This window comes from Protopterus annectens, chromosome 14.part0, assembly GCF_019279795.1.
Source record: "Protopterus annectens isolate FY-2018-M chromosome 14.part0, PAN1.0, whole genome shotgun sequence".
Lineage (NCBI taxonomy): Eukaryota > Metazoa > Chordata > Ceratodontiformes > Protopteridae > Protopterus > Protopterus annectens.
This window is the reverse complement of record NC_056748.1, coordinates 893,746,196-893,818,284: the sequence shown is the minus strand read 5'-3', so window position 1 is coordinate 893,818,284 and position 72,089 is coordinate 893,746,196. Positions and strand designations below refer to the sequence as shown.

General features: G+C 39.1%; 1 protein-coding gene across 1 annotated transcript; it reads left to right on the top strand.

Annotated features, from left to right (window-relative positions):
* The first annotated feature begins 25,489 nt into the window (after positions 1-25,489).
* LOC122789324 (cytochrome P450 26A1) lies at positions 25,490-53,821 on the top strand. Its single transcript, XM_044056686.1, has 7 exons — positions 25,490-25,740; positions 26,109-26,336; positions 27,266-27,550; positions 36,957-37,106; positions 38,339-38,473; positions 38,569-38,721; positions 52,179-53,821. The coding sequence occupies exons 1-7, from the start codon at positions 25,552-25,554 to the stop codon at positions 52,518-52,520; spliced, it is 1,482 nt and encodes a 493-aa protein (XP_043912621.1). The 5' UTR covers positions 25,490-25,551; the 3' UTR covers positions 52,521-53,821.
* Positions 53,822-72,089: the final 18,268 nt, after the last annotated feature.

Below are 72,089 nucleotides of genomic sequence, written 5' to 3'. Positions count from 1 at the left end.
GGTATCACTGGTGAGGATGTTCCAGTTGTTGTTAATTCTACAGATGTCACTGATGTTGCTCCCATAGGTGAACAACAACTTAGTGCCTCTCTGTATGGTGGTATCCTGCACGGTCACTACGGGAGCCTGGAGCTGATTCCTATTGAGCCAAGGTCTAGATTTAGTCTGTCTGTGGATCTTACCATTGTCTATAACGTTCCTTACCATATTCTTCCCATAGCCTCTCTGCTCAAAGTGCCCCGTTAGATTCACTAACTCTTGTTCAAATTGCTTGTCATCTGTGCTGATCCGGGAGACACGGCTCACTTGCCCTCTAACAATGTTTGGGAAAATGTGGCGAGGATGCATGCTGTCGTAGGACAGCAGGGTATTTTTCCAACAGTCTTTCTTGTGTAGGCTAGATGAAAAGCCTACTTGTTGTTGTGTAACCCTCACATCTAAAAAATCTATGGAGTGGTAAGATGTGTTCGCACTAAACTTAAGGAAGGTGGTGGTAGTATGTAGGTATGACAAAAAACTGTTAAACTTGTCATATTCTCCATTCCAAAGAATAAAAATATCATCTACAAATCTAACATACATCAAGATGTAATCCTTCCAAGTAGCATTTCCCAAAATATTCATCATTTCCCATTTTGAGAGGACAAGGTTCGCATAGGTATTGGCACAGGGTGTGCCCATGGCTACACCCTGTGTTTGCCTATACGTGGAGCCAGCTCCCAGAAAAACATTATTGTCCAGCACTAATGTTAACAGATCCCTAATGAGTTCTATTTTGTTCTCAGTGACACCCAAACCTGTCAAAAGTTCAATTATAGAGGTAATACCATAATCATTGTTGATCACTGTAAAAAGACTGTTAATGTCTAGTGTCACCATAAGAACATTGTCTGCACTGGCAGGTTTAATAACATTCCCCAAGATCTGTAAAAAATGCCCTGTGTCTATCAGGATATTATCCATTTGTTGGATATAAGGTTTTAATAAAAAATCTATCCATATGGAGACATTTTCGGTTACCCATCCCCTGCCCGAGACAATCAGCCTAAGGGGTGGGTCATTCAAACATTTGTGCAGTTTGGGTAGTGCCTTAAATATTGGAATTACTGGTTTCTCTATCAGTAAAAACTGATAAGTCTCTTCAGTGATACTAAAGTTGTTCTTCAGGGTATTTAACTTCTTATGTATTTTATCAACTATATGTTTTACAGATACAGGATTAATCTCTATATAAGCCATATCATCTTGTAGCAAATGTTTTATTTTGTCATTGTACCATGTAGTGTCCATTAAAACAATAGCTCCCCCCTTATCCGCCTTCTTTATTGTTATGGAAGCGTTGTTAGCTAATCCCTTCAAAGCTGTGGTCTGCTCTGTAGTTAAATTATAATATTTGGAAAAGAGACCTTCGGTATAATACTTGGCCATATCTTTCTCACAAGCACTCAAAAAAAGATGTAAGGTGGGTGAAAGCTGTGGTATAAACCCACTTGCTTTTTTAGGTACATTGCAGTTAGATATATCATTACCAAACATGCTCTTCAGCATCAGGTTTCTACAAAATAACATGATGTCAGTAATTACCTCATTATGCATACAAGGATTACTAGGCACAAAAGTTAGTCCCTTGTTCAAGACGAACAACTCGTCCGTAGTTAGACAATGTGATGATAAATTATAAACAATGTTATTGCAGAAGCCAGGAGTCATTGGAGAATCCTTCTCCTCTTCCCAGCCTCCCTGTCGTCACTCTGTGATCTTCTCCCGGCCCCTCTCTTCTTGACGGGCGGTAAAGTTCCAAAACGCTTACGTCCCTGCGATGCCTTGGGCCGTGCTCCAGTCCCTGCTGTAACCTCTTCCATATCTTGTGCAACAATCGACAGGACATTGTTCTCAGCCGTTGCAGAAGATGTTCCGGCTTCGGTCATGCACTGCTGCCCAGTGCTACGCAAGCCGGCACTGTTGGTATCGATGTCCGGGATCAAGTGAGTGGAAAAAGTCCCGTTGTCAATGTCACCTCCCTGTGTGTGGTGAACGGGGGGTGAAAGTGGATCAACTGTGTCAGCAATGGTGTTACATCGTCCGTTGATGACGTGAGCAGACTCTGTACGTCCTGCTGTGACGCCTGCTGCCATTGGCAACCCTGCTCGTTCTCTGGAGTCCCTGGAATGCCCAGTGCGTTCTGTAAAGGTGTATGTCTCTCTCAACCGTTCATCTTGTGTTCTGGAATCCCTCTGATACCGTGGATTTCTGGGCCAAACGAAGATATTTCCTTTAGAGAAATCCTCATGATCCCTCTTAATTTTATTTAACTTATCAAGACGTAAATTCTCGGCATTGTCATGAAGTGCTCCGCATATCTGTTGTAAGCATTGCTTACTTCTAGAGTCAGTAAAGTCACCCTCTAATTTACACAGGAGGAGCTTCACCTCCTCATTTAACTTTTCCATTTCAGGTGCAAAGAAGCTGATAAGCAGTTCCATGTACTTAAAACTGGTGTCTATGTTTAGTGCCTGCCATTTAGCCAGCAATTCAGGGAAACGATCTCCTTGTGCCGGCATACACATGACTCTCATGCCTCTAGGTACAATGCCATATTCAAGGCAAGCTTCAAAATGAAATTTTTGCCACTGCAAACGCTGTAATTTATTCATTTTAAAGTTCAAGTCTTTCAACAAGTCCTCAAATGTTTTATCAACAGGTGCAGGCATATCATTACTTCCTTTTCTATTTTTAGCTGTATCAAAGCCCAAGTTAAGAAGCGGATTTAAAAAAGGTGTAAGAAGCTTCTTGGACCAACAACCATTTATCGGTCCAGATTCGGAAGCTCCAACATTATTATAGCTATTGCCACCTGTCAACTACAAAGACAGATGTCATATTAAAAGTCAGTTTGTTATACTGTTGCAAGTCATTATACAATTTTAAACATTTTGGATCTTCATTGTTAGAGATTTCTCAGAAGTCCCTATGGTGGTTTTCCGTAATTGCTCCATCCACTGTCAGGGGTGCAAAACTATCTTTAATTCCTGCTAGGAAACACTATGGATTCCTTTAATACTGGGTTGGTAATAGGTTTAAAATCTTCAAATATTAATAAGTCTCCTGGTGTATGTTTCTTGTATAACTCTATAGACAACATTCCAGCATCTTTCACCCATCTATTCATCAATCTTCTGGTAAACTGCTTTATCCTTTACATGGTCACAGTGCTGCCAGAAGCTATTGTGGCAGCCAGTGAGTACAAAGCATCAAAGCTTATTCTAGGTAGGGTGATGGCCTATCACAAGACAAATTTGCTTACACACACACACACACACACACACACACACACACACACACACACACACACACACACGTGTGCATGAGCGCACACACATATATGCACATATACACACACAGACATTAATTGCACACCTATGGGCAGGTTGGAATATCAACAGTTGGAATATCAACAGTCAGCCTATTCTGTGACTTTAAGAGGTGCGAGGACACTGAAGCATCCAAAGAAAACCTAGACAAGAGACTCTCTTGCCACTTTTGAGGTGGGAACACTACTCTGCCCCACTGTGCTGCATTCCATCCCATCATCTTCCACATTATGCAACTCGTGTTGTAGCTCAGATATACAAGTATAGGGCACTCTGAAAGTGTCACTGACTTTTGGGGGCTAACATTTGATTCTATTTTAGCCCCCCACCTTTACTGTGTCTTTCAGTTTTCCTGTTTCTTTAGTAAACTTATTTAGCTTTCATCACTGAGGATGAAAACTTCTCAAATGTGGGGAGTGCATTACTGTCCTTAGCTGCAGTTTGTATCTTTTCATTGAAGTTCTATTTAGCACATTTACTTTTACCACTCTATACAAATTAGTGCTATAATCTTTGGCATGTTGACTTTGTGTCATAGGCATAATTAATTTTGACCACTGTTATCACTTTTTAGCTATACAAATCTTTGGAAACACCTTATTTATCTACTGATACATTTGAAAATAATGTATGTGATGCTTTATAGAATTGGTGATACAATAACTCCTGTACCATATTCCAGTGTAATTCTAACCCTCTCGTATTTCTGTGGTGATCCAAATGATTTATTTTTAGGGTTCTACAGTATGAACCAAAGTTAAAGACATCAGTGAATAATATTCATTTTCTGTGTTTGCCTTCATTTTGTCTGAACTTTCATCACTTCTTCCAGTCATCATTTGCACACAAATTGTTATGTTTCCCATTCAGCAGTTTATAGTGTCCATTGGCCTTTATTTTTTATTGCAGATCCTCTCAGTATGGTCCGTTTTATTGTTTTTTTTTAAGTCTTTCTGCTAAACCAACTCACATCAGCTTTGTGCAATAGTCTGACACACTCAAACCATACTTGTTTCATTAAAGAATTACTAGAGTGTCCAAGAACAGCACTCTTGACCACATCTTGTTTTTTATTCTTTGACTATGATTTCAATTGCTACTCATTCATTAATTTATTCATTCATTATAATTTGGGTTTGTTGGGGGTTCTATAGCCTATGGCAAACAGGCATAAGGCAGAAAAGCAAACCTGGAAAGACTTTATTCCCTCACTGGATAAACCACACACACACACACACACACACACACACACACACACACACACACACACCCACGCATGTGCGCACACACGCACCTATGGAGGAGTTTGATGGCTTGACATTCACGTTTTATGTTTAATTCATGCACAAGTGTTAAAGGGCAATCTCTTTCTTATTTTTTAAACCATATATGACACATAAGATTGTCTCTTAGAAAACCTATTAGTTCTTCTCCAAACTTGCAATCCTCTGTGAATCACTACAACTCTGTTTCATTTTATGAAACCTAAAATGCTGTACAGTTATCATAGGTTTTAGATTATGTTGCTTCTGTAAAGTCTCTATAATTTCTACAAATTATTTGTCAAATGATTACTTAGAGATAAGTTAGCCATTTCATTTATTTTCCCCATATTTCGCCATTTTACTATTTTGGTTTTCCTGCCACTCCCAAATCAAACATTGTGCATACCCACCAGTACATAATAAATATAGTTTTTATACCAATGCAAACTATTTTAAAGTCAGTTATTGAGTCATAAAAATAATCCTCTTTTTGTTAGTCTATACACACACCACCTGGAATACCTTTAAACACATTTATTTTCACTAATACACAAAAAATATCTTTTGCTTTTCCATAGCTGATAGCCTGTTTTTGCTCTGAAACAAAGATTGCACCTTTGTTTGCAAAGCCACACATGCCTGACCCGCAGGCCTGACATGAGGGGGGTTGGAATGGTGGCCTAATGGTGCAGGGTTTGAGTCTCACAAGGGACAATTGGCTAGGCTTAAAATGGCTCACAAGAGCAGTTAGCTTAGTACTAATCTATGAACCAATGAACCTATGAAATGTTTTCAAAGAAACTGACATCCACTAATATGCATAGTTGTTTCACTTTTGCTGTTAAACAAATTATAAAATCTGTCTTTTCTTTGAAACACTGATGTACCATTTTGTCTAGGAAGCCACAGTTGCCTCAGAATGCTCCTACACAAAGACTCATGCAGTAACATGCGAAAGCTGATTAATTTTTGTTTTTACACTGCTTGCAAATTTCCAGAAATTCACTCTGTTCACTGCTTTCACTACCTCACTATTAAACTGGCCCTCTTAATGCTCTAGTAACTGTATGTTACCAGTAACTTGATTGGCTGCACAGTAGTGAAAATCATGTAACACTGTTCCTTTTCTGAATTATTAAATATATTGTTTCACTGTATATTATTTTTCATATCAGTTGTCCATTAATAATATTTTCTGATGGTAATTTCATAATTATTGCCTTGTAAAATTTTGTATATAATGTTACCTCAAAACTGGTTTAGTATGATGACTAAATTCAGTTGCCTATGCACGGGAAGGGCTCCCATCAGAAGTGTGAGATGTGATAATCAACCAGAATAGCAGTCAGTTTCAAATCTCATTTTCACACTTTTCAAGTCTTTTTGCAAAGAGGATTTCCTCACTGAAACCTTTACTGATACAAGATGGTTGTGCCCCCTCACATCTGCTCTTTATATTTACTAACTCCAAGATTAAAGCCACACCTCAGAGTAGGGGGAATGCAGTGAGATACCACATTTTCAGATTTGTCACAAATTCACCTTTTCATGCTACTTTTTTCACATTTTTTAGGGTCACAGTTACTGCCCTTGAGCATTCAACAGGCACCCTTTCTAAAACAGACTGTGCATACCATTTAAAACAGTCATTGAAAAATTAATGATAAGGTGCTGCTTACTGTGATGGATCTGAAGTCTTCTTAAGACACTCGGTCTTGCTGGCTGGGTTTTGCTGAAATCAAAGTTTAGTTATAATTGCGTTCACAGTCTGTTGCCCACAGAAACCTGCAGAGTGTACATTGATGCAGCACCTAAAACTCTGTCACTTTAAAAATAGTAACCAATAAAAGACTTTTTATAACAAATCACACAAACTACTGTTGCAGCTTCAGGTACTGTTCTACTTTACTTCTCAAACAACATGGATGATGTGAGAGATAAAATATTACCTCGGAACAAGTGTGTTCCTACTTATCTCTAACATAATTTGATTTACAGTTCTTATATACAGTTTTAGTCACGCAGTTCAAATCCTGTTTTTCTCTTGGTATTCTATTTTGGACTTTGTATGAGAATATCTGTTTCCTGGTGTTTGCAGAAAAACATGTTTTCATCCTGTAATGATATTGTCTTTTAAGGAAACACCTTGTGGACAAATGCTAACTTGATAATTCAAACATCCTTAGTTAACAGTGTCATATGATAGAAACATGTCCTGTTGTCCATTCTTTAAAGAAGCTGCATACATCCTGTTTTTCATATTTTTGCTTTCACTGACAATGTGAAATGCATACATCCTGTTTTTCATATATTTGCTTTTACTGACCATGTGAAATGCATACATCCTGTTTTTAAGTCTGTAAGAAGTCAGCTTTTTTGCTGACGGTGTGAAATGCATACATTTTTGCTGATTCTGTAGAAGACATGTCCATTGAGCAAATTCCTTATTTTTCAAGCCACAGTCATTTAGTATGGATGCTAATCACATATTGCTAAACTCTATTTCTACATTTAAGCAAGCTTTATTTTATACCTTATTTATGTTACATATTTGTAGCAGAATTACTTTCAACCTTAATATTTTGTTGAGCATACTCTGTCATTTCTGTAACTCTTTTTTTTCCCTTTGTAATCCTGTTTAGCCTTTATTATTAATATTTTTCAAATGCAAGCACCTAAATTGATGTCTTGTGTAGCCAGTGATGGGAGTAATATATTACAATGAGTAATATATTACAGTTTCTAGTAACTAACAATATAACTAGTTACGTTTTCGAAATAGTAACTAGTAATAGTAATATATTACTTTTTTAGTAACTAGTAACTTAAATGTCAGTTGCTTTTGAGTTACTTTTGCTTAAACCAGTGGTTCTCAATGTGGGTGTTATAGCCTCCTAAAGAGTGATGTAAAACTTCTGGGGTCCCTATATAGTATGGACAGTATTCAGATGTTAGGAGGTAATAGACACTTTGAAGTGTCAATCTGGATAACAAATTACAACATAGTGTTGGCACAACTCATAGCACATAGTATTCATAATAGATCATTAGAATTAGTCTGGAGCAAAATTGACCTCATTTTTTTAGCACTGCAAGGAGGTGAAAGCTAATGATAACCAGACTCCAGCCCTGGCCTGGTACTGTGGGAGTCTCACCCACTAAAACATCCCCTAACAGTGGACAACTCTAGCCTGCTAGAGATCATATCCTTACCTTGCAGTATAATAAATGGCATTCGTTCTTCATACCATTAGTCAGAATCAAACTCATCACTCATCAGTTGAGCACCTGATGCCCCAACCCACTGCACCATGCAGGACTCTTCAAGTGGATCTATGATCAACCAACTTTTGTCTTGACAATATTTTATGTTCTATTTAAAATTCTTTTCAGGTTTCGATTTTTAGTTGCTGAAAATAGACAAAATGTGATAGGTTTTTATAGGTCTTGGGCTGGTTTGGTTTCATTGTTATCTGTGACTCTTTAGCTATAAAGACTAGTCTTCTTCTCCTTTTGGATGCACCCATTAGGGATCACCACGATGGATCATCAGTCTGTAGAACAAGAGGCAGTGGGGTTTTACATTGTTGAGTTACTAGCCCAGCACTCAATCCTCTTCAGAAGACACACACATGCACACACTCACACCTAAAGCCAATTTAGAATGTCTAATCCACCTGCAGCATGTCTTGGGAATGTGGGAGGAAACCGAAACACCCTGAGGAAAGCCACTTGAACACAGAGAGTGTAGATCATAGTGTGTGTATTGTACTTTTAAAGCCATTGTAGTTCATGGGCACATGCATAAAAAGTACTGAGCATGTGCAAGCAGAATGCCATTTTGTGTAAGCAGCTGGAGTGAAAGCATATTTGTGTGTAGCAGTCAGTTAGCTAGTTCATTTAAGTTTTATGTTCCAGTCATCCATCCTGATGTGTCTGTGTGTAATAAATATTTTAAATGAACACTCAAACTTCGTCATCTTATTTAAATACACAAGACGAGTGACGTTGTCAGAATGGTATCTGAAGTCAAAACTTCTTAAAACCATGAGGCGCACAGGCAGAAATGGAGGAATATACAAGAGTCACTCAAACAACTTGCAAATGACTCGTAAACAGGTCAGAAAATATTTCCAGGTTCCTCATTTAAATGATTTTTCCCTCAATGAATATAAAGAAAAGCATTCTAAACCAATTGCTGAATAAACGAAATGTTCAAAACTGTGACATATTGAAAAAAGTACTTGAAATAATTACAAAAGCATTTGAAACAATACCTGAATCATATAAAATGTTCAAAAAAGAGAAAACTGTATTTTTTTGCAATGTACTACTTTTTCGCATAAACTAAAGCTATTTAAAGTATCTAAAGTATGCAAAGTGTTGGCAGTGTGTGCAGTATTACGGTACAGTCTTTTCAAAGAGTACAGTTATTTCAAAGAGTCTGTTGTACAGCTGAATATAATTACAAGTACCTGGTGTGTGTTTGACACTTATTTGGCATGGCAGAGGGATTTCACAGACTTGATTCGCTTGTGTTTAATAATAATATTGCTGAAAACTGGAGAGTGAGCAAGAAAATTATATTTTCATACAGGCTGCTTTTTCTGATAAAGACGCACATACAAAAGTGTTTATTCTGCTCAATTTAGCTGGTTCAGAAGCCACTGAGAGAGAACATTCATTTGTGTATGCACCTGCTGTTTATGCAGAGAAGGGGGAGACTGCCATATTGTGGTACAGGCTGAAATGCAAGAAGACTCTGATTGCTTAAATTGTAAATTTAGAGAAATGTGCAACCCTCAAGTGAATATTACAGTGGAAAGGCACTATTTTGCAAAAGAGAGCAAAATCCTGGTGAAACTTTTGCAGCATATATAACTGACTTGAGAAACAAGTCAAAAACGTGCAGATTTGGTGATGTGAGTGATGAGTAGATAAAAGACAAGCTTGTGCGTGGTGTTAATAATCATGCAGTGAGAAAGATTTTGCTTTGAGACAATGATCTAACTTTAAGCAAAACCACAGAGATTTGGCAGATATTTGATCTTATAGAAAAGTACACGAATATGCTTACAAATGATAAGAACATGTTTGCAGCTTATTTCAGCATGAATGTTGCTAGTATGCAGCACACTACGGCTGACATTTGGACCCATCAGAATCGTAGTTTTTTTGGAGTCACCACCCACTAGATTGACTGTGACACACTTCAAAGAAAGTCAGCTGCTTTATCATGCTGCAGATTACAAGGGAGGCATGCATATGATCTCATAGCATTAACTCTTGAGAGCATTCCTATCAAGTACAAGATAGATCAAAAGGTGTGTGCAACAATTACTGACAATAACAGCAATTTTGTAAAGGCTTTCACTGTCTTCTCAGAATGGACAGATCCGAGACTACAAGTATTCTGTCCCAAGATGAGGATGATGATGGTGAAGTGATTTACAATAACATGACAGCTGTGCTGAGTCAGTCAGAGCAAAGTGAGAACACCTATTCACTGCCTCCCCATCTCAGATGTGCAGCATACACATTGACTCTAGTTGCCGTACAAGATGCTGAATCTGCTTGTAATGATGCACAGTATAAAAAAATCATGCGAAGCACCATGGCCAAATGCTATGCTGCTTGGAACAAGGCTAGTCACAGCACACAAGCTGCTTAGGTAGCTCAAAAATAAGTGTGATCTGGCATTGATCATTTCCAATGCGACACGATGGAATTTCACTTTCTACGCGATGGAAAGAATTCACCTCATTGCAACTCAGGGTGAAGGCTTGCTGAATAAGATATATGAACAGATTGGAACTGCCATCTTCAGGCCTGCAGAAATTACCTTTGTTGCTGAGTTTGTGCAAGCAGTGCAGCCCCCTGGCAATGGCTCTAAAGATCCTGCAGTCAGAGCTGAAAAGTTTTATGGGAATCTTGAGACCCACCATTATATGCCTGAAAAACAAGTTGTCCAAAGTCAGGCAGTCTGTGAAGCTTGTTGTGCTGCTAGTTGATGCTCTTCTTAAAGGCAATGAGGGTCAGTTCAGTCACCTTCTGGAGCGTGAAGAGTTCATTCTGGCTAGCATAGTGCATCCACAGTTCCATTTGTGATGGATGGACAGTGAAGAGCAGAAACTCAGAGGCAAGGCTCTGCTCCTTGATGCCATGCAGAAACTGTATGAACCTGCACATGGGTCATCTGAAGCTTCTGCATTAACTGCCAAAGACAGCTTGTACAGCTTCAAAGAGTTAGTGTCAGACAATGTCAGCATATCTTCTGAGATGGACATCTATCTGGCTGACCATTCCAGAGAAAGATCTTCTCTCAACAGTTACCCTATAGTCAAGAAGATATTTTTGAACACTAATACAGCTCTGTCAGCTAGTGCACCTGTTAAACGCCTGTTCAGTCTTGGTGGACAAGTGCTGACTGCAACACGAAATAGACTCACCGATGAACCCTTTGAAAAGTTGCTCCTTTTTCAAGCCAACAGAAATGTGTAGTCATTGTGTAGTCATTGCGAATAGTTATATAAAGTGATATTTTGGCTGATGTTGTGTAAAATCTTGTTAGACCTATATGACATTTTCTGTAAGCATTTTTGCATCCTCAGCATTAGTTTTAGTAGATTAGTCTAATGTACATTGTTGAAAATTTGATGGGTTAACTTGTTATGAGTCTTGTGCTGCTGGCTGTCCGTACTTTGGTTAAAGTACTAAATTGTGACTCTTTGACTATAAAGACTAGTCTGTGGGACTTTATAAACTGTAAAATGCTATTCATTATTATTGTAACACTGTGTATACAACTTTAATACACTTGTATTCATGTGCAGTAAGCATGTATTCCTCACACACAAGTACTATGTGAGTAAATCTGAATATGAGAATTGATAAACTATACTTATATAAAAGTAACTCAACAGTAACTAGTTATTTTAGTTAGTAACTAGTACACACACTGTCTTTCAGCTTTTCCCAGTTAGGGGTCGCCACAGCAGAACTCCGGTCCGCTAATGATTGGCAGTTGATTTTTACGTGCCAAGTTGCCAACCCTGACGCACAACCTTCAACGAAGGTATGCCCATTCACGTATGTCTCCATGCAGAAGACACTCTAGCTGAGAATCGAACCGGACAGCGTCTTAGTTAGTAACTAGTAATAGTAATATATTACTTTTTTAGAAAAGTAATAAGTAAAAGTAACATATTACTTTCACTTAAAAGTAACTAGTAATAGTAACTTATTACTTTTATAAGTAACTAACACAACACTGTGTAGCACAAGGTTTTCTTCTGCTCTGCTGTGCAGAATATCCATTTTCAGCCAAGCACATTTTAAACATATAATAAAGAAGTTATTGATGTATTTTTCCATAGGTAAGAAGGTGTCAATAGAAACTGCATGACTTGTAAATGACAAATGGATCAAACTGTTTCAAGAACTGGGCCTCTAAGATAGATACTTTTTTAGGACATGTACCCAAGAAGGGTTTCTATCAGCAGACCAAAGACGCATGTTTCTGAATGCGTCCTGGTCAAACTGAAAACACTGAAATGGCAAAATATTGAAGCGGCATGTAAGCAAATTCTTTCCCTGGGAAAGAATTTGCTTGGCCGCCTCAGTAGTTTGCCGTTTTGGCACTGTAGTGCGGTCTCGGAATTGGTATATTTAAGCAGGGGGGTGTGGGGGGTGAAGCCCCCCACTTAATGTCATATTTTAAAGTGTTTTCTTTCTTTTCTTTTTTTTTGTTGGAACAGCGATTTTTTTTCCCTTGGAAAAAAATCACTGTTTTGACAGTTCGGTGTTTGGTGATCTAATATAGACCCCCTGAGAAGACTTATAAACCAGTGAAGAACTTTTTAGCATATATGTCTACAGACAGTTTCCAGAAAAAAAAACAATTCTGAATAACTATAGAACCAAAAGCGGTACTCAAAGACACACTCAAATAAATTAAAAATGACACTGGAACAGAGCAACCAAACTGTTAAGCACTTTTGTCCTGTTTAATACAGAACTTCATTGGAACAATCACACTCACAAATCAACTTCCTTTTATAAACATACAATTATGACATCACTTCCATTTAAACAGGCAGGTCCATTTAAAAAATATTCACAAAACAATATTTCATAAAACATTTGGAATACTTTGTATTAAATATATCATCCTAAAATATAGGACATGTACCTGAGAAGACATATAACCAGTGAAGAACTTTTTAGCATATATAAGTCTACAGACAGTTTCCAGAAAAAAAAAAAAAACATTTTGAATAACTACTTGATTTGGCAGCAACTATCCAAAACATGACCCAACGATAGATATATGGTCATGATGAATGACCAAGATCATTTTGAGGGGAGCTGGCTAGTCAGTTTTGTACCTAAAAGGGATGATGTACCAGACAACGTAAGCAGGATGGTGGAACTTTCTTCATACCATTCGGCAATGGAATAATGACATTGGTGCTATGGCATCCCCAACAGAAGACACCATTGAAAGAACTATTCAGATCACTGTTCGGATTCAGTAGTCATAGCAGTGCAATCTCAGCCGTCCATGAAGGACTGCCTCCTGTAAATGCTAAATGTACAAAGGACTATTTGTTTGATAAGGGAAAGATTAGCATTAGAAGTCATACTGTAGCACAACTAGGAGATCTGGGTTTAGAGAGATGGGAAAGCCAAGGGAAACAGCCAAAGTACCAGATGGTTGGGTAGAGAACACAAAAAAGCATTACTGTTTGTAAACAAAAATACTGTCATGCTGTGTGACTGTGTTGTGTGATGCTCTTTTGATAGAACAAAGCAATATTTTGAATGATTACAATGGGCTGAAAGATGTTTGCTCAGAGACAAAAATGCTAACTACAGCTAAATAATGTGTATATTTAAGGAAATAATCTGAAACATATAACATTAAGGTATGGTCTGTTGCTTGTGTTCATGTTATTCTCTCTTCTTAGATTAAAATGTTATTACTTGCCAACTGCCACTCATTTTCAGCAGCCTCTCTGATTTTGGCTCATATTTTTCCTCTCTGCCTCCTAATCCCCCCAAAGCTGGTGATTTGGGGAGAAAATGTATTACACTTAATAAATAATGAGAATTATTTAAGTTATTATTATGTACTTCTTAACTTCATAATATGCATGGTAACTCACATTCAATTATTCTGTCAGTTTTTCAAGTTAATAGTAGTAATATCATAAAAACAACTGACCCTGATTGTCCCTGAATCTGGACGTAAGAGACTGACAGCTAAAAAAAGAAGTGAAGCATGTCCAGATGTATACACATATTGGCTGGGCAGACCAATTAAAATACAGGAATGAAATCTAAGTGCAATGAAACATGCCCACTTACATTTGCTCATACTTGTTCATCAGACCAATTAAAGGATGAATGTAATGTAAGTACAAGTTAAGAATACTCACAAGTGTGTGTAACTAAACTGGCTGGATAGATGCAGACCAGTTAAAGGACAGAAATGTGATGTGAGTACAAGTTAAAATACCCACACGTGTAACTATACTGGTTGCTCAGCCCAGTTAAAGGAACATACTGTAAATATGAACAAAGCATACCCACATATGTACATACATATGGGTGTACAAATAATATCCAGATGTGTATACACATACCAGTTGGACAGGTTGTTTTAAAGAGAGGAGTGTGATGGATACATTAGTAATACATGTCCAGATATGTATACAGGTACTAGATGGGCAGGCCTGTTGAGCAATGCCATTCTTAAATAAAGAGTACACTGCATGGTTCTATTGCATGTGGTATATATTATGTAGTATATAACATATTTAACCATACATTTATTTTCACTAAACAGCTGCCAACCTGTGTATTCAAGAATTAGGGACAAAATCAAAAATGATGAGGGACAAAGACCTACACTATACCCTTATGAATAGGATTAACTCACTTAGAAATATGTTAGAATAAATTAATTTATAGTATTACTCCTGCTTTTTAGTAGTTTATGTCATCAGTACTTATGCTACAAAATCACAAATGGTATGAGTAACAGACCAGAGTTTTGAAGCTAACTCACAGTCATGGATTAAGAGGAACTAAGGATTGTGGTGGGAAAGAACTAAGGTTTTGTAGCGCATACAAAAAATTATTTTAACGAGATAAATGGTCATCAAAGCTTATAAAAAAGTTTATGATATTATAATTTGTTTTCCAGGTGTTTATGTAAGGATTGTTTCAAGTAGTATAAAACATCCCGTATTTCTTTCTCTCTCTCTCTTTTTTTTTTTTGCTTCATCAGACACTTTTTAAGATACTAAAAGAGTACAAATTTCGAGTTTGGAAATAAATTAATAATGCCGTCACCCCCAACAGACATTCTGCTATGCAGGCTTTACTGTTTTCGTAGCATATGCATACAGTCAAATTCGTCTGGCAGGTCAGGTTAAACCTGCATTGGGAGGATGACCCTTTAGTGAACCTACTGACCTAGTGCCCTCTTGACCTTGGCTTTAAGGTAATCTTAATGGTCAACACAGGATAAACACTAGGTGGCAGGCGTTAAGTGTCGGTGACTAATTACTACAACACATGAGTCATCCCGAAAGCACCAGCCGCAGTCTAAGTGTCTTCCTTGTTTACACACGCTTAGTTGGTCTATTGCTACTATAGGCAGCCCAGCTGATGGGACCGCCACATTGTCCTTGCAAACCTGCATCTCAATATTTTGTCAAGGACACTAAACGTGGCTAAGTGTTATCCAGGCAGCATGGAGATCATTCATTCATTGAATAAGCGAGCTCGGAAATCATTCATTCATTAAGTTCTGGTTATTTGCATTGGTCACGGAAGTAGCTAGCACTTTTTAAACGCACGCGCGAGCAAAACCAGGTCCGTCATCTGCAGCTTCTGTGTCCGCAGCAATGCGAGTAATGATAGAATGAATATTCGTATGTGGATGTATATGGATGATTTACGGTTGCCACCTTTTTAAATGCCCAAAGTGGGACTTTTTTGTAGAAAGGTGAGATTTTGCCGGACGAAACATGCATACGGCCAGTGCAAGGAACATAACTTCATTTTTTTTGGTAAAATAAAATTATTGTAGCATTAGAGTTGCCTATACTATTTTACATAACAGTTATGTGTTCCAGATACAAAATAATAATTTTTACATAACTATTAAAGAAGAATTAGGAAATATGTTTGCCCTAAAATCTCAGGACATTTGCCATTTTTCAGTTTTCTTTGCAGAGCACAACTGCACAGAGACTGTCCCTCGCAAAGAGGGACAGGTGGTGGTAGCCCTAATGACATAGATATATACATACAGTGCAACGATAGCACTGGCCTTTAAAAAACATAACATGCTGTCGAAGAGGGGAGCACTTCCTTATTGTTCAGAAAAGACGGTCTCGGTGCATTGCACCCCATTTGGGTTGCCACCTTTTCAACTGTCCAAAGTGGGACATTTTGGGTACAAATGTCAGATTTTGCAGGGCGAAACATACCCACGGCCAGTACAAAGGCCAGAACTTCACTTTTTGCATAAATAAAAGCTTATACCTGTAGCATTCTAGTTGCGTATTCTGTTTCTTATAATATGTAGGTGTTTCAGATACAGAATAACTGTTTTATGCAACTATTACATAAAATATAGGAAATAATGTTGTCATAAAATCTCAGGACATTTACCATTTTTACAATTTTTTTGCAGGACACAACTGTCCAAAGAGGGAGTTGTCCCTCGCAAACTGGGATGGGTGGTAACCCTAGATACGTTTATTGATAATTCATATTCTACATGTTTATTTCGGGTTTTGTATTTGGTAATCTGCATATACCGCTAAATATCTCTACACACCTAGGTCTGGCGAGGAGAAATCCTAGGATAAAAATCACAGAGATATTTCTGAATCATAGCAGTTGATAGGTCTGCATATGTGAATTTATGTGGTAATCTAATAATCCTTTTTCAATCCTTGTAAAAATCCAAGAGGAATCATGTTCCTTGTATTCAGAAACATGTGAACTATGACAGAGAAGAAACATGTCTTTTACAGGTCACGTACAGAGACTCCTCACCACTGCTGGGTACATATAAACCTGTTCGGATTCTAGTTTTGGCAAGGTTCCCCAATTTCCCTGCGTAATTTCATCCTTACGAGCGGCATTGCGTCCTTATTCCAATAATCTGTAAAAGTGAATGGGGTCGCAGAGGGGGCAGGCTGCATCTCAGGTAAAAATCGGACGTGATTAGATTAGTTTGACCATTCGACACATAATGGGATATACTGACAGGCTAGTCATGTTCCACTTAGAGATCTCCGCCCTGACTGCACTTTAATTATCTCTTTCACTCTTCAGCTTGGCAGGCGTTGTACAGCAGCAGCTGATCGTTACACAGATAAACCCCGCTGCCTTCAGTAATTGCCCTCCGTGCTAAAGCTCGGGGGCCCTGCTTTGATGGACACTGAACTTGGTGAGATTTCTTGTCACAGTTCATCAGGATGTCATGGCTCCTAAAGTAGGTCAGCGGCGGGTCAGCACTGCCTGGGAATAAGGGCCAGACGCGCTCACAGACGGGTTGGGATTGGGAACCTAAATTCGGGGACTTAGATCCGAGAGAAGAAAACAGAAAAACTTAGTATCATAGCCCGCGGCTGTACCTTTTTATGAATAAAATTCATTTTCAGTGTTAAAATGTTTGTGTTCCACTTCACTCATTTCCATTCCGTTAAGATTGTTTAACAGCTATCCATAGTAAATAGTATTACTACATCATATTAATCCATCACAGTAACAATTGTTAAGTATGAAAGACAAAGTTATTGATTATGCTGTGAGCTTTCTGGATGAAGTAAGTTTTCCACATTTTTTTCTATTTGTTGCACATTGTCAGACGTGCGTTTGGCAGAAAGACGGAAGGTTTAGAGCAATTCACAGAAAACACTCCCGTGATACATAAATTATAAGATAGCGAGGTGAATGAGGTCTAAAGGGACAACGTCCGTTTTGGGAAACCATTGCAACATCTAAAATTTTGTAGACCATCAACAGAGCACCCAAAGGCTGCAGTTGCTGCATTCAGTCCCGATGTATTATAACTGGCACTCCCGTGTCTAATGCTGGGGCTTGGGGTTTAAAATCCACACTTTTGGTGTATGTATATCACCTGAGTGACACTACGTGGCCCTCTTTTATAGTAGACATTACTGTATTATTTCCTTTGCTGCAGAGCTGCCTTGCAAAACAATACTTACATACTGTAATGAGAAAAGCACAAAAGAAGTCTGGGGTGTCCGTAGCACACCTTTCAGCTGTCCAGATTTTCGTAGAATGTCCAGATTTTTGCGTCAAAATTTTGGTGTATTCCTCATAAAAATTCTGTTTTTCTGGCAAATCATGAAATCAATGGGATGATCTGAGGAATGAAATCAGTAAATAATGGCATACGTTTGAGTTTTAGACTTTATATCCCTTAGAAAATGCACTTTAGCACCAACCTTGTATTCTAGCTACTTTTTTTAAGTTTATAAGAGCACTTTTTTGTCCTTGTTTTGGGAGCTTTGTCCCTCCATTATGTCAGGCTTTGTCCAGATTTCTTGGGCTAAGAGGTTGAGAGGTATGGTCCGTAGTAGCTAAGAATGCAATGAATTTAGGTAATCAAGCTGTACTGTATGTACTTCTACCATATAAGTTCAACACTTTACTTTTTAAACTTGGAAATATTTTGAAATAGCTGGGGGATTCACTCTAAGATAAACGTAAGTGCACCAGGTTTGTTTTAAGCACGTAATTTCTGAGACACATGCACGACTTTGCTCTTCATGTCTTTGTACATTTACCCTCCAATCCCCATAACGCGACGTGCCTTGTTAACAACCTTCATACGCTTCTCGTTGCACCTGCTTTAGAATATGTTTATTAGCTATTTACTTTTCCCGTTATTTTCAGATACTGTCCTGTGTGTGGCAGCACAATGTACAGTTCCCTGTGCCAGTCCTTCAGTAATGCGCAGAAACATTAGAAGCTGGTGTCACCACAAGAGCCATTTGTCGCAAGTCAAGTTAGTATTTACTAACACGGTAGAATACCAATATAATTTTGAGCAGCCAAGGCTAATAAATAATGATACCCATTTCAGATTTAAACAGTATTGGCGCCCGCTGTCTGGCATTGACAACATAGTATTTTAATATAACAATAATTACACCGTTAACTGGAAAGGGATATTGGTTACCATCTCTCATTTATTGGTGCAGTGCAATAACTAGGAGACAACGAAACTGCGTGAAAGAGCTGAACCATGCCCGGTCCAGTGCTGTACGGTGATCCTTCCAAGCAGTTGTGATGGCTGCTTGCCATTAAGACCAGAGTAAATAGTTTACTACATAACAGTTTGTTAGCTTCAATGCACCTGATACATTTTCTGTTGAGGAATCAACCACTAGGAGAAATTCTGCTATTTTGCTTAGAAATTTGCAGTTTTGCGTGCGTGTTTTCCCCAGAAGTAAACATACTTTGTAAGGTATGTTGCAACAGTTTTATTTCCCACCAAAGTGTAGTGTTTAGTAAAAGTCCAGATGGACTTTGGATACGATCGAATTTTTTTTTACTGCCCTGGCATGACCCACTAAAAAAAATGCATTCACTTCACTGTCCTTTGAATTGCTTGGTACCAGCAATTTCTTACAATCGGGATTATCTAGGGCATGTCATCATTAGAAACATCGTCGTTTACTCAGTAGTTATTGATTGATGAGATTGCAGATTATGCTATTAACCTCTAAACTGTGGATACTTGCTGTTGTGAAATGCAATCAATCAGCAATTCTCAGCCTCCAACCATTAAAAAATCATAGCACTGGCCTCTAGAAATCATAGCAGAGGGTCAGAATCAGAAGCACTTTTATTTTTCACAATAGAAATTATTTATATATTAGACCCCATCAAACGTCGTATTCCCCCTTGCACAAGAATTTTGGACAATGCTTGAAATAACGGTGGGGGACGATGCTTGAAATAATGGTGGGGGACGACCATAACAAAGGCCCAAAATATGGATACATTTTACATATTGCTCTTATAAAATTAGAAAGCTGCTAGAATATCAAGATCTATGTTAGTATGCATTTTCTGAAGCATATGAAGTTTGAAACTTAAATGTGTGGCATTATTTAGTGACTTCAATCCTCAGTGATTTGCCAGAAAACTACAAATGCTGTAAGGAACAGACAAAAAATATGAGGCAAAAATCTAGACAGTTGGCAGGTATGGATCCCATATATAGTGTGATGTAGTTATTCTGTGTATATACTTGGTGTATTTAATAAAGTATGTATCATAAAGCAGGTCTGACCTTATGAGAAACAATAAATCTAGAAGGATCAAGGCTAAATCTCAATACCAAAATCATAGTGCTATAGCTAAATAACAGCAGTTGAGGTGTGTGTGTATGTGTGTGTGTGTGTGTTATTGTTGGCACCTAGGAAAGTTGTACCTGAACTTAGCAGATAACACCTAGGAAAGTTTTAACTGGACTTAGCAGATAACCTTGAGTTGAAGATTCAATTTGTTTTTGCATGAACATAGCTTTTCTCAGGGCAGTGTGAATAGTGGCTATAGGTGATTTGACTACATCTGTGACCCTCCGACGGGCATACCCCTCAACTGTCCCTATTTTTCATGGACGTCCCTGATTTAGATTCAAACTTTGATATGTGTCCCCTATTCTGTCCTAAAACTAGTGATTTGGGGAGAAAAGGTGATGGATTACCTGTAATAAATAAGGGCAATAATTAGAGTTATAGGCTTATTTTACTTCAGTAAATGGACACTACTTCACATTATCTTATTCTGTCAACTACTCAGGTTAATAGCACTAATATTTCAAAAGCTGTCCCTGATTGTCTCTGATTATTTCTGGATTGTCCCTAATTCTTGAGGTAAGATGTTGAGAGTTATATACCCCATATACTCCATATGTACCAAATGTGAAAAAGGGGATTAATTGTCCATTTTTCTTCCCTGATAATGTTTTCATGGTATAGGTGGCTGCAGTTCATTAGAAATAACAGTGAACTGCAGAAGTCATTTATTACACATTATTTATTTTTTTTTTTGCAGGGGAAAGTCCCACCTCAACACACACGGGCACCAGTACACTGCTACTGATGTGCACAAACTCTGAAATCACTGTAACTCCAATGCAAAGTATTTTTTTGTGACATACTGATAAAAGAGCAATTTTAGACATATATATTTTCTCCTAATTTACATGTGCATTTGTTAAAGCAGTCCATTGGTGGACCATTTAGCCTAATATGTGGAATTCTCACTATTTATTACCCATTTCCATAAGGCTCAAGGTTATATTCATAGTTATCCATCCATATATCCAAGTTGTATTTGAGAGGGTCAGGTAGCTACTTTGTTAAATATGAAGGAGTAAACTGTTCCAGAGAAGAGGAATTGGTTGGGAAAGTATCTGTTTTGCAAACAGGTTCTATTTATGTGATGATGGAGGTGAACGTTTCTTGTAGGAGTTTTCCTGTAGTAATGAGCTTTGCGTACATGTAAGAGGTCAGGCAGGGCAGGGTCATTTGAGGCCTTGTGAACTAAGCAGAGGTCACTCCCACAGTAGTCTATACCAGACAGAAAAAGGGCTTTAAGGAGTTTTGCTGTAATTACGACCCTAGATTTTCTTTGGAAATGCTGGGATCCTTCAGTCTGGATCACTAGTCTGGTCAGGCAGATGAGGAAGAGATTATATTATATTATATTTATATTCCTATTAAGGGATGAACAGAGAGGACCTGAAAAAGATACATTTGGCAGTTAGTTGACTTAGGAAGATTTTTAATCACTCTAGCTACACTGACGCTGAAGGAGAGTTTACTATCTACAAAAGTTACCAGCTCTCTAATAACCCTGTTGACTCTGAGGGGAGTGTCCATGTCTTAAGTGTGTGTGTGTGTGTGTGTGTGTGTGTGTGTGTGTGTGTGTGTGTGTAGGGGGGTGCTCATCTTTCCGAAAGTATAACACACTGCAATTTTTAACGTTTAGTTTTAGACTATAGTCCTTGCACGCACCATTTCTTTCTAGGTGTTGGTCTCTCTCATAGATTCAGGAAGTCCTCTGGAGAGTTGTTGATAATATCAGCCAAAGATCCTTGACAGTACATTTTGTCGAAAAAAAAAAATCCAAATAACAGAGCCGCCAGTACTGTGTTTTGGGGGATACCACAAGTAGCAAGCCTTTTATAGGAGTGTGTACCCCAGTCCTAATTTGCTGTGTTCTGTTTGTGAACCACTTAGGTATCTAGTAGGTTATGCTAACTAGAATAATTTTGATTAGTTTATCTGTAAGCCCCACTGTGGAATAATATTGAAGGCCTTGGCTAGGTCAAGATACACTGAGTATACTAGTTTGTCATTGTGTAAAGCCACAGTGACTTTTTTTAAAGAAGTCCACTAGCTTAAGCAGCCAAGCTCTTCCCATCACAGACTTATACTGAATTAAATCAAATGATTTTAAGCTGCCAGTATCTTTGTTGTGATGCCAATAATGATGAGTTAAATTATCTTTCATGTAAGATTGATAAATAGGTACTTCTATTTGCCAGGATCTGTAGTAAGGCTACTCCTGTGGATGGAAGGACCATGGCTCTTGTCCATACCTTAGGATTAGGTTGAATAGATTCAGAAGAGGTCATAAAGCCAGTGCTTCATGCAACAGGGAAACATGTGACACATTGTTAGTTCCCATTTTTTCTTACTTTGTAGACAGAGTCATTTTAAGCTGCTCAGTGATGATCTCTGGGGGGGGGGGGGGGGGCACTTATATTTCCACAGTTCAGAGAATCGCACTTAACAATGGGAACCTACAATGTTGTAGAATGTCACATACATTAGTGTGACCATTGCCCATCAATCTGCTTACTCTGGGTGGTTAACATTTTCATGTTAGTATAGCTTTCCTGTAATTTCCTGCAGAGAGATGTATACCAGTTCATTTATTTGTGAGCCCACTGTAAATTGCTTTCATCCCTTACATCCTTACCCCTTGTCATACACCTAACCTTGCCTTAATATTTTATTACGTTCCTTACAGTAAAGATGATAATATAACTGCAGGGCTGAGCAAACAAATTCCATTTTGTGCTCACAAGCTCTTTGTGCTACCCCCAGATACCTATCACTGAAAAACAGACACATATCTCAAAATGCTGCCTCCCAAACACTTAATAAATGAAAAAAACTTTTTCAGCTGTTCTCCCTAAACTGTTAAAATATTGTTTTTAGATTAGCAATATCACATTTATTGTTAAAGGCATTCACTTAGACAGGTGTAGACATAATATGACCTGCAAAAAAATGTTGATGTAATGTTCAGAAAAAAAATGTTCACCCTTGCATAACTAATATAACTGTCAACCTCTAAACTTCAGAATCAGGGACAAATCCAAAGATGATCAGGGACAGTCAGGAGCACTTTTTAAAATGTTAGTTTTGACTTAAAAGCTTGATAGAATAGGATAATATTAATTAACGTGTTTTCTGAAGTGAAATAAGTCTAGAACTCTAATTGTTGTCATTAAGTGTAACCCAGCAACATATATTCATCCAAATTCACCAGTTTCAGGAGGGATTAGGAAGGACAGAATGACATTTTGTAGCAAAATCAGGGACATCCATAAAATTAAGGAACAGCTGAGAAGTATGACATGATCAACTCATTAGAACTTAACAACAGACTTATTTGCAAGAGGAGTCTATAACACAAACCTGTCAGTTTCCTAAAGTTAATACTGCCATTTCAGATGCTCATTTCTAAATATATACTTAATATACCTCTCAACCTGCAGACGCTGCAAAAACATTACAAAGGTAATTAAAAAGTAGGCACTGTTGGAGAAAGTATGGATGTCTAATTAGCATACACTTTGAATATCAAATAGCACATAATTCTTCCCATTATGAATGTGGGTGGGGCACTACACAGAAACACGTTTTAAAAGTGAAGTGACAAAAAATGATGGAAAATATAAGCATATTATCAAAGAGGCAGTGTAAAATCTAAACACTTTAGTGGACTATACTGCGAGATTCTATCACACGAGGCAATTTATTTTTGCCTCTGCAAAAAGGAGCTGCAAGATGTGCGTCGACGTTCTTTAAATTATTGGTGCCACTAGTATGCTGGTCATGTAGTTTTGTTTTCTGCGTACTAAACAGCCTCAAAAACACTTGTGATAGGAGATTAGGAAAATTGTGTGTATGGGTAAATAAAGTCTAAAAACAGGGACACATTTCCAGAAAAACAGGAACCTCCTAAATCAAACATGAATATAAGTACGTTCCTCCAAAATAGGGACAGTTGAGAGGTCATTATGTTATTTTAATGAGCGCTTTCATTGGTATTCTAGGAAAGGTAGAGCTGCGCGATGATTTAACACCAAATTCAAATAAGCATGCAGCTGTAATTCATGAATCCATTCATCCATAACCCCGTTTTTCTAATTTTTCTGCAAATGGAGTCGGGGTATCACATCAACAGTGACCATCATCTAGAGACAATGTTCACATACCCATAAAAAAAAAAAAAAAAAAAAAGACAACAGGGCAAGCAGACTGGAAACGTATTGGACTGTCCGGTGGATTATCCTTTCCACAGGTGTCATCAGCAACAGTTTGTAATAATGGTCAGGGTGCCCTGTATACAGTCTGCACTTCGCTGTGTTCCCGGCTGACCTGTGTTTGAACCTAGGTTTAGCACGGCATCATCATTTTAGGAATTCACTTCAGCGTGGTGGCGTACTTATCTCCACCAGGATCCCGTAGACACGCATGCAATACTCGCCTTGGGGTGAACTACAGGACAACTTCTAATTTTAGCAAACTCTAAAAATCACTTGGTTGATAACCTAGATTTGTGGAGCTGTTGGAAAAAATCGATACCTTAAACACTGCACAACCTTAAGTAATAGACTGTGGAATAATAATTACTGGGAATGAATAATGGATATCTACATAATTTTAGTATCCTACTAAGTATTTTGGACAGAACAGATCGCATATATTTACAAGTGACACGCGCGCGCAGACGCACACGAGTACATATAAGACTGGGGAATAAAATCAATGGAAGTGTTTTATTCCTTACTGCTATATATGACATGTTTTTCTGTCCATTAATACATGATGTTTTGAGGGCACTACACACTGGACATAGCGGATAGGTTCTGAAATAAAGTGATGTAATGTATTTCCAGTTTATAGTAACATCTATAGATGTATTATGGAAGACACTTGCCACAGTTTCCAGAAAAAGAAACACTGTTTTAACTGTTCTCCCCCAAATACTTGTATCTTAAATCAATGTTTACTCTGGAATTGCATCTATATTTCTAAGCACGGAATGTTGCAGTATCACTTGGTTCAAAAATAAATGGACATGTTTTGAAGATAGAAAGGAAAGTATTAGTCCAATATTGAGTATGTCGCTAAGCACAAGTACTAAAAATGTGCATGTAACCATTCTTATTTCTTCATATTCGAACGCACTTTTAGTTTAAAGATCACAGTACCCAGTTATTTGGACTTATAAGTAAACACCTTTTCATAGTTACATTCTGCACTCCAAATGAAGCATTGACAAAGAACTGCTAACAAACAGTTAAAGAATTGGGACAGCGCCAAGCAGGGAGGAGGGAGGGGCAGAAAGGCTAGGACAATCTACAATTAAGATGAACTTTGGGTGAACTAATTGATCTGACCCAGGTAATGGGGGTCGAGACCTGAGAGTGGGTATAAAATAAGATACCCACTCAGTGAGGGTCTGTAAGGAGACAGGAAACAGGTTCCTGGTGGTAAACTTCATTTACTGTGTGTAGCTACACAGCATTACACTGTGCAAAAATGGTTTTGGCTCCATTGTTTGCTACAACTATGTGTACATTTATGTTCCCGGTACTGTTGTTTCTTGCAGCAGTGAAGCTCTGGGAAATATACTGTCTTAGTAGTAGCGATCCGGGTAGTGGGTTCCCTCTTCCACCAGGATCCATGGGACTCCCTTTCCTTGGCGAGACCCTACAAATGGTCCTTCAGGTAAAGTGCTACATGCAAAGTTTGCTTTACTAATTGAGAAACTTGTCAGTTAAATTCTAGGTTTGTGTGGTAGATATTTGCAGCTTGCTTAAATTACAAGTTTGTCCACTACAAGTGGAAAATGAAATAGATAAAGGATACTCGGATTGGATATAAAGTAGCTCATATCAGAGGTTAGGACTGTAGATTAATACTATTTGTTTTAAAGATGTATACATATATAAATAAAACAACATGAACATTTTAATGGGAGGCTTTCTAACTACTTCGTGGTGTAATGGGTGTGTGCAATACATACTTGATTAATAAACTGAAAAATGTGCTTTCACATGCTCAGGTACACAACGTTTCCATTTCTCTATTAACAGAGACGAAGATTCTTGCAGATGAAGCGCAGGAAGTACGGCTTTATTTACAGAACACATCTGTTCGGGAAGCCCACCGTTAGGGTGATGGGCGCTGAAAACGTGCGTCAAATCCTGCTGGGGGAGCACAAGCTTGTCTCTGCGCAGTGGCCCTCTTCTGTGAGGACGATTCTCGGCGCAGGTTGCCTTTCCAGCCTGCACAATGCGGAGGAGCACAAGCGCAAGAAAAAGGTGAGTGCATGTACAAATGTCCTGAGGAAATCCTAATTTTCTCCACATGATGTACTTAGATATTTATAATGGTAGAGATGATGTGTGAGCATCTTGCGCAGAAGCGCAAGAAAAAGGTGAGTGTATGTACAAATCTCCTGTGGAAATCCTAATTTTCTCCACATGATGTACTTAGATATTTATAACGGTAGAGATGAGGTGCATTGGCTAGGCATTAAGTCTATACAACTTAACTTTAGAAGGGTTAAACATCCTCCCGTCTCACTTATTTACTTCAAAATGCATGCACAATAGTGAAATGGTGAAAGTAAATCCGTAAGATTTGTTTACATTCTATGCAACCCTTTATAACTGCTAAACATATTTTATATCCGTGATACACTTATAGAACATGATAAAGAGTGAAATGATGAAGTGAATCCCTAAGAATTGTTTGCTTTCTCTGTAGCCCTCTTCCCGCAGCTGTATTTGTCTATGATGTATGGTGAATGTGCAGCTCAGCTGTCTCTTACTTTGGCTCGAAACTGTGGTGTCCACGGTCTTATCCTTGCTAACACCAGTGGTTTTGAGAGAAAAGGTGGTGGATTACACCTAATAAATAATGACGATAATTAGAGTTATAGACTTTTTTACTTCAGAAAATGCATACTGCATGCCATTTCTCATTCTGTTTTCTTTTTCTGTCAACGTTGGCATTTAAAAAAAAAGTCCCTGTTTTTTTTTTTTTCGTCTTGATTCTGGAGGTAAGATGTTGGCACTATTTACTCTCTTTTCCTAGGTCATTTGAAAGCCAGTGCATAGTGCATGCAAATTCTCATTCTGATTTCTTTTTCTGTCAACTTCGGTATTTTAAAAGGTGTCCCTGATTTTTTTTATTTGTCCTTGATTTTGGAGGTAAGAGGTTGGCATTATCTGCTCTCTTTTCCCAGGTCATTTTGAAAGCCTTCTCCCGAGAAGCCTTCCAGCACTACGTGCCTGTTATCCAGGAGGAGGTGCGGGGTGCTGTGGACAGGTGGCTGCAGAACGGTGCTTGTGTACTAGTTTACCCGGAGCTGAAACGCCTCATGTTTCGCATTGCTATGAGGATCTTACTGGGATTCGAATCCTACCGCATCAACGGAGAAGATGAGCGACAGCTTGGAGAGGCGTTCGAAGAAATGATCAGAAACCTTTTCTCTCTCCCAATCGATGTACCTTTCAGCGGTTTATACAAGGTAAGTACCGAACCGAGTAAGCAAATTACCATTCAGTTCTTAAATTAATGGTGATGCATACATTTAAAGCACCTGCTGTTGCAGTGGAAGGTAGCTTGTGTGCAGAATATACCAGGTGCGTAACTTTACATTTCATACAGGGAGTCTTGTGCCGGTGAATGCCAAGTTCTAGAAATACATGCATAACAGTAGCTGCCCTAGCCCTAACACTCGCTCTATTCGTTAAGCATGCAGCTAAAAGGTTAATTGACACTATTACATAAGCACACTTAGTATGGACGCTAAGAAACTGAATGACTGAAAGAAGGCTGTTCTGTCTGCCACTGGTCTATACAGGTTATGTTTCATCGAGACAGGAAAACAGAGAAGTAAAAAGTCACAAGGAAACACTCGTCTGTACTTGGATCCTTTTTAATTCACCTTTTTGCTTTCCATGCAGTACACAGAGATTACGGCCAAGAGTATGGCATATTAGCTACAGTACATATGTATTTTTTACCCGACAATATTCTATTTACCTAGACGGGGGTATTACGTTCTAGCATTAAGTGTCGCACGCAAAGCTCACAGTTGAAAGGTTTGAAAATCCATTTAAATGGACACTCAGACATAACCATGCCAAGTGTGTAGCTTACAGCATATTACAGGTTCCATCTTGGGAAACGGGTATAATATGTATATGCCCGAATACATATTTGCAAGCATACTGTCAGCAGATAAGGTAATTGCGTCCCAGAGACTGCATGCCTGTCTCAGCTGCATGTGCAGGAGCTACTTCGGCAGACTGCTGCAGGCAGTAGATTCAGCTACATTTGAGCCCATTCTATTAGCATATTGGATCCTCAGTGCTTGCTATATTTTGAACGCTTTAGTAAAATGATGGGTAGGGCATAATTAAAGTTGTTTACTAACTCGGAGAGACTTGGCAAATAAATGGAGCAGAACTTTATGGCTGAATCCCCTAATAATTTTACCCCCGTGCCTCATTTGAAAGTAGTCATTTTACCACCTGTCCAACTTTGTGAGGGGCAGTCCCTCTTTGGACAGTTGTGTCCTGCAAAAAATTTGAAAAAATGGCAAATGTCCTGAGATTTTAGGATAAAAATATTTCCCGTATTTTCTTTAATTGTTGCATAAAACAGTTATTTTGTATCTGAAACACCTAATTGTTATAAGAAACAGAATAAGCAACTCAAATGCTACAAGAGTAAGTTTTATTTTGGCAAAAAAGTGAAGTTCTTTCATTTGTACTTGCCGTGGATATGTTTTGCCCTGCAAAATCTGACGTTTCTACAAAAAATGGCCCACTTTGGGCATTTGAAAAGGCGGCAACCCTATTTATGCCCCTTTCTTCTCGGTTCCAGCGTTGCGCTTATTTTATGGTTCCCAAACAGGCCGGAAGTTCATGTTCATTTCTCAGAGTGGCAGACCTAACACTTCCAAGGTATTGTGTTTCCACCAAATCCACACATATTACATTGTAAATGAAGGTATGCCAGGGTCAGTTGCTTGCACTGACCCTTTATTTTGTTTAGGTTTCTGCCCCTCAGTACGTTAATTTTTGAGATAGGGTTTAAGAGAAGGGTTGACAAAGAGTTAGATAACAAACCCTTAATTTCTGAAACAGGTTACTTTACGAAAGACGGTACCAAAAGCGCCTCAGACTGAATATTCCTGAAATAGCGTTAGTGCACGACATCAAACTACAAATGAATGGTAATGTTAATTAAAAAAAAAAACTTTGGAGGTAAAATGTGCAAATATTAACTGGTCTGAGTTCTTAACATTATTATAATTTGCTCTCATTTTGAGAGGAATGTTACACCTTTGTGAGGGAAAGAGCAAAGTATGTCAGGGTATGGTAGCTATATTAAGAGGATGAACTCTCCTGGAAAGGAGCAAACCTTGTTTATATGAATAGCAGCAGGGGGAAGCAGATCTTTTAACCTCTAAAACTGGACACAAAGCAAACATAATTAAGGGAAAAAGTTCCGAATTAGGGACACTTTTTAAAATATTGGTAGTGTCATCTTAGAAAGTTGATAGAAAAAACAGGATGTGAATTAACAGGTCTGAAGCAGAACCAAACTTACTGACTGTAGTAATCCACCATTGTTTTTCAAAAAAAAAAAAAAAAACAATAGCAAAATTTTGAAACAAAATTAAGACATTCTTGAATTATGGGGCATACAGGGGTATGGCGTGGGTGGACTGGAGGGTGTATTCCAGACAATTATGGCTGTTTTGGGGCTGACTTTATATAATCATTATCAGTAGGTGTAGAGGAGGCAAGACAGTGTGGCAGAACTGAATGGCATGCCACCAGAGATATGTGTTTTTTTCAGTAGAAATAGCCCATGATTGTGTATGGCACTTCATAAAAAGTTCTGCAGGCTGGAGTTTATCCAGAGAAGGACATCTCAATGGTACAGGAGAAGTCCTTAAAACCTTTTAGGGGATCTCAACTTGTGCATTGCAAAAGAGGGATGAGATGGCATGCTAGTTGATGGAAGGGGACAGCTGTTTAACTGAGACTTGAATGGATGGACCTTAGGCTGCTAGCAAAAGTAATAAAGACAGTAGGCAACAAATCATGTTACATACATGCAATAGGTGACAGAAATATTCAAAAGAAAATGAAATAGTAAAACTGAGAGGTTGCAGATGGGGGAATGTTGTTAGATGCTGATATCATTAACTAAGGTTGCTAGTAATATACATGCACATACAAACATTCTGCAACTAGTCATAAACAGCATCACACATGCACATTAACATTTAAAATATGTATACCTGATGTATTCAAATATACTTTATTTGTATTTTGCACTTCTGCAAATCCAGTTCATTATTTTGTTAATAAAAATATAATATGCATGTGGAGCTGCCATTTTTTGCAGGTAGCTTCATCTCTAGCGTCATCATGTGGTGAAGATGGAAAAGGGTTAGGGCAAGGAGGGACCACCAACAGATAGGTGGGTAGTGGAGTGGAGAGTTTGCTTAAACTAAGCTTCTTAGAGTGTAACTCTTTTTGCAGTATTAACCAAGGTATACCGACAGTGTGAAGTAAAGAAACTGTTGAAGCTGAAAAGCAAATATGTAGGGTTACCACCTGTCCCTCTTTGGGCAGTTGTGTCCAGTGGAAAAAAAAATAGAAACTAAAAAATGGTAAATATCCTGAGATTTTAGGACAAAAAAAAAATCATAATTTTTTCTCTTAGAGTTGCATAAAACAGTTATTTTGTATCTGAAACACCTAAATATTGTATGAAATAGCATAAACAACTCAAATGCTGCAAGAATAAGCTTTTATTTTGGCAAACAAAGTGAAGTTCTGTCCTTTGCACTGGCCATGGGTATGTTTTGTCCTTCAGAATTTCACATTTCTACAAATAATGTTCCACTTTGGGCATTTGAAAATATGGTAACCATACAAATATGTGACGTGAATGTTACCTCTGTGGCAGAGAGAGATATGGAGATCTGACTGTGACCCATGTGACCTGAGTTTGACTAGTTAGCCCAGCTCATGAAGAGTCATTTGTGGGATAGGAAATATAGTGGCATTTTACTGATGTGCCTATCTCAGGGAAGGGTCTTAAGCAAAGGAGGACTGCCTCAGGGGTGATGCTATGGGTATGCATCCCAAGTTTTAAATAGTGGGGCCTACACAATGACTGACTTTGCCAGCCTTAATAGCCTTAGTCACTAAGTTTGGGCATGGGGAGAGGAATGGGCAACAGGTATGACAATGCACTGGGATGCATCATTCCCCTCTCAGAAAATGGAGGAAAACATTGGATTAGGTACAGGGGGTCAGGAGTGACTTCTGTTGTCTGAGATCACGGAGAGGTATCACTGCCAGGTGGTCTGATGCACAGCAGCTAAATAAAAAATGTGAAGTGTAGAACTGGTAAAGGTCATAGGATAGTGGAATAGGCAGGTTTGAATACATTTTTTTGGATGAGGTAGATTATGCGTAAAAGTTGGCTCTATGTGACTCCTGGGAATTTAGTACCACTGCCCCCCCTTTTTTTAAGTATGAAAGTGATATCACATTACATGGAGTGGGTGTCTATATTTTCACCAGGGTTTGGGCTCTGAAACTTAAATCCTAGATTAAGAGTAGTTACTGCCTCAAGAGCAAGAAAAGATGCTAAAACAGAAAATTTGAAATTAGTGTTATATGTATTAAGTATTCAGGAAATGCTATGACAGTCATTTGACTTGGTTATTTTATGTGCTGAAAAATAATTCAGTTGTCAAAATTAGTTGAATTGAGTACTGTAAGTGATGAAAATTAAATTGTTTTTAAATGGAAGAAAATGTAAAAAATAAACAATAACTGTATAGCAGTCAAAAAGGAATGTAACTGCTGAAGGACTGGGGGTAGTATCCTCTGCAGGTGAAGTATTATAAGGAAATTGGAAGCAGTATTACATGACTGCCTGAGTGAGAGAGGTCAACCATAATAGACCTTTAGTAACATAATACAGACCACATTACAAGACAAAATCAACTTTAAAATTACCTCCTTTAGTAATACAGTGATAGAAGTGATTCATACACTAAGCTACTAAGGATGTTAATACATGACAATTTTAAGTTTGATCTGCACATTACACATGCATGCATGCACACACACGCACACACACACACACACACGCACACACACACACACACGCACACACACACACACACACACACACACACACACACACACACACACACACACACACTGAAGTAAGTAATCCCATATAGATATAGGCACACACACATACTGAAGTAAGTAATCCCATATAGATATATGCACACACATATACTGAAGTAAGTAATCCCATATAGATATAGGCACACACACATAAAAATAAAAACAAAAACTCACTAGAAAGTAGACGTGCTATAACAAGCAAAACTTTCTTAACACACACACGCACACACACACACACACACACACACACACACACACACACACACACACACACACACACAAACTGGCCACTACCTACCTCTTAACATCATTCTGATATGGGGCATCATTCCTTACCAATCTTCAGGCTACATTAATAATTTTATTTATTTTTTTTACTGGGGGTAGTACACTTATCACAACAGACCATTTGCAGTCATAGCCCAGGTGATGAAATTCACAAAAAAAATAAATAAATAAACAGAACAAATTCACAAACATGGAGTAATCACAGAAGGTAGAGAATTCCACTAACAAATTAATGTTTATGTGCAAACATTCATTTGTATACATTTGTAACAAAATGCATACATTTATAACAAATGTATGAAAATATTATTAAGAAGATTAGGAAAACAAATGTGTATTAATTTTAATAGTAAATATGAGCGGGAAGCAGCGGACGAGAACAGAGAGTGAAAGCAAAAGTGATGCAGGTAAGGACAGAGTTAGGTGATCTGTACAGTGGGAAACATTTGCAGTCAGATATTTGATGGAGATAGCTTTTGAGTTGTACTCTGAACGTGGGGAAGGAGCAGAATTTTTTTAGGAGGAAGGAGGGAGTGCCAAAGTTTGGGTGTAACAATGGAGAAGGAAGGATCACTACAGTGCAGTTAGGAATGGGGTGTATTGAGTGAGGGAAGTAATTGGGACACATTGAGGAGGTTGTAGAAAGTGATTTTACTGTGAAGTTTGGCTACAAGAGGTAGGAAGGTAGTTGGTTAAAGTAGTCTGCAGAGAAGAGACTAGGAGAAGCTCAACACTTTGGGAGACTAGTAGCCATTTGGCTTTGGAGAGTGGCGCAGTGATGTTTGGGGGGACTGGAAATGAATAAGCAGATTTTATTTTCAATGGACAAGTTTTTAGAGGCTAAGCCCTACATAGCCCACCACTGTTCCAGTCTAAAACAATTACATTGGTTTGAATTACCTCAGCATCTCATATACACTCACCTGCCCTTGACTCATGACATGATATATAAATCTTCAAAATGCCCAACACTAAGCAAGATTCTCCCTAACTGCTATCCCAATAGACAACTATGCTCACATGAGTTAAAAAAAAAAAAAGTCTCTCTCCAACTTCAAAATTAGAGCTCTGCTGGAAATGCCCTGTTCTTTAGCTGTATTACCAGATCCTAGAACTCAATCCCACTTGTTCTGAGGTCCATACCTAACCTCCACATATTTAAATATACCTAAAAGAATTTCTAGCTGAATCCTGGCTATGTTCCTGCTCTGCACCTGACTAATTTATTTCTATACGTTCTTCCAGCTTCACCAGCTAACTTCATAAACAAAAACTCTAAGTTCTACACTTAACATGATGTAGAGACATTCTTGCATTCCTTTTTGCACATATTGTAAATACTGACTCCATTTTATGACTCGCCTTCAGTGGAGCACCGTTTGCTCATGATATATCTTCATTACTAGTCTACACTCATACTGACCACTCCTGTGTTTATTTTATTTACTGCATCTATTTCTTTATTACTTTCTTTTTTACATTCTTTTATCAGTTTTCTCTTTTGCATCTTCTATAACTTCCTGTCCACATCCCATAATCTTCTATCATCTTCAAGCCTAATTCATCTGTATTTTCCTTTCCTCCTCCTTTCCCACAGCTTCATCTATCTTATTAAAAATACTCATTATGTGTCTTGCTATTCTAAAATTATAACATCTTTACCATTTAATCATTCTGTTTATTTTTCCTGTAGCAACTATATTATTCAGTCTGGATGTCATCACCAGTAAATCACTGTCTTTAATTTCCTATTTCAATTTCGGTAAATTGATTTTATCACTTATTCATCTTAGAGATGTTTACATTTGTGATTGTACTAATATTGTTTTTACTGGGGCTTTTCTGCGGAGGCCTCAGCTGAAAATGAATATTATTGCCCAGTCAGACTTTCCTGGTAAACAAATGTCAGCCAATCAATCAATAAACTAATTGTAATAGGTGTGATACAGAATGAAATACACAAAGATTGGTATAGTGTGACAGTACACATACTGAATTATGTAAGGCACAAGTAATCAAAATGGTATAGAATTTAGTTGCTTTATAGCTGAAGGCCAAACACAACTGGGAAATCCATAAACATCGAATGTCAAGACTTATCAGTGAGGAATACTGAATATTAAAACATCATGGCTAAGGGAGCTAAAGTATATCTGAGAAATAATGAAAGCATATTGAACACCACAGCTTCACATTCTGTTATTAAAAAATTATAAGCAGTTTAAAAGCATAGTATTTTTTTACCAACCCATCAGTGGCATCATAGAGTTTATGCACAAGCATGATTTAATCGGAACATGGGCTAGAAGGCAACAGAGTTTTATGTGAACTCTTTGAACAGTGGAGAGTTGACCTGTCTCAAGAGCTGAGTTTTATGCAAGGAGAAGAAAAAAGTCCTGTTGTTCAGGGAGGTCTTAGTCATATGGTCAATAAGGGCTAAAGCCTGAAACAACTTAATTCAAGAACTTTTTAGTAGAAGAACATTATATGAAGGAAAAAACTCTGCATCTGTTATTAGAAACACGTTGGCTCTCCTTTTATAGGTAGTCAGTTAAACCAGTGAGAAGAATAGAGAACTGTCAGAGTAAGGAGAATGAAACAAGCAACCCTGGGGTTTAACACCTGGAATAGTCTGAGACTATAAGCAGGGCAGCAATACTGGGGGAGTCTATACTCTTGAGATATTGCCTCCTGGGCTTTCAGATGAAAGGGTGAAAGTACACCCCTCTCTGTTTTTGAGACTTTGAACTCTACATGTAACCTGAACTTCAAGTTCGATTTAACACAATACCAAGATATTTGTCTTATGAAATCCATATGAGATGAGGGCCTTAAGTTTGACATGGGAACTGGAATCCTTTTGTACCAGAAAGCTGAGGTTAGGAACTATCCCTGAACTAAATCAGAAGTCTGATCAGTAGAGTTGTTGAAAAAAAATGGTAATGGTTACCTTGAAACCTTAAGTAAAAGTGGTGTAGCGAGTGGAAATACGGATTTTAAAATTAAAGTGGGAGGGTGGGGGGTGGACTCCACCTAATACACAGGGTATTGAAATGCAAGGCTGTCTGTGTTCCAAAATCTTCGCCATCCATCAGGTGTGTGTACAGGATTTAACATTTTGGACCATTAAGGCCTTTTCAGTTTAAGCATTAGAAAGTCAGAGTCAATGTTTGATTAAAAAACAATGTGAAAGAAAAACTGGCTGAATCAGTATGTCTTTCGTAATGCATGAGGGCGAAATGTCAGGTAATGAGATTTCTGTAGTGAAGTGTGATAATATTTGTGAGGGAATGGATGGGTAGAAACATAAAGAACTCCTAGGTCATTCCTAAAATGGACACATGGAGTAAAGGCCTTGCTTGGTTATAAAAATAAATAATTCAATCTCTTCAAATGTTAGCTACACAAGTGCCACAGCAAGAAAAGCAAAACAGTAAATGAGCAAGCATTCTTACCTTATCGTACAGTGACATCTACAAACAGTTTAAGGCTTCAGCTCTGAGATATTGCTTTAAAGAAATATGTGCTGAATTAAAAAAAAAGAGGAATGCCGATTCTTCAAAATAAAATGACCATTCTCATTCTGTTGTAATCTTTTCATGTTGCGTAGATACTACTACTTTGACAGTTGTTTTTTTGTTTTTGCCATGCATTTTTCCAGGAAGTGCTATTTATAATTTCTGAGTCGTGTCACCATTTGCCATTTCTTACACATGCTGAGGAGCATTAAATCATGCCTTCTTTACATATGTTATTTTATTATTGTAGTAGATTGGGGTTGCTCATTACGAGGAACGTACCTCATTTGGGGTCTTAAAAAGTTCATGTTCCTCGAAGTTCTTCAAAGTTCCACATTGAAAGGCTCTGTCACACATTCAGTGTTAGGATTTTTTTAAAGTGAAATCCATTGTAAATAGAAATTAATCATATTAATTCATTAAAATATCTTCTTTATAAGTAAAATCAGCATATTTTAACCATCCTATGGCCTTCCTAGTTGAAGTTGTTAGTAAGCCATTAGTATGTGTTCCACATTTTGCCCATTTGTTCCACATTATGAGGGCTAGTGTTCCTCATTTTAGAGATGGAAGGTTGAGAGCTAGTACCTGTCAGTTTTCAAACTATATACATTTTACTTTTTAAGGATCTTTTTTCAGCATGCCATTTGTATTGTTCTTAAACATTTTTGCCTAGGAGAAAGAGATTTGACAATGTACTTACTATATGCTGCATGTGCAAAATATCATTCAATTAAACATTGTCTTTTCATGATGGAAGTTGTTGGTGGCATCCAGCCAGAAGGTGGCAGCAGAGTAGCAGCGCTGCATGGCAAAAGCATGTCCCTGCTCTGAACTGCAAGTTGAAAGGTGAAGAACAAGGCATTAATACCAAATGTACTTTTTTCAGGGACTGAAGGCTCGCAATGTGATCCATGCAAAAATAGAAGAAAACATAAGAGCAAAGATAAGCAGTCAGAACACACATGCAAAATACAAAGATGCATTGCAGCTGTTGATTGACCATTCTGAAAAGAATGGTGAACAGGTCAACATGCAGGTGAGTTGCAAATGAGTCTGTATCTAAGGTGTAATAAATATATTTGCAGTATTGTGGCATTCACTCCTGCGTTTCTAAAGCTACAGAATCTGTCTCTTCTACTTTTTATTAGTGTGATGGGGGAAATATGAAATGTATAAATACATAGCAATCAAAGCTTTCTGTTCTTTGCTTGCACTGTCTTGTATCCTGCCACAGCTGCAGATCACTTGTTGGCATTCCATGGATATAGTTGGTTACTTTAGGGTTATTAACATTAAGGGTTCACTTTGTGTGTGTGAGTGTGTGTGTGTGTGTGTGTGTGTGTGTGTGTGTGTGTGTGTGCGTGCACGCGCATGTTTTCCTCCTCTGTTATCTCTGTCATCAGGGTGGCCTAGTAGATTTTCCTGCTAAGGTGTACATGTAGTTACTTTAGGTATTATTTGTATTATACCAGCAAAACATCTGTTTAAAAAAAATCTCATAGAAATTATTAGAGTTGTTTTGGAGCCCCCAGTATGATCTGTTTCGTCTAATTTGTGGTATTTTGCAGTACCGTGCAATGATCTGCTTGCCTATGCTCTGTTGTATGATGTCACTTTGTTTTGAAGAAATAAATGATCTTTTCTTACTATATCAGAAGAGTTTCCAGAGGGTCATAAAAATTAGCTTTCAGTGTCTATGACAAGGAAATGATGTGGCAAGGTAATCTGTTTCTGTTAGATTGCAGGCATAATACATGCCCTGATAATTCAAGCATTTAAATATTTATAGTAATTTTTTAGGGGTCTACTTTATTTACGCGAAAGCATAAAACCGAGAATACATATGGATCGAACCATATGCATCGGAAGTGCAAGCAGTCAAAAACTGTAAACGGAAATCTCTGTAGGTAGAGATTTCCATTTACTTCAATGTAGTGTGATCTCGGAGTTGGTATATTCTCCTGCTTACATTTTTTTTCCTGCGTATTTTTTTCTTTATTAATTTTCAAACGTTTAAGAGTTCGATGCATATGTGTCGATCTTTATGCATTCGAACATTTGAATGTTCAAGTTAATAAAATAGACCCATTTTTTTAGCAGGGAAAGTACATTATACTCTTTCTGCTTTACAGGAAATGAATGAACAAAAGTAATATATATAACCTTCTGTTGAAATGCAAAGCTGTGAATTGTGACCTAATGTGTTAAGGTTGAAAAGCTTTCTTGTAAACAGTCAATGCAGATGCTATTTAATATCTATTCTGTTAGGAGCTGAAAGAGTCTGCGACTGAGTTACTGTTTGGAGGACATGAGACAACAGCTAGTGCTGCAACCTCACTTGTTACTTACCTGGGTCTGCATCAGGATGTGCTACAGAAAGTGAGAAAAGAGCTACAAAGTCAGGTAAATTATGCCTCCAACTCAGACAGGGTCAGTAAATACCAACACAGAAGTACCCAGTGTTATAATCTGACTTTGTATGATTTATTTTGTTACAGGAGTTACTGTGCAGCAACAACCAAGACAGACTAATTGATCTTGATATTCTTGGACGGCTGAAGTACATAGCATGTGTTATTAAAGAAACTCTCCGACTAAGTCCTCCTGTTCCAGGAGGATTCCGTGTAGCACTTAAGACTTTTGAGATACATGTAAGTGCAGTATTTTAACAATTTTTTCAGATATTCATAGTAGTTTCATTTATATTTGTGTAGTCAGTTAACCTATTTGCTGCCAAAGTGATTTTGTTTCTCTTGATGCACCTGGCATTGTAAGTGCAGTGTTTTAACTTTATTTCTTGCAGGTATTCATAGTAGTTGCATTTGTATTTGTGTAGCTGCTAAAGTGATTTTGTTTCTCCTGATATGCCTGGTATTGTATTTCTGTGCACATGGTTCATGTTTGTGTATGTGCTTAGCACAGTCAACTATATTAGCTAGATTAAAATGTATATATTTTATAGACTTCTAGGAAAAGGAAAATAAAGTAGTAAATGGTTTCCAGCATAGCTGGATTTCAGATGCTTCAGGTATTTAGAGGAAATGAGTAAACCTTGTCATTGCAGAGCTCAGGTTTGCATTTGAGGTAGACATTAACAACAGAAAATATGTGTGGCAGAGAAGTGGACTTGAGCATTATAATTCTTCAATGGATTTTAAATAATAGAATCACATGAAGTTACTATGGTAATGACCCTAGGGCCCATACAAGCCTAGCCAAGTTCTACCATTATTTCCACGATCAGCACCTATTGCCCCTGTCCAAGAGGAACACAGATGAAATCCCCAGGGGGAACTTTAGATTACCCATACAATCATCCAGATTGTGTTTGAAGAGGGCCATGAGGTGCTCTGTTTGACATGAAGTGGGAGTCTGTTCCAAAGGCATGGCAACCTCTGGGAGACAAATCTGTCCCTCCAGCAGGTTCTATTGTCACATACGAGGTTAAGGTCTTAAGAGTGAGTAACCTGTGTACCATTTGACTTGTGGATATGCAGCATTTTCAATAAAGCAGGGTCAGAGATTGCCTTATATGCATGGCAGAGATTGCCTCTGAGTAGTCTGTATGAAACAGAATAATGTGACACTGATTTCAGACGCTCCACATAGGACAGATGCTAAAAACCTTGACTTTTCCTTGTGAGGAACCTTTGTGGTCTCTCCATTTGCTGCAGGTGCTTGGAAAGGTATATACCAAAAGGGGGCATTGTACTCAATTATTGGCCTGATGAGGGAAGAGTACAGGGAGGTTATAACTTCTTTTTTTCTGGAGATAATGCCCTTACTTATAAGATGAGCAATATAGAATGCTCTTCTTACCACTGTGGAAACATGGTGATCAAAGGTAAGGTTGCTGTCAACATGTGTGCCCAGGTCTCTCACCACTGAGTGTGTACTTAGGGTGTTGCTATTGATGTGGTAGTTAGCAAGAACATCTCTCTTACTGGAAGGGATAATAATACATTTTTACTGCATTGAGTTTAAAGCCATGACTTTGGCACCAATTATTTGTTTGTGTAAGACCTTGTTGTAGGATGTTGACATCATTTGGAGATTCTATAACCACTCCCAGTTTGCAGTAATCAGCAAACTTTGTCGACCACAGACATTTAGTTTTTGCTTGTACTTCGGAGAAATGGATTGAAACAGTAGAGGTCCCAGGATTGATCCCTGTGGAACACCACTGGTTACAGGTCTGCTGCTGGAGGTGGATTCCCCTATTTTGACTATATGTGTTCTATCAGTGAGTCAGTTAGCAACCCATTTAACAATATAAGAGTTTATACCTAGCTGGATGAGTTTGTCAATGATGCCTGAATTGGAGATAGTTTCAAAAGCCTTGGATAAGTCTAGGTAGGCTGTATGCACATATTTTCCTTCATCCAGGGCCTTGGTGACTGTCTTGAGAAAGTCGACCAAGGTTAACAGTCATGATCTCCATTTGACAAATCCAAACTGAGTAGGGTCAAGTGTTTGGAGATGACCTATATCTTTGTTGATAAGGTCCATGATGATTCACTCCATGGCTTTGCAGATAAGGCTAGTTGCATTGCAACTGTATGTATTTATTTGTTATTTTGAGGGACTGCATATTATTTTAGGATATCAGGAAGTTTGCCACTATCCCTAAATGCACACCTGTCTTATGCTTGGTAAGGTTTACTGTATTAGCACAGGTTTCAGTAGTGGAAACTACACTGATACAAAATAATATATTTGTAACTGGTACATACTTTGTATAATCAACATTCACAATGTTTCAGTTTTCTGTGAAGTGGAATATGGTTTTGCATAAATGAAATGGACAGTATAGAGAAATATTTTGTTCACATCTCAGTGACAGCTGTTATTGTAATGATATATTGTATACAAATGGTTACATTGCATTTTTGTGTGAAAATGTTTACATGTGACACGTTTGAGAGTCTGTAAGTAAAACTTAGGTGCTCATAGTCAATGCACGCATCATTGTTTGCATAACATTGTGATTGATACCTGATGAAGAAGTTTGAACACAGGTTTGAATCTAATCAGGTGACTTTAATTTTATGTTGTTTTGAGAATGTAGTGTCTCCATTTATTTTGCAATTTAGTTTGGTAGTGTCAGCTTGTCTTCTATGTTAGTAATTTTCAGGCCTCCCTATGAGAGATTGTAGCTTGACCCCTCACATGGCAGTCTCAAAAACTGTATGTTACAAAGTATTGGGATAATTTGAAACAAATATTTTTTGCAGAAGTGGTAAGCCCCATCCTGCAACCCCATGGGGACATGCAGCCAACACCCAAACATATATATGCCAACTGCATGGTCATACTACATTGGTAAAGAGAGAGAATGTCACCAAAAATACAGAGTGGTCTTAGGCAAGCACTTATTTTGCACTAACATAAGCAACAAGTGATTTCTGAGACTCATTAAATAAGAATGCACTGGTAAGCTGTTTTCAGTCGTTTCTTTTCAAAACTTTAACTAGGTTGTGTCATAATAGAACATCAGAATGAAAGCAGTGAGTTTTCAAGCCTTACATCTTCTTCTATTGGCTTTTTCCCGGTCAGGGGTCGCCACAGCAGATCACCTGTCTGCTTATGATTGGCAGTGGAGTTTTTACGGTGTTGAGTTGCCAGCCCGGTGCCCAACTTCCACAGAAGACACACACATGCACTCATGCCAATTTAGAGTGTCCAATCCACCTACAGCATGTCTTTGGGAGGAAACCGGAGCACCTGGAGCAAACCCACGTGACCACAGGGAAGACATGCAGACTCTGCACAGAAGGCACCCCAGCTGAGGATTGAACAAGAGAACCTCTTGTTGTGAGGTGGCAACGCTAACCGCTGCACCACTGCAGCCGCCCAGTTTTCAAGCCTTACTAGAAAAGTGATTTTGTAAATTTACAAAATCACTTTTTCAAGCCTTACTAAAAAAGTGATTTTGTAAATTTAGAGCAAAAGTAGAATGTTATGACAAAAATAAATGACTATATCCATGTTATGGAAAAATGCCTTTTTGATTTGATACTGAGAACCATCTTCACATTCATGAGGTGATAGAAAGATATTGACGTGCAATAAATCTGGTGAGAAAACATTAAAAATTACATGACACTGTTTTAGCAAATTTAAATGAATCTCCCTAATTTTGGCCTTTTTGAATTTTCAGTGTAGTATATTTAATAGCGCTAGGTTATAAATATCGGGGAAGGGCATTACATCTAAACAACATCAAAATCTAATTTTGGAACACAAATGATGCATTGACCTAAATGAGATGACAAGCAATCATCAAGAAGATCTCTGAAGAAATTACTATTTTTCATATTTTGGGAGAAAAACAAATATTCATCTTTAAAGTTGCATTATATTTTCAATATAACATCACAGCCTGCTAAGTTAAAGACAAACTCGTAACAATTGCAGTTATCAATAATTCTGGAACAGACTTTCTAGTACTTGTCCCGCCTCATGAAATAGGTTACTTTCCCTGCAAACCTACTGAAAAGTAATTGATTTTTTAGTCTAATGAATGTAAATCAATATTCTGGGTGGACCTGCACAGTGACTGTGGAATAGTTTGATTTGGATATATGTTCAATTACTTGGTCTCTTAAGTGCAATCCTCATTTGATGAAGTATGCTGGTTCAAGCTGGCATTTACCCAGAGTTACATTGTTCACTTTTTTGTAAAGCAAGAGTCACATGCTTAGTTATTAGTGAGTTCTGGGTGGTCCGTGTATAGTGCACATGGTGCATATCATGAAATAGGGAGCAGGAATTACATCTCCTGCCACCAAGTGCTCTTCCTTTGAGATGTATCAACCTCAGAATGAGAATGGTGAAGTCTGGGTGGGGGATGTGGGTACAGGGGGCTTTCTCCCTGCAAAAATATTTATTTTTATTTTAACAGTGACTTGTAAAGTCAGCCGTTTGAGTGTTTTCATTCTGATATGTACTGGAGTTGGAATGTAAGAGGCTCTTGTGATTATGAAAGTGTGTTGTAAGCTTTTCGGTTGTGAGATTTGCACTGGAGTCTTTGAGATGTGGTCCACAGATAACTAGTCAAAAGCTAGTGACAAAATTGTTAGTAGACACATGTTGCCCTTTTTTAGAGTTGCTGAACAATTGGGAAGTCTATAAATCTGTACTATAATTGTTTACCTCAAGTTTATAGCTGATTTTTTTAGGAGTGAATATGTGTCTTCATTCTGGAGTAGAAGATTTTCAACCAGTCTTGAGTAGATATATGGGCAAAATGATTGGGTTTGGGGGCTGATAAATACCTTGTACTTGGGAGTTTGCATGATGGTATAGCTAACAATGAGTAATGTCTTAAAGAAGATTTAGAACATCCCCAGGGAATGCCAGGGATTTGGTCCTGGCAGTTGTATGACTCCAGAGATGCAGACACTGTGAGTTTATACCCTTCTTAGTAGGGAGGATTGTGGGGGGGGGGTGGAGATCTGCATTGGGAAAATGAGTGCTCAACATATGGTATAATGCATCTTTATAGTTTATGGAGTTAATGAACATTTTCTTAATAAGACATAAAACTGAAATAACTGTAGTGTTGTGGTCCCTCCCACATCCCAAACAGTAATTCGACAAATTCCTCATAGGTGTGCGTGTATGTGTTCGTGTGTGTATGCATCCACATTCTAAGATATACTGATGTGTTACCCTACTCCTAACTGAATGCTAACTGGATGAGGTTTCAGCTGGGTAGTTTTAAAATCACTGATGGCAAACTGATCGATTTGATACTTCTCGTGGAGAATCACCCCTGTTTTGATTTCTGTCTGCATGCCAGCAGTGAGTCTTCATGTGTAGTCTTTTCTGTTTTCTCCCTGGTTATGTGACCAGTGAGTTAGTGCATTTAAGTAAAGGGGCATTGATAGTGAAGCTCCCTCTATGGGGGTACAGAGGTCTTGCCCCTTTGCAAATATTTTTATTTATTTATTTACCCCTTGTTAATGTAGTTAGTAATAGTAGGCTTGTAGCCTTTTTTCCGTAGAAACCCAAGGTTGTATTTATACTACTACTGGAAGTTTGTCCAGGCCATCTGGGAACTTTGACTACTCTTTTCAGTAAGTGCCATGGGATCTTTTACATCCACCTTCACTGCCGTCAATTCAAGCTGACGGGACCTCTATTAAACATCTTAATTTAATGATCAACTATGCTACTTTGTCTGTTTGGACTTTCTAGTTGAAACATAGGGAAATGTTGGGGAAGCAGACATGTTTCCTATCCAGGGCTGGTCCCTGCCTTGCACCCACTGGCTGTAGCTCCCCCATGACCAGGAAGTGGATACAATGGATAATCAGAGAATGAATGGATGAATGCAGACTGTAACCAAAATAAGCTATGTTTTAATAGGTTTTGCTGTGCTTTGCAAAGCTTGAGAGGAGTTTTCTGGAGACAATTGCTAAAGTGCCCTTTCTCCACAGACTGACGTGTGCATGATGTACACAGGAAAAGAGCATCTAACTGATAACTTCAGATAAAGACCTGTATTTGCTGTTTTTGTTACCGATCTCAGATGTTTTTTGGCCCTTTTCCACATTCATGGCACAGTATAGACACAGCTATGGGATGATTATATACTATGAGTACAAGCTGCGAGGACCTTGGAAAGTAGGCAGGGACATTGCAAAATAATTTTTTAAAGAATAATGAAGTCCTCATTATGCTGACCACTGGTGGTTTATGGAGATGGCAGACTTTTTTTTCTCGGTAATGACTTTGGATAGTGGGATACATGCATTAACTAGTGAATAACTTTTTTTTAACGTATGATGCAGAGGAGCACAAGACAGATCAGGCACTAAGAGTCATACGCACTGATCTTCATGAACTATTTACAGGTACAACCTGGGTGAATAGGCTCACATAAGAAATTAACAAAACTTATTTACAGATGCAAGAATTTGGCACCTGTATGACTATGAGCAAAAGTGACTTAAAGGAGAACTGCACCCACAGACTGAAAAACATGTTTATTTCAGCATACCTTGATGTTTCCTACATTTTAACACCACTCTTAAACTCTATAATTTTTAAATGTAATTCCAGAGTCTGCCCACAAGGGATCCGGCATCTTGATTTTTTAGTCTGCCAAAATCTGCCTCTAGGTATCCTACATTTCAGTGTTTGGCTTTATAATGTTATATCATAGCCCCTAAGCTCCTATTAATGCATTGATGTTACACATAGGTTCATAGGTGTGTACTAGGCTAATGGCCCTGGAGCCTTTACAAGCCTAACCCATAGAAGTGCCCTGGCATCGTGCCGGCCGGCGTTAGTTCCCAGTGCCTCTATCAAGTAGAGCCACTGGAGTGATCCCTGGGGTGAACTTTCTATTACCCATCCACTCATCAAGATTTCTCTTGAAGAGGGACAGCAAGGTATTCTGCTTGACATGCATGGAAAGTCTATTCTGGAGCATGGTCAGTCTCTGGGTGAGGAACCTGTCCCTCCAGCATGTTCTGTTGATTGTGGTAATGAGCTTGAGGTCTCTGGAGCATGTGGTGTGGAGTGATTGGGATTTCTTTTGATGTAGCATTTCTACCAGAGCTGGGTCAGACATGGCTGTGTAAGTCAAGCAGAGATTGCCTCTAAGTAGGCGATATGAGACAGAGAATAGCTGGAGTCTTTTGAGTCTCTCCATGTAGGACATGTGTTTAATGCCTATGATCTTCTTTGTGAGGTACTTCTGTGACCTCTCCAGCTGTTGCAGGTGTATAGTGAGGTACATGCCAAATGGGGCATTATACTCAATGATTGGTCTAATGAGGGAAGAGTAGAGCGAGACGATAACCTCTTTCTTCCTGGATGCAAAACACTTGGTAATGAGATGTGCCACACAGAAGGACTTTCTGACCACAGTGGCAATGTGGTAGTCGAAGGAGAGGTTGCTGTCAACCTGTGTCCCCAGATCTCTTATAATGCCTTCAGTGTTCAGTGGGCTCTTATCGATGTCATAGTTAGTGGGAACTGAGTTTTTACCAAAGGGGATGATGACGCATTTTTTGGTGTTAAGCTTAAGGCCATGGTTTCGACACCAGTCATTGGTCTCAGTGAGGCCTTTTTGTAGGATGTCTGCATCACTTGGGGAGTTAGTAATGGCTCCCAGCTTGCAGTCGTCTGCGAACTTGGTCAGCCAGAGTCCCTTTGTGTTGGCTTGAACTTCTGAGAAATAGATGCCGAACAGGAGAGGACCCAGGCCCGATCCCTGTGGGATTCCACTCATGATTGGTTGGCAGTCTGACTTGGAGTTTGCTACTTTCACACTGTGTATTCTATCTGTGAGCCAGTTTGCACCCCAGCTAGTGATATAGGGGTTGATGCCTAGTTTGGTGAGTTTATCAATAATTCCTGAGTGAGGAATGGTATCAAAGGCCTTGGCCAGATTGAGGTAGGCTGTATACACTGCCTTAACTTCATCCACAGCCCTGGTGACTGACTCAAAGAAGTCAACCAGGTTGAGCAGGCATGATCTCCCTGTCACAAAGCCAAACTGTGTGGGGTCCAGAATTTGGAGATTTCCTATATCTTTGTTAATCAGGTCGATGATGATGCACTCCATAGCTTTACATATCAGACTCATCAGGATAATGGGGCAATGATTCCCAGGATCTGTAGTTGCTCCCCCTGTATGGAGAGGGATGACTGCAGCAGTGCACCATTTGGTAGAGACAAAGCCTGAGGTGAGGCTGTGACTGAACAGGCCACACAGATCTGGTGCCAGTTCACTTTGTAATTCATGAAAAACACAGCCAGAGATATTGTCGGGTCCCATGGAAGCTGTATTCTTGACCTTGGACAATGCAGCTTTAACCTGGGCTGCAGTAATGCTGGATGCCTGTCATTCTTCTGGTATTGTGATTGGTCCTTTGGGGGGGGGTGAGGGGGTAAAGTTGGCACTGAATCTGTCGGCCAGTATTTTGGCAATATCTGTTGGCTCAGTATAGGAGGTACCATTGTGCAGTAACTCAGAGCAAATCTGGGTATTGCCATATAAAAGGCTTTGTGATTGTTTTTAGTGTGTGCTGCAATTCTGCCTTCATAGCTAGCTTTAGAGGATATGATGAGGGATCTCAACTTTTTGTTGAGGCTAATAAGGGAGTTTTTCCAGTCATGGGACTTCTCCTTTTTCTGCAACAGTTTCTTCCTTCTGTTGTAGAGTTTGTTAATGGCAGGGGACCACCAGATTGGCTTCCTTTTTTTGGAGGAGAGTGTCTTGGTTCTGTTGGGTATGGCTAGTTCCATGCATTTATGTACATGTTCGTACAGTACATTGGTGTATGATTAGGCAGTCATGCAGCTATTTTCCATTGACATGGATGCCGTGAAGTTAGCCACCTCTGTTTTTAGGAGTCCAAAGTCAGCTCTGGAGAAGTTTTTCAAGGTGGTTACCTTTGCAAGGGGTGTGGGTGAGCTGTAAATTTCCATGGTGATTAGTTTATGGTCGGATCTGACCAGGGAGGGATTGACTATTGGTGTAGAGCAATGGTTGCCCATGTTAGTAATAACCATGTCAAGGATGCTGCTTCCTCTAGTGGGGGTCAGAATGAATTCCAGGAAGTGTTGGGCCAGTGTATTGGTACTTGAGTAGTTTTCCCAGTTGATGGAGGGGTAGTTGAAGTCTCCTAGTATGAGAGTGTTGGGTTGGACCTTGATAGATTCCAGGGTGCTTAGGAATGTGGAGTGAGAGTCTAGGGACAGGATTGGGGAGCTATAGCAGGCTATGACCTGTATCTCAGTCTTACCCAATGTTAGTTGTACCCGAAGTATCTCAGATGCATTATGCTGGGCTACTAGTCTGGAGGTGTGCATATCCTTTATGAATATGGAGACACCACTGCCTTTGGAGCTTCGGCCCATGTTTTGGGGCCGAAAAGTGTGGAATGAGTTATAGACTGGTAGCACAGGTGTGCTTTCTGCCACTTTAAACCAGGTCTCCATTACAGCACAAATGTCGATGTTCTCCATTTTGAGGAGTGCTTTGAGCGAGTGCATCTTGAGGTTTAGACTTCTAGCTTTGAGCAGCATGACCCTCAGATTGGGTTTATTTATAGCTGTTACAGTGGTAATTTGGTCTTTGGAACACTGCCTAAAAAAGGCACTATAGGGGTAGCAAGAGCCTTAACCAGTACCCGGGAACTCAAGGGTGACAGATGCAGGTCATCTCTGGCAAAGCATCGAGGTCTGTCAGTCATGTCATTCCAAGCAGACAGATATTGGATCCCCTTAGAATGGCACCGGAAACTTAGCCAATTGTTGAAGTTAATCATTTTTGTTTGTACTGCAGTATTATTCTGGGTGATGGTAGGATACTGCTCAGGGCTAGTGTTATACCTACCTGGGCCACATAATCCGAGAGCTCCACCATGTCCCTTTTCATGTAGTCCAGGGAGGTGCATCTCAGGTCATTCACTCCCACATGGACAATGACAGAGTCATAGTTGTACTTGTTGTGGAGTGACCTGAATGCGTGTGTTATGTGTCAGATTCTGGCACCTGATAGACATCTGACTGTTACCTTCTCCTTATTCAACCTAGTGAGTGGGACATCTGTGTGCCTCACTATTGAGTCACCTATGATTAGTGTATTGGACAAGGTGTTTAGCCTTAGGGGCTTAGGTTGAGCAGCGCATTTTGAAGGTGAGCTGTGCATCCTGTGGTTTATGCTGTGTTGTGGTCGAGTGTGTTTCTGTTTTGGAGGTCTCTGCTGTTTGGGTAAATTTCTATTGAGTGCCTCCATGAAGGTGGGTGTGTGGTTTGTGTTTTTATGTGAGAGGTGTGATAGTGGGTGTCTGGAGGGCTGTGTGTGTTCCATGTGGTGTGGTGCAGGTGTTGACCTTCTCCTCTTGACCAGCTAGTTCTATCTTGCCTGGAGAGTGCATAGCTTCCAGTTTGGTGATATAAGTGCATCTCTCACAAGTCTGAGTGTTGGGGGGTAAGAGGAGAGGGTTGTCTGTGTACATAAGGCAGTTGCTACACTACTTCAGAATACCCAAGTGCACCAGGTTAATAGGCGAAAGCACAGGGAACTGTCCTTTAATTATGCCAGGAGGGGTGGCTATAACTACTAAGTTGTGGAGCTATTTCTGTGAAGAACGATTAGTGCTGATGGCTGTTAGGTGTGCTTGTTTTCAAGTATACCCTGTTTTCTTTTAGTCAGTCAGGTTTAATTACCATTTGTTGTTTTTCAGTGACTACTTGAAAGACAAACAGGGATAGCCACACAGAATAGTATTGTCAGTGCCAGTTACTACTTTTCTTTCTAAAGTGGCCAATTTTCATTCTTTTGTTATGCCTGGGTTGTAGTCCTTAAACTCACCCCCCCAAACACCTCTCCATATCTGTCAAAGTAGCAAATTTGAGCTGTTTGCTGCTCTGATTGATAACTCACAGCAGGAGACAAAGTTCATGTGCTGAGAATACTGTTCTGTGTGATTATCCCTGTTTGTCTTTTAAGTAGTCATTGAAAAGCAAAAAAAAAATAGTAGTTAAACCTGATTGACTAAAAGAAAGCAGGGTATATGTGAAAACACATGCAAAGTCAATGCATTGACAGGAGCTTAGGTGCTATCATGTAATATTTTAAAGCCAAACACTGCATTGTGGGATACCTAGAGGCAGGTAGGATCCCATGTGGGCAAACTCTGGAATTACATTTAAAAATATCAAAAAGGTATATGGAGGAAACATCAAGACATGATGAAATAAACATATATTTTTTCAGTTTATGGGTGTGGTTCTCCTTTAACCAACCAGATGGTGCCCCCAGGTCACACATGAAAAGGAGCTCTTGTGTCCAGTGGGCTTACCCTGCTAACAAAAAAAGAAATGAACAGTGTAACAGCTGATGGGCAACACAAGAGTGACTAAATATATGAAATTATGAGATGGGAGCTAGTAAAATATAAAATGAATATTATTTAAGTTATGGATAGCAAAATAAATATATATCACCAAATATGTGTGAAACCATCCACGTTCAACCTTTAAGGATAGATTGTGTGTTTGATATATAGATATATACACATATGCTGGAAACAAATATGAATAACAAAGAAGAAGAAGCAACTCTTACAGTGAGAGTAACAAACAGCCATTATGTTTGTGACATAATGAAATTACTTAGATTTAAGTAAGGAGTGTGAATTTTTCATACCAGCTAAGGTATAATACATGTTTTGATTATGAGAGGGGATAATGAAATAAACACCATTTTACCACATCACATTTGTGAAGTTTGCAGTGGACTGCTGCATTTTTTGATGAATTAAATACCATTTTACCACATCACATTTGTGAAGTATGCAGTGGACTGCTGCATTTTTTGATGCAGAAGATGTAGTAAAGTGCTTAGAAAAGGTATGTTATGTATGACTATGTATAGTATTCTTACCTTTGTTAGCCCTTCCAGGTTTCAGTATACAGATATTGGAAGAATCCATCTTTTTGGATGGATCACTTCTGCGGCACTGCTCAATAGGGGCACAGGAAAATGATTTTCTTGGGCGGCGAAAGCCAGGGAACCTTTTTGGCTAGGCTTATATAGGCTCCAGGGCTGATGGCCTAGTACCTACCTATGAACCTATTTTGTGAAGGGTTTCTGCTACCCATGTTTTCATTTGTGATAGGCTGCTCTTAAGGGCAACAGCCGATCAGGGCCTGACACTGCATATAACTTAAGATGTAGATACGACCTTTGATACAATTCATCATTTGGGAACTGCAGACATATTATGAATGCTAATCATGCTTTTTAGTGGGTAGAACAGTTACTTAAAATAGAGAAGAACAATGGGGGCAGGAGGCTTCCTTCCCATTCATTCCATGATGTATGAGCTACAAGTCTAGGTGAGAGTCCTATGGCCTATTCATTCTTGCCTGAGAATCCCTATCAACCCATCTTTACCCTAACAGTGTGAGTTGAGTTGAAGGGGGAAGGCCTACCTGCTGGTCCTATGGAGCAGCCTGCCCCTTCCCTGCTGGAGCACTTGCCTCCCTCTTGACAGCTATTTGAGCCCATAAACGCATAAAAGTGGTTAAAAATACCCAATAGTTACTAATAACCTGTAGAAAGGCACCGGAAACCAGCTGGTTCACTCAACAGAAGTTTAATCCAAAATGCACATGAACACAGTGGTTTAAAAATTACAAAGCACATCAAGCACATAAATGTTGTAAAAACAGTTCCCCTTATGTTTTCGTCTTACAAACTTCATCAGATAGGCATGTATTGTTTCCAAAGCCATGTTAAATACATTTTCAAATGGAAATTAACCAATAAGAAGCATTGATCAATTAAACAATTAACAATGAAGGTTCAATTTAAATGAATTAAAATACAGACTGTATGAGATGAATGAAATATAAAGTTTTATGATCTGTGTGGAAGTGTGTGTGTGTACTTGCATATGTGAGCATGGTGTGTGTGTGTGTGTGTGTGTGTGTGTGTGTGTGTGTGTGTGTGTGTGTGTGTGTGTGTGTGTGTGTGTTGGGGAACATTGGAACATTGAATGTGCCGTGCTCAGTTTAAAGACATGGCAATGAGCCACTAATGGGCCTTTGCTCAGTGTGTCACTTTCATGCCTCCATGGGATTTTATTGATGTAGTGTATTAGGACTCCCAGGTGAAGCCCTAACAGTGCTATGACAATATTTTTTTTCCTGAATCCTGCCCAATATATTTTGCCTATTTATGAAAATTAATGAACAGAAAGCCAAAATGTCTCCTAGACATTAGACTGCTAGAACACACTGAAAGTGGTTGAGGGCAGTTCCACTCAAATGCCAAACACATAACTTATTATGAAGCATCTCCGTGGACAAGCATTTTGTGTCTGGAAACCATATATTTATTAATGTGAGAAGAAACCTTATGCTAGTCTATTGACCTATGTGAAATGTACAAAGGACATACGTTCAACTCTAAACCACAGAAAGCAAATAATAGTAAATGACTTATCAGGAACATGCAGAAAACATGGGGTTGCAAATCACAGACTGAAAAGGTGTTCAAATCATTTTAGTGGAATACAAACAAAGATATGCTCATTTTTATTTTATACATTTTTATTGTAATCTTTTCTTTCAGGGCTACCAGATTCCTAAAGGCTGGAATGTGCTCTACAGTATTTGTGATACCCATGATGTTGCAGAAATATTTACAGACAAGGAAGAGTTTAATCCTGATCGGTTTATGTCCAGCTATTTGGAAGACTTCTCCAGATTTCAGTATATTCCCTTTGGAGGGGGTGCAAGGACCTGTGTAGGCAAAGAATTTGCGAACCTTGTTTTAAAAATATTTACAATGGAGATAGCAAAAGGTTGTGACTGGCAACTATTGAATGGACCCCCAACAATGAAAACAAGTCCCACAGTTTATCCAGTGGACAATCTTCCTACAAAATTCACTCTTTTCAATGGAAAAGTCTAATTTTTCAATGCATTTTGTACAGTAGCATTGTAACATGTAAACTATATTAGTATTTTATATTTAACTTTTATATTTGTGATACAGTAGCTATTTATGTTCAGTATTTTTTGTGAAACCAAGATGTGTTCCTAGTAGCATTTTGTTTTTATACATATGAACATTAGATGTAAGTGTTTTATCATGATATTTAAATGTGTCATAGGCTATACCATACTGAAGTTTGTATAATCATATTTGCTGGATCACTCGCAAAATCTGATCAAATGACAGCATAGAGCGTGTTTGTACATTTTTAGTTATTAACTACATAGATGTTAAAACAGTTTTCCAGTGTGCATTTGCATTTGTCTTACATGATTCATTAGAAATATCTTGGATCATATTTTGTAGGTTTTGCACATTTTCCCCTTAGTCTAAAAAATTATAGACATCGGTTGCAGTCATATTTTGGGGCAATACAATACAGTACTTCAAAATTATTGAGTTCAAAAAGTCTGTCTACTTACAATTTGGAAGCAAAATCTCTGGTTGCATTTTTTTTTTTTGCATTGCATATTACATTATCAGATTAAGACTAAGAAAATGCTGGAAGTACTTCAACTGAAAAACATGATGAACAAAAGTGTACTTTGCTTAATACACTGAAGCAAAGGACTACACTTGCCACAAAAGTCGCACTAAATGAAAGAGTATACATTTGTAATTTAGGTACAAGGGTCAAGTAAATGGTATATATTGATAATCAAATGCATATTTTACCTTCCCAGTGTTTGTTTGCAGATTTGTTTGTGATGCAGATAACTGTGGGCTGCAGCAGACAGCAATGCACCCTGATAACAGCACTGCATTTGCTACTGGCACAACTACAATATATGAGTATATATTTTTAAGCACTTCACAGTGAAGGTAGTAGTAGTTATGCTCTTGGCTTATCTGTTTCTCCTTCCAGACATTTTCTTCATAGTGATCTGTCTGACGTTACCTAATTCAAACACGTTTGAAATAAATGTCTGCAAGAGTAGAGCTGTTATGCAGGAGTTATTCACTGATTTTGAACAGACTCTTAGAAAAATTTAATGATGGAAGGAAAATACTACTGTACCATGTACCGTTGATATGCCTGTTTGTTATCACTCCTTATATTAGAAGCCTTTTTTAAGGATGTACATATTATCTCTTGGATTACAACACTAATTTATTTAAACACATTCCTGTTTAATATAAGATTTGTATTTTCACAGTTTTGCTAAAACTGATGAAGCTTTGCTACTTAGCAATAAAAATAACATTAATAATTTTAATCTTTGCATCCTCTTAAATAGTATGTAAGTGAATTTTAATTTAGAAAATTGAAGTATAAATTGTATCCAGCATGGAGTTTGTTAGTTATTTTAACCTTCTCCATTTGTCACATTTTTTCATTCAAGCCACTGTAGATAAAAACAGTTGTAAGTTCATGGACGTGGTTTGTGGATGAGGATCAAGACTGAACTATTTAAAGTGTGTGTGTGTGTGTGTGTGTGTGTGTGTGTGTGTGTGTGTGTGTGTGTGTGTGTGTCTAGATATTTTGCTAGACAGCAATAGAGATGCAGTATCTTTTTTTACTAGTCAGATACTCAGTGTATACTAGTATGTGAAATACCTACCAAACCAAATGTACATGTTCTTGGGAGCTGGATGGCATAGGGTATGACAGTGTCTTGACACAAATTGCTTTGCAGTTGCTTGTCATCATGTGGCCTGCAATAAAGTGGTGCTCCATCTCTGGTTTATTTTATTTAGAAAAAAAATAAGAATAGGTCGACACATTTGCAAGCAGAGTTGATCAAGCTGTTTTGTTGAAGTGACAATTATTATTAACTTAGAGTTTTAAAGTTGGTTACATGCTTATTTTATTTAAAAAAGTAGGGGGAATTTGTGTTCAGTCTGTAGTCTCAGTTGGTTACTGTAAGTGCTGTAACTGAGGACTAAACTACTAGAGGGATTCAGTTACTATTTAACTTGTTTTTTTTTTACAATCAAGTTAGCACAGCATTTCTAAATATTATGCTGATATCTGATTTGATATGGTATGTTGTATATTTTCTGTAATTGAATGGCATCCCATACAGGCTTAGTTGTTTGCCTTGTACTCAGTGTTTGGATAGGCTTCTGCTGTCCTGTGACCCTAAACAGGATAAAGCAGGTATCCAAGAACAAGTAAATGAGCGAGTGAATGAATTAATGCTATGCATTTTCCAAAAATATGTTTTTGTAGTATTTGTTTCACATCTGTTTTGATGTCTCCTCAATAGCCACTATCTGTCATATCCGGTGTCTTTCCTTAAGGCAGCGGTATTAAGACAGTACTGGTATAGTGCCATCCTGTTGGTAGAGGCAATTTTTTTTTCTTTTTTTATCAGTCCTTAATTTTGCCTCCCCCACCCAACATGGTATCAGTATAGTTTGTGTGCACCCCCCCCCCCCCACACTAATGGATCCAGCTGATCTGCCTGAGCTAGTGTCCTCAGCCTCCACCCGCAGCAGACTCTATGAACAAAACTCATCAGTATCACTGGGATGGGTGAGTTTGCTGTATTATGATGCTCATTTCTTCCATCCCTTTAACTACCCTGCCAAAGTCTTTGTTGACCTGGCCTGCTAATCAAGGTCAGGTCAGCTGGGTCAAAGTCATGGGTCCTTTCCCTGTATAGCAAGGGATACCTATTTCATATTGCAGCTTTAGTTGATAATTAACTATTTCAGCTGATTTAAAATTAAACATAATTGAAGCATGTATAATCTGAAAGTATTGTAGCTGGCTATCTGAGTGTGGCCTGTTCCAGGAGTAGCACACGTGGGGTGTGGGGAGTTTGACTGGGAACAGTGTGTTGAGATTAATGCAAGTGTCTTAAGTTATGCTCACTTAAGATAGGTTTTCGAGTCTGGCTTGTTAATGGTGTTTGTATTTATGACCCTCTTGTGATGAAAAAGTAATTAGAGGAATTACATGACACCATTCAAAAATGTATTGTGAATTGCTTTGCTGCTCTTAGCAGCAGTTGTAATTCCTGCTCTACTAACATTTTGTGTAGAATAGTGACATTTATACAAACTACTGTTTAAAAAAAGCCCCTGGATAAATAGGATACTTGGACAGGAAAAAAAATGCATAAATATTAAACCTGGAATAACTTTAAGTAGAAATAGTATGACAGATGTTCTATTAGACAAATCAGTGTGTCACCTAAAAGCACAGAGAAATGCGTACGCAAGAACATGGGATGGCAAGGATTAAGAACGAAAGTGGATGGCTGGACTGTGGTCCTAAAGAAGTTTGTCTTCTAAGATGTTATTAATACTCTTCTGCTGGCATAACAGCAGTTAGAAAATATTTAGCCAAAGTTCCCATTAAAATAGGGGTATGGCTGTGATAATGGTCTGCTACAAAAAGAGTGATCTACAAGAGATGATGGAGAGGGTAGGCCTTGGATGTGGTAAAAGAGTTTCACGGATTGATAAGTTTATAGTGTTAATTATCAAGCTTAGGACTCACTGACCTTCGAGAAGCTTGCTTACTGTAACCCTACATTGGTATTTTCTACTTCTGGTATAAATATTAAGATTATTTTTGAAGGAAGCTAATGATTGGCTACTAGTTTTAAGAAGAAGCTCATTCCATAATTTTGGAAGGCATTATGTAATACAGCTGTCACCTTTTTCTGTTATTGATATTGATTTTTAGTATTGGGTTCCCTGATCTGGTGTGAGCTCCCCCTGTGATGCCGTCCAGGTATAGGCTTCCAAATGGTACCACATCAGACATGGCCTTATACACTAGACACTAGTTACCTCTTAGTAACCTATAAGAACCATAATATAATGACAACTGCTGAAACCTTTACTTATTTGTTTTTATTTAACATCTGGGGTAGAGCATTGATCACAATAACCTCTGCTATCTCTGAAAAAATAAAAAAACAAAAAAATCTTGCTTTTTTCCCACTTTTCTGAGATTTAAAAAAGTTCAGTTACAGGCTTGCTGTTCTGAACTGTTTGTAAGTTTCTTGGAGGCCATTTTTTGCTTGGGCTAAAGGGAAGTCTCTCTGTTCATCAGTGGCAGTGATAAACATTGAGCAGCCTGCCTGCCCCTGTGGGAGTGGTTACTAACTTGAAACTGTAGTTTTACTGGCCATTTTGGGTCAATTCCTAACTCCTTGATCTTCCTCTCTTAAATCCCTCTTTTGCGTGGTTTTGTGCGTTTTTGTGCATAGCGCAACAACGGGCAGTGCCGCCTAATTGGGTTTAAACTATTTCTGGCTCCACAAAGTCTGCTCTTCACTTTTTCCCTTAGAACTGCTCTATCTCTCAATTTAAACACCATATTCTCATTCTAAGGCCCTTCACTGGTCCAAATAAGTAATCTTACAAGTTAGCACTATTAAACCATAAGCACTACTTACTCTTATACTCTCTACGATTACCTTGTCCCCTCTTGGTCCGTCTTAATTCAGTTTCCCTATATTACTTTAGCATGTCCAAAGGTCAGTCAATGGTTTCCTCTCCAGTCCAGCTGGTGAATCTGGGAATTTTGAGGCAATGTTACAACTGTCTCATGTACACGGACAACCCTCTCCTCCTCCAAACAGGTTCAAATATATGTGAGAGATGCAACCATATAGCCAAACTGGAGGCTGAGCTCTCTCATCTCAAAACTGGTGAAACCAGTCAGGAGGAGAAGGTAACCTCACACAACACAATTCCAGTATCACATAGTCCCACCACATCAGCGAACCAAACACATAAATACACAAAAACATACTTGGAGGCTCTAAATAAAAATCTACCTAAGCAACAGAAACCTCCAAAGCAGACATCCAAGCAAACGCTACCCCAAAACAAAACACGCACAACACATAACCCACAAAGTCAGTGTGCCAAGCAGCCACAGCCCTTAAGGCTGAATAACACACCTGATACTCTTGTAATAGGTGACTCTATTGTCAGACACACTGACGTCCCGCTCACCAGGCTGAATAAAGAGAAGGTCACAGTGAGTTGCCTGTCGGGCGCTAGGATCCGCCACATAATGCAAGCACTCAGGTCACTCCAAAGCAAATACAAATATAACTCAGTCATTGTACATGCTGGTATGAATGACCTGAGACGTACCTCCCTGGACTACATGAAAAGAGACATAGAGGAGCTCTCTGATCATGTAGCCCAGGCCGGTTTGACCCTGACCTTGAGCAGCATCTTACCCTCACCTAGAATGATGCCACAGTACAAAGACAAAATGATCGATTTTAACAATTGGCTAAAATTTTGGTGTCATTCTAAGGGGATCCAGTGTCTGTCAGCCTGGGATGACATGCTCGACAAGCCACGTTGCTTCGCTAGGGACGGCTTGCACCTGTCACCACTGGGCTTTCGGATATTGGCAAAGGCTCTTGCCACCCCCATAGTGCCTTTTTTAGGCAAGGCTCAAAAGTCAAACCCACCTCCATAGACAGCACAAGAAACAAGAAACTAAGGGTAATGCTGCTAAACGCCAGAAGTCTTAACCTCAAGATGCATGCACTCGAAGCTCTCCTCAGTATGGAGAACATCGATATCTGTGCAGTGCCAGAAACCTTGTTCAAGGCTCCAGAGAGCACCCCAGCACTATCAGGTTATACCTCATATCATGCTTTTCGGCCCCAAAACCTGGACCGAACCACAAAAGGAGGGGGAGTGTCCATATTTATCAAGGATATCCACACCTCCAGGTTAGTGGCATTGCACGAAGTATCGGAGACCATCCATGTGCAACTAACAGTGGGCAAGACTGCTTTTCAGTTTATAGCATCCTACAGACCACCCTCTCAAAGTCAGGAATCCCACTCGGCTTTCCTGAAAACATTGGAGAACATGAAGATCTCTCCAAACACCATTATATTGGGCGACTTCAACTACCCAAACATAGACTGGGAGCATTACTCAAGCCCTAGCACCTTAGCCCAAAGGTTCCTGGAAATTATAAACTCAAATGCTATGGAACAACTAGTCACCACTCCCACAAGAGGGGATAACATACTAGACCTGATCATTACCAACATGGGGACTCTATGCTCCACACCTGAAGTATATCCCTCATTGATAAAATCAGACCATAAATTAATTTCACTGGATGTCCACATCCAGACCCCACCCCCAGCCCAGAAAACCACAGTGAAAAACTTCTCAAAAGCGAACTTCTCACTTCTCAAAACTGAAGTGGAATCCTTCAAGGCCAGTGGAAACTACGGCCCAAACTGCAGAATCCTATATAAACGCATTCTAATGACATCTCCAGGAATGCATGGATCATGCTATCCCAAACAAAACCAAAACCCAAAGATCCAAAGGCAGGCGTCCAGTCTGGTGGACCCCAGCCATAAATAAACTGTACAACAGAAGGAGGACGATACTACATGATAGAGCAAAATCCCTAATAGGGAAGGCATCCCTGATCAGTACTAGCAAAAAATTATGATCCCTCATAAAATCCTCCAAGGCCAGCTTCGAGAGAAAAATTGCTCAGGACACTAAAGACAATCATAAGGCTTTTTTCAGTTATGTTAGGAACCTGGGATGCAACTCCCAGACTTGTTCTGAGTTGATTCTAAATGATAAAAAATACACTGAACCCACAGACATCGCCAATATCCTGGCAGACAGGTTCAGTGCAAACTTCTCCACCCCCTCCCCCCCAAAAAAAGAGCAAGTATCTATCCCAGCAGAGGGCTGCCTCCCAAACATCTCTGATGCTCAGGTGAAGGCTGCCCTCTCCAAAGCAAAAAACACTGCTTCCATGGTACCAGATGGCGTCCCAGGTTGCATCCTACATGAACTCCAAGAAGGACTAATCCCTCAAATAAAACAGCTGTACAATCTCAGCCTCACTACAGGATATGTGCCCACAGAATGGCGTACAGCAACAGTGGTCCCACTCCACAAAGGTGGAGCCTCCACGGACCCTGGAAACTATCGCCCCATAAGCCTGACTAGCTTAGTCTGCAAGGCTATGGAGAGGATCATCATGGAGCTCATAAACAAAGACATTGGGGACCTACAGACACTAGATCCTACCCAGTTCGGCTTCGTCAAGGGCAGATCCTTCCTTTTGAACCTGGTTGACTTCTTTGAAACAGTCACCAAAGCCATAGATGAAGGGAAGGTAGTCCACACAGCCTATCTGGGCCTAGCAAAGGCATTTGACACAATACCCCACTCGAGCATCATAGATAAGCTATCCAGCTTAAATATAAACCCCTATGTCACAAGATGGGTCGCAAACTGGCTCAAAGACAGAACCCACAGAGTGAGAGTTGCTGGAGCCATGTCAGACTCGAAACCGGTCACAAGTGGCATCCCACAAGGTTCTGTCCTGGGACCGCTCTTGTTCGGTATATACTTTTCCGAGGTACAGGCCAATGTGGGAGGACTATGGCTCACTAAGTTCGCAGAAGACTGCAAACTAGGAGCCATAATCAACTCTCCAGCTGACACAAACATCCTTCAAAAAGGTCTCACAGAGACAGATAACTGGTGCCAGAGCCATGGTCTAAAGCTAAATGCCAAAAAGTGTATAGTCATACCCTTTGGCAAAAACAATGTGCCCACAAATTACCACATAGGCGGTAACCCATTAAGTACAGAGAAAGTAATTAGGGATCTGGGGACCCAAGTTGATAGCAATCTCTCCTTTGACAACCACATTGCCAAAGTGGTTAGAAAGACCTTTTACATAGCCCACCTCATCATGAAAGGATTCACATCTAGATCAAGAGAGGTAATCGTGCCCCTTTATTCATCCCTCATCAGGCCCATCATAGAATACAATGCCCCTTTTGGGATATACCTTACCCGACACCTGCAGCAATTAGAAAGACCCCAGAAGTACCTCACCAAGAGGATCAAGGGACTCAAACAGATGCCATATGCTGCTCGGTTAAAAAAACTCCAGCTCTACTCAGTTGCATACCGCCTACTTCGAGGCGATCTATGCCTGACATATAAAGCTATGTCCAATCCAGAATTAATGGACATGCTCCACTTCAGTAAATCTAAATCCCTTAGAGCCACACACTCGAGGGACTTGAACCTCAGCACTGAAATAAATAGAACTTGCTGGAGGGACAGATTCATAACCCAGAGGCTCCCTTCGCTCTGGAACAGAATTCCAATTCATGTTAGGCAGAGCACCTCACTGAATCTCTTCAAGAAGAATCTTGATGAGTGGATGGGGGATCGTAGGTTTGTCCCGGGGATTACGTCCGTGTCACTATTAGACAGAGGCACAGCAAACTAAACCTTAAAAAGGGCACAGTATACTCAAATCAAGGGGTGCCGTAAGCCAAACAAAATCGGGCTAGGCTTATAATTGCCCCAGGGCAGATAGCCTAGTATGAACCTATGAACCTATGAACAATAAATCATTTTCAGGCTCAGCAGAGAAGAACACAACAGACAGAAGATAAAGCATAATACATATACACTGATGAATAGTGAAGCATGTTTTACAGGAAAGATATTAAATACTATAACTTAAAATATAACTCCAACTAAAATCATTATAACTAAAAAAGCAACTATCAGCATTCAGCTGCAAGACAAAGTATATAACTGGATCAAAATGCAGCACTCACATTGACTCTTCACTATATACACTATGTACAATAAAGTGTTTGTAGGAGAGAAGATAGAAGACAGCAAAACATTAAGAGTGGATGGAAGAGAAAGGATGGGTGAGGGAAACTTTACTGGTAGAGTAACAAAATGTTGTATGAAGGAAATGAGATGCAAGAGGCTGGGGAACAGACAGGAAGTGAGATGCAAGAGGCTGGGGAACAGACAGGTTATACTAGCTATTTTATAGCACTTACAGAAGGTTTAAAGATTCAAGTATATTAAGTAGCCTGTGGAAGGCCTTGGTAGGAAGGACATGTTTATATATTTAGTAAGAGGGATTTTCAAATGTGTGGGGCTAGTGTTGAGAAACTGTCTTTTCTTAGTGGAGGTACTCAGTGGTAGCAATCAAAACAGAGGACTGTTGTCCTCAGCACTCCTCCCTAGGCCTTCTAAGGCCTGATCACCTTCGTTATGGAGGATCCATTGTGATCTCTAACAGTAGAGCTCAAAGGACAGGTCCAGCCCCCTTGATGGCAGACAGTTGTTTGATATATCAGGATCTGTTCTTGCCAGTTTGACAGACCATTTCCAGAAAACATGGACTGACCCCATGCAGGCCTGTCTAGTCCCCAGACCACTACTCATGGGTATATTCTGAGCAGTGGTGTCTTTGCCAGTTGACCTGTAACTCTCTCCCATCATATGTTTATACCTCATACATTGACTAATCATAGGATCACCCACACAGGAATTGGGATTTGTAGCATTTTTATTCTCACACTAAATCCTGAGAAGGTGACCAATTTGAATCAGAGATCCTTCTTTCCTAGACGGGCAAGGAGCTACAGGGAGGGTAGGCTTAATCATCCTTGCCCTTCTTTCCGAGAAGGGCAATGATGATTAAGCCTACCCTCCCTGTAGCTCCTTTCTGGATAACCCTAAACTTCATGCGAACCTTCAGGTTCAGTCTTGTCAATCCCTTTGATTTCCCCTAGATATGTTTAGATGAATATCTAGGGAAGAATAAGGAATCTTGTGCCATCCAAACCTTGGAGGCTATGCTCAAGGATGCTATTAGTGCAGAATATAAACATTTAGATACTGCTCTCTCTACTTCTATACCATCCCCAGCTGAGTGCAGTGAACATGGTCCTAGAGATATTAGCACCTATCCTTTTTAACAGCAGATAAGATTATAGTATTCAACATAGATGGCAAGAAAATGTTTTTAATTTGCCATGGTAAGGCTTAGCTCCATCAACTGTCCTTTGCACCTGTACAGGTTCCTGTATTCCGTAATAGATCTGGCAGTAGAAAAGTCTTCTGTGCTGAAGTGTGGCTTTTACTGTATGCTCTGACGTGGCCCATTATTCTTTTAATTGTGCTAATGAAATATCTAGCAAATCAGGCCTTGGATTTTGACTGCAAAAGATTGACTAGCTAAAGCTGTCCTCCTTTAAGGATGAATTCAGGCAGGCATCTCTGATGGTCCCATTCCATGGAAGATCTCTTTGGTCTGGCCTGCTGGGAATCAACTGACTACAGTGGAAAGTGTCTATGATCCCCCTGGCCCCTGCTGGTTCAAACAAGCCAAAACTACTCTCACGTAACCAGGAGGCCACTCACAGATTGAAGAGAGCTTCTGATTGTTAGACAATGCTGCCCTCACTATCTGTGTTGGTTAAATTTTGCAGGGTAACTTGGCTTAGCTATAACAGACATGACTATAGTCAAGGGCTTTAATTTTGCTCTGGCTTGGAGGCCCATCAAAAAGATTTATCAATATGGTCATCGATAGCTGCATCTTACAGCACATAGGTTTCTTCCTGAAAGACTACTGTTTAGAATCCTAGTCTTTATCCCAGACCTGAACAGGCATGTTGAGATGCTATATTTCAAAGTCAACACAGGGACTACCCCTTTGATGGAATGAAGTTGGTGTTTTTCCTCCTGCTTCTTTCTTGCTTCAAATGCTCAAATGTTCTGTCACATTCTGGACCTCACTGTATTCAGTGAGCATGTCCAGTATGTCAAGTTCTGGTTAGTGACTCTGTAATGGGTTATGCCCTGTAACTATAGGGTGTTTGAATGGTACCCATGGGCATGTTGGGTACCTTCTGGCACAGCAGGATCTTGAGCAGGTTCTTCTGCTGTTTAGTCTCTCCTTCTCAATCAACATGTTTACTAAGCTGGTAACTGTCCTGGAAAAGGTCTCACAATAGAAGGACTTCTTTCTGTTCTCCTACTTTCCCTGAAGAGGGCTAACAGGAGAACATATCTGTCAACTGCTCAGATTTTCACAGAATGTCCAAATTTTTGCCTCATATTTTCAGTCTGCTCCTCATAGGTGTTGTGGCTTTCTGGCAACCCATCGCAAATTGAATTCAGCAAATAATGACAGACATTTGAGTTTCAGACTTCATACCCTTCAGAAAATGCATGCCAATGCAAAACCTGTTATTTTATTAACTTTCTAAGTTAATAAGAGTAATATTTAAAATTTGTTCCTATTTTTGGCCCTTTGTCCCCCCAACATTTTTGGCTTTCCAGATTTCTTGTGCTAACAGGTTGAGAGGTATGCAAGAGAAGGACTCCTCTGTGTTCTCCTATCTGAATGACTGGCTCCCTTAATACTGACGAAGGCTTGTAGCCAAAACTGGTCTGTTTAATACCTTGTGCAGCTCAGTAATAAATGGTTTATTGAAACTCTAGTGTTTGGAATTTAGTTGGTGCTAGATGTAAATTTTTGGTTCCGTGCACTGAACGAGGAGCCGTACAAACAAGGGCATTTCCTTGCTGGCTTCTAAAGGCCCCACTGAAAAACTTCCTCACAGAATCGCTAGCTTATGTGTTTACATGGTTCAGGTTTTGGGGGCTTCCATAAATTATCCCTCTATGATTAATTGAGTTACAGCTCAGCAAGGAATTAAAACCCAATGACAACATTACATTTAAGTACTTTTTGAAGGGGAACTGCGGGGGAGCAAGCCTTCTACATCCTCCAAGAACTTATATATATATATATATATATATATATCAACCAATTCCTTAGCTACAACAAAATGAAAAAGGGAGAAACCTTCAGAAGACTGGATTAACTGGATACAGTCACTTAAAGCTGCATCTACACTGATCTCCTATAGAAAAGTGATCAGAGTGTTCAACTTTGCCAAGATGAACTTTACAAGAATGATCTTCATCCACTTTCCACTTGACATGTAGAGAAACATCCATAAATTAGGTGGAAGTCCTCTCTGTACATTACCTAGAGGATTACCTTCATTATGGTAGAACTCAATATTGTTCAGTGCTAATTGTTCCTACCTACAGTGGAGGGCCTAGGAGCCACAATCCTGCCATTCTAGATAAGGCCCAGGTGTTGAGTACTATTTCATCCCTCCTGTGCCCATTGTGTTTAGTGGTAGTCATAGTCTTCTCTGCACCATTATTACATCTGAAGATGCAAGTGTTGTGTAGATAGTAAGATGTCAGGGTCAGAGGTGACATAGTTATGACTTACTCACTTGTCTTCTGGTGTCTAATCTCTGTCATATGACTTGGGAACAGTGGCTAGTTGCCATTAACCTCACTGAGGTTCTTTCCTATCTGCACCTGAACCAATGCATGTTCTGATGGTGGATAGTTTATAAATGGGATGGGTGCCTACCTCAGGTCATCCATGATTTCTCCTTGTATCTCATATTCAAGATACCTGCTTTTCAGAGTATTCTAGAATTGGTACACCCAGATATAAATTTGCCCAAGACTTCCCCCATTCTTCTCCCTTCAGCAGAGTAAGGAAAAGTTGGCAGTAGATGCATCCTCCATCTCCTGGCAGGGAAAAGTCCTATATGCCCTCCATCCCTTCCCCGTGGTTCTGTGCCTAATCACAAACTAAGGTGAATACCAAGGCTAATAGTCATGGCCTTGAAATGGCCAAAAAAGCTACATGTACAGACTTACAGATCCCTGGAAATATAATAAGCCATTCTGGTATAACTAAAGGATGTCATCCCTGGCTGTGAGTGACTACCGGCTCCACCACAAGGCAGGACTCCTTATCTAAATTGCTTACTCCAGCTAGAACATATATTTATTTACTTATTTATTTATTTTACTGGGATTGTGCACTGATGGATATATATATTAAACACCATTATTAAATTATCACATAAAACAAAGGCAAACTTACATTAACATCAAAGAAAATAAACCATATTAAAATGTTTCTAGTTATATATATTATACATCACATATATATTTTTATACCTATCATTAGTCCAACATTATATACATTTCTCATTTCCTGCCTTCCCTTTAACCTCTCTATTCCTCCTCCTGAAGATTATTTTGCATGTATTATTCCTACAATTTACATTTATTTCTATGTAATTTACTACTTCTTTTTTAAGACATCCCGCTTCCAGTTCTTTTATCTCTGTGACAATATTCAGTACTTCAAATACAGTTGGTTTAGACTTTGATTTCCATTTTTAGTAACTGCTTTTTTGGCAGCCAGTAGAATTAAACTGAACTAAGCCTTACCATGTCTAGACAATTCAGATCCTGCGTTCCAGCTCAAAAGAATAATTTCCATAATTACCCCCATTTGCTCACTAAATATTTCTTACAGAGCACTCTAGGGTTTTTTAAAAGTCTGCCAACATTACACGAACATATGTTTACAGTTACATCTTTCCTCCCCATCACATCTCCAACACTTGCCATCTACCTAAGGAAAAATTCTTTGGAGTCTGTTTGGGGTATAAAAATATCTATGCAAACACTTCCAAAAATATCCTAAACCTTCTAGACTTTATTGGGAAGCCATATAAAACATCCTTCATCTGTTCCCTTGTAAATTGCTTATCCATTCTCTCTTCCCAATCTTTTCTAACCTCTGATTGATTCTTAGAGTTATAGTGCAATATTATAGATGCCCAGCTAATTATCCCTTTTCAAACAGCAGTTTCTGTTCTAGATTCAACTAAAAACTCTACCAGAGCAGGTCTTTCACTTAGTTCTTTGTCTATACTCTGATATCAATCCCTGAAAGGGGAGGCAATCTCCAGCCTACAGTCCAGATGTCTACTTGGCCTCTTTCTACTCTATTACCTTTCCCTCTCTAGTTATTTCTTCCCAGTATTTTTTTCTCCAGTCTTCTCCTGTAAATTCCATCTCTCTCTTGCCTATTCTCTGTACCCCCTACTTGCAGTCATCCCTGTCAGCAGTATCTTCGTTCTCCATTCCCATATGAGTTAGTTCTTAGAATTCTTTCTGCTGCTGTATGAAGATAATATTCTGTGTTGCTGTTATTCTCCTTAAGGATCTGCATCCAAAATCCCACTCTCTCCTTATTTCTTGAATTTTCCCTGGTTATTTTATCATCTCTTTCCACTTTGAATTATAATTTTCTGCTTGTGTTATGTAAATGAGTCTGAATTGTGTAGCTCTAAAATATCCCTTCAAATCTATTAATCCTAAACTACTTTGTTCTATTGGAAGGATCAACTTATCCCACCTAACTCTTGTCTTCTTGTCCATCAATATCATCCATCAAAAATATATCCATCAGAGGGATGGATATTGATGAATTTCAGACTCAGCCCTGGTGAAGTACAAAACATTTCGAAAACAAAAAAGGCAGAGATGTAAGCAATAACAGAGTAGTTCAGATTAGATACATAGGAAAAAAATGTATATGTACATAATAGTAAACAAGCAGAGTGTATTATGTAATACTTACATTAGTTTCTAAAGTGGGGTGCCCATCCCAGTAATAAATGACCCCATCAGAACATGCTGTGGTTCTGATGTAGACAGGGAAGATCCACAGTGAGGATGGTCGGCACTGTCCAGTGCTCCTCAACAGGACTTGAGATGTCTGAAGCCAGCAAAATGCTTTCCACTGATCATCAAATGTATTTTGCCTAGTGACAGAGGGTGTCCATCTGAGAGGTATCCTATGTCACTGTGGTTGGTTGCTGTTTTGATCTATACACCTGTATAATATGGGTGTCAGATATTCAATATTATGGTACATATCTTGGCATAATTGTTCAGTACCTACCCGCTTCTTACACACATAAATTCTGTTTGAGAATTATATCATCATGCTAATAGCATAATTATTATAAAGAAATGCTCATGCTTAAGTTACACGTAATGGGTCAAATACATCAGCAAACTACATTTTCCGCTATTGTGAAGGATGCTTGGCAATCCTGCATAACCCACATCTACATAATTCTAAATGTGGGTTAAGTGAGCTAAGTCCCATTCTTTCAATCATTACTAACAGAAATACAGTTTGCAGATATGGTCGCATAACATGTAATGTGAACTTCTAAAGTTAAGCTATCTATTTCAAGGTGGTAGGTATAACAAAATAACTCACAGTCCTCTGACATGACTTTCACAGGACTGTGTTCCTACATTGGTTGTTCAAACAGTTACCTAATTTAGCTTTGCATTTCTGTCTACCTTTAAAGAACCCCTCTCTTCCTTGGGAGTTTAATTCCACAATTGACAAGCTCATCTGTCTCTCTTTCAAGTCTGCTAGCTTGGCAGAAATGTGTCTCTTGGAAGACTGTTTTTATGATGGGCATTACCTTAGGTCATACCATGTTGAAACTTTAGACCTTTATATTTAAGAAAACATGTCTGAGCTTTCAAAAGTCTTGTGTGTTTCTCTGGACAAAGCCAATTTTCTCCTACTGAGGAGTGGAAAATTGTCCTTAAACTAGTGTGTTTAACTTTCTGTTCTATTTTTTGGTGAATAATCTTCTGTCAAAAGAGTCCTTCATACACCAGACATGCACTTCCAACGTAGGTCTACATAAAGGCAGTGCATGAATTCCATAACACAGAATATCTGCTCACCTACTTTGTATTTAGGAGGGAAGGACTTGCAGTGATGACAATTTCCAATTGGATTTCTAACTGCATTGTATGTCACCACTAAAAGGCTAATTTATTTATCATTGACAAATTGGAGCTGTTAATTAAAGGCAAGTTCATCAGGGATGTGATTGCTTCCACTGCTTCTTTCTAGAATGTCTCTAATGCAGAAATTTGTGCCTTGGTCACATGGTTGTTGTTTCACACCTTCTACATACACTGCTGGATCATGACTACAGGAACCAGGCATCCTTTTTCTACCATGTTGCTATAGATATTGGCATTCTAAACATTTGATTTCGTCCCTTCTCTGGCTCCAGCCACCTCAGAAGTTTCATGGTATTGTTTGGGATTCTTCCTACCAGTCTGCCTATTGTGGACTGTTTTCTGTTTCAGATATAACAGTATGAAATTGCATGGATGGTGCAGTGGTGCAATGGTTTGCATTGTCACCTCACAGTAAGGGGTTCTCCAGTTCAATTCTCGGTTGGGGTGCCTTCTGTGCAGAGTCTGCATGTCCTCTGTGGACTCATGTGGGTTTCCTCCAATGTTACAAAGACATGTGGCTGGAGTGTTTCTCCCTGGGCCTCCACTGAAAATTGGCTTGTTCCCAGTTGAACTTTCCCAGTAAACAAATGTTAAATAAATAAATGTTAGGTGGTACATGAGGAAGCCCTTAACAGTGGCCATTTACTACCATCTGTTTTTTTCCTCGTGCTTGGATGGTCACTTCTCACAGTGACTTCTGTTGAAGTTTTCTGTCTTGTTCCTGTCTTAGAGACTCTGGTTGCTCAGTAGATGGGATAAACTGGTGAGCAGAGGGGTTAGGCATGCTCTCCAAGCCTAGTTCTTGATACTGTGACATGCGCCAACAGTTAAGTACATACACTCATAGTCACAGGACCTGCAAGGGATTTACTGCAGTGGAAATCCCAACAGTCTAGCCACTGCAGAGACTCTCTTATAGATTAGCTGATATGGCAACTATATGTGCTACATTTTATTTTCTGACTCATTGTCTGGTGAGAATTACTATGATAAATATCTTAAGTAAAATATGCAAGGAAAATGAATCATACTGCATTATAGTATATATAACTTTGGAACAGTTAGTGTAGTTCCTTTTTATTTATTGCTGCATGAAATAGCAGAATTTGTATTTTTTATCTAGCTTACAGATTAACAGAAGTGCAGTAAATTTTAAAATTTATGATACTAAGTGATCTAATTTATTTGAGTCTTGTCTCTTTCACTGCACACTATAAGTTTTTAATACAAGATCTAGTAATCCTTATTTTCTTTTTCTGTCCTCTGTAGCCAGCATTTTACCTTGTCCCATCATCCCATTGACTCTTTTGTTTCCTGTCCTGTGTGGTTGTAGAAATTGTCAGTAGGGGACAAAGTTGTGTGGTATTGGGCTAATCTCTTGTGTGGCTGGAGTTTTGTTGTATTTCTGTTTAACATACTTTTTCTTTATGCCGAGGATTGTTTAGTAATGGACACAGTGGAGACTCATAGGAACTAGGCATTAATGATTCCTATTTTGCCTCTCTGATAGGTGTCTGACATGCTTTGATCTGAAGACATGCATATTCACTAATTCCTTCCCAGCAACCACTAGGTGTCACAACTGATGCAGGATTGCTGCAAACCCTCCACCTGATGAAGGGAAAGCATGCCATTCATTTGACAGAAAATCTACTGAATGCAAGTAGATCAAACCAACTGTGGCAAAACAACTTTTGACAAACCTTGGAAGTATTTTTTTTTTGCATGAGGCAAACCCCTCTGCAACTCTATGTGGGGTTGGCTTGAATTTCCAGGGCCTAGGCCTCTGAATAAACCTGGGCCTTTCAAGACATGTTTAGGGCTTCACTCCTGTATGCCACATAGCTGGTTACACAACATCTAATCTGTACAGGAAGTTCAAAGTATGTAATACTAGGAAATAGGATACTGTGCCATCCAAAGCCTCCCACTGATATGGAATACCTTATCTTATTCCCATGTGTCCCATGATACACACAACTATTTAAAGAAATGTGGCTAAAATTATGCTCAGTAAATGTCACCTCTTATCTGGCTGCTGGCCAATAACAGTGGAGTTTTAGACATCTGAATGTTTGAACCTATGAGGTGCCATATAGGGGCTGCTCTGTGTTAAATGGAATGGGGAACCTAGTATGGAAATACTGATATGATGACAGAGTAAGTTGCACAGTGATGATTTAGCATACTGTTTAATTATAAGTACCAGATCTGTGTCCTCCTCATCTGAGCTTTATTCATTATTGTATTTAAAGCACATACAAGTTCAATGTTCCATTCCTTGCGCTCACTCTATTGTAACCTTATTAGAAATGAAATAACCAGTGTTGTGAAAACAGTCTTCAGTGGCTCTTCAAAATGTGCTGTTCAGATTTTTCCTTCTGGCAGTTAATAGAGTGGATTATAAGTTCATAGGTTCATAGGTGTGTACTAGGTTAGTGATGACAGTGGGCTTTTTAAGTCAAGCCATGCATCCCAAATTTCTGACATACTCTGGTATCCTTTGTAATGAAAGCTGAGGCCTGGGAGATAAAACATTTACAAGTAAGGGCCTGGGAGTTGAACCATTTACAGGCTGCCTGTGTCCATTAGCGACATAGGTGCCAAGCCAGGGGTGAAGTTCCAGTTCCACATCCAGTTGTCCATGTTACAGTTGAATTGGGTTAGGGAGAAACTGCTTTACATGGATGGGGAGCCTGTTCCAGAGAAGGGGCAGGGGCGACTCATGCTATAGGAATGCAGGACTGCAGCCCCCCCCCCAGCTGTGGAAAAGGAAAAAAAAAAAACAAATTGGTGAGTCTCAGAAATTTTTCGAACTTCCACACATGTGCACTCGGCAATCACAGAACTCAGAGGGGATCCAGACTGCTGCAACAGCAGTCCGGAGTAGGAAGAAGGCATCTCGGTAATCTGATGCCCAGAATTGTATGTGGTGATGACCACATAGAATGGAAGAGATCTGGACTGCAACATCTGCAGGCTGTAGCCTGCTCTCACAGGGAAGGAGGACATGCGTATGTGAGACTTGGGAGAAGGACATGTTTACCAGACCTAAAGCTACTGGGGGAAGGACATGTTATGGCTGCTGCAGACAAGGGACACCAGGTACTACTGAAGCTGTGTGTGTGTGTGTGTGTGTGTGTGTGTGTGTGTGTGTGTGTGTGTGTGTGTGTGTGTATGTGTGTAATGCCCCAATTGATATATACTGGTGGGTAGAGAGAACTCAGATGGTAGTGGCTCAGTCTTGAACCCTGTACCTTGTGTGCAGGTAGCAAGAGCCTGAATTCCCTACCCACCACCATCTGCAAAAACTTTGCAGATTTTTGCCTCATATTTTTGTTCTGTTCTGTTCCTCATAAAATCTGTGGATTTTTAGTTCAGTATATAGTTGATGGTGCAAGGGTAGCATTGTTGCCTCACAGCTAGAGGTTCTCTGGTTTGATTCTTGGCTGGGATGCCTTCTGTGTGGAGTCTGCATGTCTTCCCTGTGTTTATGTGGGTTTCCTCTAGGTGCTCTGGTGTCCTCCCTGGTTACAAAGGCATGTGTCGGGAGTGCTTCTCCCTGGGCCTCTGCTGAAAATTGGCTTTTGTTCCAAGTCAGACGTTCCTGGTTAACAAATGTTAAATAAATAAAAATGACAGGCATTTGAATTTCAGACTTCATATTCTTCAGAGAGTACATGGTAACACAACACCTTTTATTCTAGCAATTTTCTAAGTTTATAAGATGAATATTTGAAATTTGTCTCTATTTTTGGGACTGTATTCCCCCATTATTGGCTTTGTCCAAGTTTTTTTGTGCTAAGATTGAGAGCTATGGTGAGAACTAAATTCACTGAATGTTTGGGGGCTGTATTCCCCAATTACTGGCTTTGTCCAAGTGTTTTGTGCTAAGAGGTTGACAGCTATGGTGAGAACTGAATTTACTGAATATGTTTAGGGGCTGTATTCTCCCATTATTGGCTTTGTCCAGGTGTTTTGTGCTAAGAG

What these genes read in the sequence shown, in the direction of transcription:
- LOC122789324 (XM_044056686.1), top strand. Translation starts at nt 25,552, where the DNA reads ATGGTTTTGGCTCCATTGTTTGCTACAACTATGTGTACATTTATGTTC. An exon ending in CTTTCAGCGGTTTATACAAG is followed by an intron (nt 27,551 to 36,956) that starts GTAAGTACCGAA and finishes TACTTTTTTCAG; the next exon opens with GGACTGAAGGCTCGCAATGT. An exon ending in GAAAAGAGCTACAAAGTCAG is followed by an intron (nt 38,474 to 38,568) that starts GTAAATTATGCC and finishes ATTTTGTTACAG; the next exon opens with GAGTTACTGTGCAGCAACAA.